The following is a 72,089-nucleotide window of genomic DNA, read 5'->3' as shown; positions in this document are numbered from 1 at the left end:
ACAACCATCTTGTCTTACGGTCTGGCCTAGCTAGCCACGGCCGTATTATCTCTTAGCCTAGCCATGATCTATGGCCACGGACACCTTGCCTAACTTCTTAGCTAACCAACTAGCTACTGACCCGACTTGTCTAGTGCTACGACCTCCTTATCTCCTAGCTTGGCCTAGCCTAGACATATGGCCGCGGCTACGTTGTTCCAAGCCTAACACCTATGTCCATGCCGACTCGGCTAACTATCGACTAGGTCGCGCATGCTACGTGTATTAGTATGGCTAGTTAATTACAATGCCATCTTATGGAAAACTCAGTATTAGTCACACGTAACCTTGGAGTAGAGTTGTCTCTTCAAGCTACGCCATTTCGACAAAGTCTTACTAGCTTAGGCTATTACTCAGTCAAGTATCGTGACAATCTAGACAAGACTAGAAACAAGTCCATGACTCCACTAATTTCCTACGAAAAATCAAACACGTTACATGGGGGAATTATTTATGGGTATTGGTATGGTGGTTTACAGAAATCATGCGGCATGGAAATATCCAATGATAAGGAAGTTACAAGTAGTGGCAAGCAGTTTGTTAGAGCACTGCTCGGTCAAACTCGCATGTGTTGCTATCTCAATCATGTTTGTCAATGTTAGTGATCAAAACTATAAGTCTTGATTTCTAGTCTCTTATAGCTAAGTCTCGGACTAGGATAATAAGTGTAATTGATCTCAAGGACTTCATGGCGATTCATCATACAAGTATAAGATCTACTCAAGGAACCGGTGGAACTTCTCGACAAAAAGGTATGTGGAGACTTGAACTTATCTGTCACTCAAAAATCTATCTATTTTATCTCCTACTCTTTGAGACAAAAGTCGTATGATATATATATATATATATATATATAGACTAGATCATACACATTTGGTATTTAGATCCGAGTATACCTCGCATATCTATATCTCGAAATATGTGTTGGTAAGCTTTTCGCTTCGACCAAGTTTATCTTTACCTAGTGACGAAAGTCATGAATGTTTCAATCACTTTGAAAATTGCTTTGACGAGAACTAGTGTAACAACTGTATAACATCCTCTAAGAATGTTTCAATGATTGGAATGAGAGTTTAGATTATATAACCAATGGATTCCTTGAACCAAAGTTTTCGAACTTTGTTGATCAAGAGAACCGGAAGTATGGCAAGTGCGAAGTCCGCGAACTCAGTCCGCGAACTACCGAAGCTCTCAAACCCGAGAATTTCTGACGGAGTTGACAAACTACTTGTGTGAGCCAAATCCGCGAACCCAGTCCACGAACCCAGTCCGTGAACCCAGTCCACGAACCGGCGTAGTTCTCGAACCCGAGAATTTCTGCTGAAGTTTGTAAACTCTATCCGGTGTCTTAAGTCCGCGAACCTAGTCTGCGAACTTGAGAAGGTTATATATCTAAAGATGATTTCTGAACTTAATCTTAAAAGACTAAGGAATGCATTTGCAAACCGTGGCTATTAAAGTTCATGAACCGATTCGAGTGAATCAAATCATCTTTGCTTCAATTTTGTCTTGTGTAGTTACATAAGATTTCCTTGCAATTGAACAACTCTCTTAACTAGTTCATTTGAGTCAATTGAACTAGTTATGGTGAAGAAGAACATTGTTGGTATGAAACGCTCATATGGTTAAACCTCTTTGGGTAGACTATTGTTGAACAACAATGTACACGTTTGGGTGCGGTTAACAAACCTAGAAGCGTACAGTCATTTGTGTATGACAAGCTAAGTTTTCGATCTAACGGTTGAGAAATATTAGCTTGAATCTAAATCAGGTTTTCATCTAACGGTGAATATTGATTGCTTTGTAACTAAGGAAAAACCCTGATTTGAAAGGCTATATAAAGGATACATCTAGTATTGTCCAAAACTAATCCCCACACCTTACATGTGATACTAGTTTGCGTGCTAGAGTCGTTTCTCCTTTAACCTGTGGTTTTCTTCTTCTAAAACCAGGTTAAATACTTAAAGACTTCATTGGGATTGTGAAGCCAGACCGATATTACTTTTATCGTAGTTGTGTGATCTGATCTTGCATCTTCTATCGTAACAATACAATCATATTGATTGGCTTGAGATCTTGACAGTTCTCCGATATGAAAGATATAAAAAGTAATCACAAACACCTTCGTCTCATCGTTTGTGACTCCATGACATCTTGCTTCGCTACCATACGATTAAGATTGTTGTGAGGTGATTGATTAATCTAGGTTGTTCTTCGGGAATATAAGGCTGAATTATCAATTGGTTCCTGTTCACCTTGATTATTATCAAAAGACGGAACAAAAACTTTTAGGGTTTTTTGTGGGAGACAAATTGATCCTTTGATAGACTTGTCTGTGTGATATAGATTTGTTTATTGTAAAAGCCTGCGATTTTGGGTCATAACAACTCTTAGTTGTGGGTGAGATCAGCTAAGGGAATCAAGTGCGCAGTATCCTGCTGGGATCAGAGGCGTAGGGAGTACAATTGTACCTTGGATCAGTGGGAGACTGATTGGGTTTCAACTAAAGTCCAGTCCGAAGTTAGCTTGGAGTAGGCTAGTGTTTGTAGCGGCTTAATACAGTGTGTGTTCAATCTGGACTAGGTCCCGGGGTTTTTCTGCATTTGCGGTGTCCTCGTTAACAAAATTTCTGGTGTCTATGTTATTTCAACTTCCGCATTATATTGTTTTATCTTTATAATTGAAATAATACAGGTTGTGCGTAAGATCAATCAATTGGAGAATCCGACCTAACGGTTGTTGATTGATATTGATTGACACTTGGATATTGGTCTTTGGTACCATCCAAGTTATTCCTTGTATTTGATTAGTACTCGCAGTTTCTGTTTGAGGAAATCAAATCAAGAGAGAGATATAAACTCATTGATATACTTTTAATTGATTGAGTCTTGTTGATTCTCCTAAAAGTATATTCGAGTTTGTCCATACAGATTGCTAAGCGAAATATTGGGTGGTGTTGTTAGACCCCCGATTTTTCACAGTTAAAGGAAGTGGCTAAGTAAGGGAGTGGTGTTTTACGGTTTCCAGATACTTCTGGCGTAATCATGCCTTTATCTCCACTCTTTCCATCTCTCCATCTCTCCATAATCTCCACTACTTATGAGGAAATAGTGGGTGTTTCCTAAGCTATAAATAGACAGCTTTGTCTATTCAGAAGACAGAACAAGCTTATCATTCCCAAGCTCTTCTTCTTCCATAGTTCAATAACCTCACACCCAATCCAATCACCACTGATATCCTCAAACTTTCTTTGTTTTCCCTCCCCTAAGATCAACCCATTTTCTCTCTTTGTAACCGAAAAAAAACGTGAACGACAACTCCTTGGTTTAGGATCGTTTTGTACGATTTTGATTTTCGAACCTAAAGAAAGTACTTCCACTGTACATTTTTTTGCCTAGGAGCGATTTTTGGGTATTAACAGATATTTTCCCCTTACCACAACCAAAATTCTCTGATTCACGATGGAAAAGCTTCGCTTGACATTTTGGACATGTGTCTGATGGTGGCAAATGGTACTTTACAAATCCAACTTGGTAAGTAAGCCCTTTTGCACAATTATGGAACAAAGATCTTCCCACAATACTTCGACGTGAGCGACATATCCGTCTTCCAATCTAACTTCCTTGTGGATTTTCTGAGCTCAACATCCATACATATTTAACATCCAAAGCAACCCAAAAACCTTATAATGTGCTGATGATGAAAACCTTATGAAGGTTGATAGACAAATAATTTAACTATTCAATTTCAGAAAAGTAAGAAGATCTTACATGTTGCGTTTTGTGAATGTTGAGATCCTTGAGATTGAGCATGCGCCATAAGTCGAGGGCTTTTACGAAGGTTTAATGCAAGATGAACATATATTGCTGCAAAAATTGAGGTCGGTGAAAATAATCATTAGGTAATCATAAAGAAACTACGAACATAGATGGATATATGCTAAGCCGAAATATTTATATATATATATATATATATACAGGCGAGATAAAAAAAAAAGATAAGACTATACCGATCGCATTTTATGCATCAGCTGGTACTCTATGTTGATGTTGTTGATTAAATCTTGGACTTATGTGCAATGGGAATTGGGTGGGCCTTCACTTACAACATCTTTGGTAGAAGCTTCCACATTAACTTGATCATACATGTAGTGTTCCCATCATCAGAGCTGCTATCATCTGTTGACTCGTAGTTTTTATCTCTAATGGAACCAATAACTATGCCCCCCTCTGTGTTTCTGTCAGGGACATAACTGATGTTCGTTCGACATCGTTTATGTGTACCAGTAAAAATGTGGCCAGTGGAGTTATCGGTAACGATTACAAAGCAAATAAAAAACGAAAAGAAACCAAGTAATGGAATGAAATGCGTATACTCAAGTAACTAATATAGAGTAGCCCATGCATCTAAAGAAGTACATTCACAACCATTCAGAGGCATATATCAGCCTAAAATAAACATATCCAAAAACATGAAAACGTAATCATAAAAAGTTAAACTCAAACCCCTAGATACAATTACAAATACCAACCTATAAGATAAGGAAATAACGTTTGGGTAGGGTGCAAACCTGGTATATCACAACCGTTTTCGGGATGCCTCTGTGGCGTTTTCATTATCTTGATGTTGATTTTGCCCGACAAATCTGGGACTTCGGCGTGGAGTGGATGCTGCTACATTACCTTGACAGTCTATTTCTTTCTCGATATCCACTTCTCGACGCTGAATTTGCTTCGCAATTCTTGGGCTTATACAGGGAATAGAAACAACTGCGTTACCTTGAGATTTATCACTGCAACTTGGACTTGTTCCATGAATTTTGGGGGTATCATTTATTTAGTTAAATGAAAATATATGGCATTAGAGTAAGAGAACACATAACATTTGAATCTTATACTATGGTTAGATTTTTGTTAGTAACAAACATGGTACACTTTCGATGAATTCAACACGACCATTCGGTGATGGAACAATGGTTGTCGTACTCCGAGATGGAGTGGACTTAAGAGTTGAAAATACAGTGCGATCATTCTGGATCCAAACTATGATTGTCGTAATATGAGATAAAGACGACCTTAGATTTGAAAATATAGCTTTAACAGTTGGATTAATCTCCCCATCAATTTGAGTCTTGGGTGGAACTTGACCAATTACATCGTCTACAAGTATGAAAAACATAACACATAGAAACACCTAAGTTAGCACTACATCAATGATCCCTATCCTAATTAGTTACCCCACGCCTTCGTTACATAAAAGACGTAATCAAGCTGAATTTGAATTCTCTTTTATATATAATTCAGGTTGTAATTATGTGTATCGGCACTTTCCGAATTAATCATGCCACCTGTTTTGTCAAGATAAAATCAGTAACTACAATGATTGAAGTACCTAGATGAGAATCAAGATCTTCAAGATGTTGTAAGGGTAAATATATTCTAGTACAACTTTGTCAAATTATCTTGATCACTTCCTAAGTCAGTTGAATATAACAACTTCTATTAATTTTTGTGAAAGCTGAACTTTTTACTAAAATGAAAAAGGAACATTGTAAAATCTGAATCATGAAACGGTCATCATATTAATAGTTCTCAAATGAAACTTTAAAAATCCAACTTTGTTTTGTCAATAGTTCTCAAATGAAACTTTAAAAATCCAACTTTGTTTTGTCCTAGTCACCTTGTAAGGATTTTAACTTAAGAAACTAATAATAATCAACTAAAAAAATCTCCGTGTGATGTGTTTATATTTAAGGAACCAAAAAAAATAATTAAAATCTACTTGTTTCAGCTTACCACTACTTCTTCTTGTTCTTTGGTCATTGTTTTTTACAGTTCTTATTCTTTTTTCCCTGTCTTTAACATGATGCTCCAGTAATTGATCTATTTGAAGAAGATATTTTTTGCTTGTGTCACTGCCTATGACATTGCTTTCCAGTTTCCGAGATTGAGCTATAAAAAATACAATACCATTAGTCTTCTATGCTACATATCAACACAGAATGTAAAACAATATCGACAATGGATATGATTTAAGGGAATATCAAAACCAAAACCGGGACCTGATTACTTAGTACATGGTGATAGAACGCTTACATATCTCAGGTTGTGTTTAAATGTGTTGTGTGATTCGAGAACTTCTGCGAAGGTTAAAGCTAGCAGCCCGAGTGCCCTCCATTGCTACAAAAATTGGACACACAAAATTTATTAAATGACCACCATATGATGTCCTGACTGAGATTGGTTCAATATTAGTAAATGTGTATTTTATTTGTTTAGATATTCAAATCTAAGTTTAGTACATTACACCAAAACCTCAACACAAATCTCTTTAACCAAAGGAATTTATTCTTAAGCTTTACTGGATTTAAAGAAGGATGTAAACACTTTATAATATGTAATTTTATGAACAGTTAGATTCTTACCCAAACTGATTTTCTTTGCCCGATAAGCATTATGACGTCTTTCACAGATTTGTTCTAGCTCAAACTCAGACATTGAAATTCTCTTTGCCAGTTTGCCTTCTCTAAAACACGGCGTTCCTGTAATTTATCGTTTTGAAGAAGATGTTTCTTGCTTGTTTCACCGTCTATGACAATGTTTTTCAGTTTCTGAGATTGATCTATAAAAAAACACAACACTATTAATCTTCTATCGTACAATTTACTATAAAACGCAAAAAAAAAAAACAAAAAAAAACCGACAATGAACATGTGATGGCAACACATCTTCACAGGAGACGTCAAAGTTGTTGTATTTTCAAACGTTAACTACTTATTGGGTCCTACTGCAACTAGAAAACCCACATAAATACTTGAACCATCCGACATTAATAATGCTCCCTCCGTCCCACCATTAAGTGACCTATTTGGTTTTTAATTTTGTCCCATCATTAAGTGACTATATCACTAAACAAGGAGATATTTCTAAAATTACCCTTTTAATTGATTATAAGAAATATAAGAAATATGCATAATTTGATAGGCATGTTTATATTTGTTACGTAGGTGTTTTAAAATGCTTTTCAATGGTATAAAGTTTGCGAACATCCGTGGTGTAGTTTGAGAGATAAATCATTTCAAAATTTCATTAATTATTATCCATAAGGATATAATTGTAAAAAATGCTTAAAAATCTCTTTTTCCTTGCTTGCCTTAAAATTTGTGCAAACTTCAACTAGGTCACTAAATAATGGGACGGAGGGAGTACTTAACAAACACAGACCATTGAGCTGTAACAAAATTGTTGAGAATAGTCCAATTTTGAAATTCGGCCATCCTAGGCCTAACCACTCACTTTCAATCCTAATACTAACAAAGTTCATGCTAGTGGAAATATTAGTGGAAGTTTAACAAATATATTTGTCAAAGACAGTTATAAGCAGGGTTTGAAAAGCGGGTCATGGCTCAGGTCACAAACACCAGACGTGACTGTTATAATGCGTTTTGACAGGTATGAGCATATTTTGGGCTAAAAACGGGTTATATAGTAAAAAAACACATTTTTTGGACGTTTTTTTTTAAATAACGGGCGTTGTAACGGATAAATAGAAAATTAAAAAAAAATTATGATCTAAAATTCCTATGTAACGTTATAACGTGCGTGAAAACGTTTTAACGAGTCTAAAAAACGTTGTTACTAGGTTTTTCTCTTTTTTAATACTCCCTCCGTCCCTAAATAGATGACCTATTAATTTTTAAATTTTGTCCCACTAATAGATGACCTATATCATTAAGAAATGGGATATTTCTAATGCTACCATTTTAATTGATTATTGTTAGTATAAGAGATATGTATAATTCGATAGTCATGTTTATATTCCTTACATAGGTTTTTAAAATGCTTTTCACTATATAATTTACGAAAGTTTGATAAAATTCGTGATGGTCAATTATAGCCACTAAAATTTCGTCTGCAGCAATTATGCAATACATGTATAAGAAATGTGACGAAAGAAACAATCACCAATTCATTTAAGAGAGTGCATAGCCTAGCTAGGTAGAATTGTCCCTTTATTAGATTGCAGAATTTCCATCAAATACCAAGAAGTCGGCAGGGTTTAACAAGTCTATAGGAGTATAGGGTACTAGTTTATAAAAGTCAATCATTGAAAGCTTAAAAAACTCAGTAAAGTAGGCATTGCATGGTGAGTTAGGGTGGAGTCAATCAACTCATTATTGGATTCGATATAAAATTGCACTACTCATAAGATGATATTATTATTACGTCGAAGTCATGTACCCCACCGCCACTGCATGATGATGCATCTTTAATTTTTTTTACCTCATTTTAAGTTTCAACAGAAAACTAAAGCAGGGAACTTGGTTCACTTGAAAATTCAACTTGGTCCAATTGGGGGAGGCAACGAACAATATGTCGCATCACCATCAGCACGTATTGCAGCTCAACATGGCGATCCTGTAAGTTGATGGTTATCTTATGGTGATGAGTATCCATCCCTTCAGAAGATTGCAGTAAAGATATTAAGTCAATCAAATACATCGTCTGGATCAGAGAGGAATTGGAGTGTGTTTGAAAGAATCCACACCAAACTACGTAATCGTTTACTTTTATCGAGAATAAATGATCTGGTGTATGTCCAGTACAATTTGAAGTTGGAACAACAAAGATTAAAGGTAAAGAAAGGCGACATAACATTGATGTTCACGACGTTCATAGTCTACTGAGGGATGACAATATGCTTGACTGGATAGCAGGGGAAGATGAAACACCGGTTTTACCTCAAGAAGAACAATGGTTAAATATGCTGGAAGAGGAATCCGTTAATAATCCAGAGCATGTCCCTCTACCATACAACTGGCATGATCCTGAAGTTCAAATCCCATACGAAAGGTTACCAGTGAGTGACTTTGTTTATGACTTTGGTAATCTTTCATTTGGCGACAATACACAAGGTTATCAGAATGCGAATCCAACATATGATTCTCGTTACACTTCCGATCGCTCGGACCATGGTGTTCAACATATGAACGAAGGATATAATTCTAATATTGATAGCAATAATGAAGTAGGTAACAATGATGATGAAAATGAAGGAGGTTATGATGACGATAATGAAGGTTATTATGACGATGACTATGATGTAGAAAGGAACCGACGAGAAAATGAAGTATACATGAATAAATCAAAGAAAGGTGGTGGTCGTAGTTGGTTCGCGTAGCCTTTTAAATGATGAACACTAGTTCAACAATCCTATGTTTTTTAAATTTGAAGTTTTTAATCCTGTAGTTACTTTTCTTGTATCATTTAAAAAAAATTAATTCGAAGTTTTAAGCTTTCAATCCAGAGAAAGAAAAAAACTATAAATAAATGGTAAGAAAGTTATTTACAAGATTATAACGTGCGTGATAACGGGAAAACAGTTCTAGAAAACGCACGTTAAAATTTTATTTAGAAGAAAAAACATTCAAACTAATTTTAGAACAACGGCTATAACGTGTATGAAAACTGAAAAACGGTACTAAAAAACTGTCGTTATTTCCTATTTATCGGCATTATAAAGGCACGGGGTTCGGGGACCCTCACGGCCACGGTATATAGGTGTGACCGTTTTAACGGTGGTTTTTCGGTAAAAACGGGTGTTTTTCAAACCTTGATTATAAGGACATGCATTGGATTGGGAGTTATAAGGACAGTAAGAAATCCTAAAACACTTACAAGGTGTATTGAGAGAGGATTTAAGCGACAATTAACATGATGCAGCAAAATGTCGCATGTAAAGTAAGGCAACAAAATTAAAACCATTAAGGACACTTACATATCTCAGGTTGTTTTTGAATGTGCTATGTGAGTCGAAGACTTCTACGAAGGTTTAAGTTAGCAGACTGAGTGTCCTCCGTTGCTGCAAGAATTAGACAATTTTTTTTATCAATTGACCACCATAATGTATATTATTAGTAATTGTGTAATTTATCAGTTTATATTTTAAAATCTAAGTTCTCTATGAAAAGACGAGGGTACCCAAATACACCACAATCTTTTATTTATCAACCTATAAGTCCTCTACCGAACGTGATTGTCTGTGGACAGAGTCGAGACAATACGACAATTCGGTTCACACTTTGTGTGATCGTTTATGGATACGAGATTAAGACAATACAACAACAAGATAACTTGTGTGATTGACTATGGATACAAGATCGAAACAAAACGACAACAAAGTGTGTACTTGATAATAGGTTCGGAAATAACCGAAACTCTATAGGATCAATATCAAGTATTACTGAGTTAACGTACTTGTGTATTTTACTTAATTATAATAACAGTTATAATGCGGAAAACAAAGTAAAAGACATATCAAGATTTTGTTAATGAGGAAACCTCAAATGCAGAAAAACCGCGGGACCTAGTCCAGTTTTGAAAACTCTCATAATTAAGCCGCTATAAAAAAATATAATACCAACTTTGTATAGTTGAGACCAAGCAGACTACCGCTAGCTACTTAGTTCCTTTAGTATCCCTGCGCCTTCGACTTCTACAGTCACGCACGTGAATAACAAGTCTTTTGGATCGTATTCCAAACAGCAAAGGAAGAATATGTTTGGTAACCACTCTAATCAATCTTGCTACAAGATTATGATGAGTTGTTGACAAAGGCTCTTATGTTTCATCTAATAAACTCCTTTTTCTGGTTAGATCAATCTATCCAATAACTACCGAAATAGTTAAGTCTAGATTCACACTCAATCAATATAGATCTCAAAGAGAAATATAGAGAATGTCGATCTCACGCAACTAATCAATCAAATCTATCAAATATAAACTGATTCTAGTTGGATCCCAGCCGATCAAGGTTTGTGCACGAAATCCACAGGATACGAAAACTAATAAGAATTCTTCTTCATCTTCAAATCTTCTATTGCCTTCAAATACCTGCACAACGCCACTTGAATCTCTTGTGATCAATCACGCACAGAACAAAATCTGTTAACAATGAATTATCACAAGATGTCTTTAGATCTAACAACAGTTCTAAAGGTCTCGTCGATACTTTGATCTAGTCTGAGTGAATCTTATATTAGAAGAGAAGATTCTCAAGAATAAACAAACTAGGTGCAATCAAAGTTTCAACAACCGTTAGTTAATCAAATCAAATCGAACAATTATCTAGTTTCCCACTAACGATACTCATAGAGCTTCTTGATCCCACAGAAGTCTTTAAACGAGCGGTCGTAAGAGATTTCACCTAATTATGATACTTTCCTCTCCTAATAGACGGCTCCACCAGAAACAACAAATAATGAAGTTTTCCTGGCTCTTAGGATGGTTTACTAGAAATGCAAACTTAGGTATTTATAGACCAAGGATGTTTGGAAACCAAGGAATTTACAAAACCGAAAATATTCTCAAAATATTCAATGAATGTGCAAATTCGGTTTTCCTAATTCCAATAAATGTTGGTCCAATGTTTCTGAAATCTCTCATAGAAAATATCCAATTAGTAAATGCACATTATTAATTTTTATTCTCTAGAGATATGCATTAATTGCTGGTAATTAAAGCATATAAAACCAAAAACCTTAATTAAAAGATTCTTATTTTATTTCGGTACATGATCACCTTGAGTACCTAGGAATATCTTTGAACAATAAGTGATAAGAGTTAATACTCATGTTCAAAGTATGTTGACATCTTTTCACCGCAAATCCTTAATTTACATGGATTTTCTTCTTGGAATCGGTTCAACCACACTTCCAAACAAGTTTAGAATTGGTTCTACCAGTATTCCAAGATTACTATGTGATTGGTCATACCAAGTCACAATGGTTAGTTGTGACTGGTCTTACCAAGTCACATACATGGGTTCAGCTCGGTTCTACCTAAATATGGTACCTACTTGTCACACCAGCCACTAGGATCGGTTTCACCAATTACAAGGATCGGTCACACAACAACTTATGGTCGGTCATACCAATTACAAGGATTGATCATACCATCTCATGGTCATTACTTAGGATCGGTTACACCAATTACCAGGACCAGTCATACCAAATCATAAGTCTTGGTATTATGATTGGTTATACCAAGTACATAACCTGAGTTAAGATCAGTTCTACCAACTCATAAATATTGGTCATCAAAGAATATGCAATGAATAGCCGGACCAATAAACCTATTGATTTCCCTTTCGATTCATGAAACAAGTTCATGAACGTACTTCCTTTAAACAAATGTAAAATATTGTTTCCTATGATGAAATCTTCACCATACACCCATACACCCATACACATAATCATAAATCTATATACAAGATTATGTCGATGTCATATCTACGATGTTCAAAATATAAGCGTTATACTTTGTAGTCTAATTCCTTAATACTATGATCATACTAGTATGATCATGTCTCATCACTAGAGTATTATACATACAATATGTACAGTATATACAGCTTCACATGTTATGTTTTCAATATAGCACGACTTGAAAGATACGTTAGGAATGAAACAAGTTCAAGTCAATATTACTAACCTCAAGTGGAAGGATGATGTAGTCGTTGTAGTTCGTTGCTTCTTCTCGATCTTCAGGTCTTCAGAGTAATACTTGTATATCTCAACATTCCTAGACTTTCTAGTCTAACCTAAACGAAGTTGACTATAGCATTTAATCAAGTGACTCTAGATGAGTTTTGATACTAAAATATGACAACCAAACTTGACATACCAACGCTTGGTGAGTTCAACCGAGTTATGCTCTAACAATCTCCTCGTTTGTCAATTTTAGTGACAAAACTCTATTTACATATGGAGCTAAACGAATTACAAAATAACTCATTCTTCATACGCTTGATTCCAAGTTTCAACAACAAAATAACCTGCATATAATCAATCAGTAAATGCCGCTATTGACATTTGAATAACAAAAGCTTTTACTCCCCCTAAATGCAAGCTAGGTAAATATACGATCCAAACATCTTTGTTATTCCTCTTTTGTAGTAAGAGTTACTGCACAACATTATGATATGTTTCTCCCCCTTAGTTAATGCTTTACTCTTTTGTTAGATATAACGTTTAAGCACAATTTTCCTTTTCTTGTGATTAAAAATCACTTGTTTACTCCGTATATTTCTCCCCCTTTTTTTCACAAAATGACAAAGGTTCGAGCAAATAAAGGACAAACAAAAGGATCTTACAAATCTATAAGACTTGTATACAACCTATAAGAGTTAAGAACGAAGGTTTCACATACCATTTTAGATAACCAATATTAAAATTGAAACTACAAAAGTAATTTAGTTTCAATATGTTATCAAGAAAATAATTTCCCGAAGCAATTTTCCCTTATAGTCCAATAAATCGACTAAGATACTTAATTCCCTTGTTGGACCGATTGCGTATGTACAATCACTTGTTTCGATGAGACCAAAATAAAGATCAGAATTAACTTTATTTTTCTCGTTAGGCTCTAATATTCAGATAATAATTCTTGGACTTCTATGTGGCTTCAAATCCAAAAATTTACCTTCAATTGTCATCTGTCATAACTATTCATATTGATTATGATTTTTTAAACCCATTAAGACCCTATCAAATGTAACTCTCAATTACTTAATTATTTCCCAAGTGGCTTATCAGAAATTGCGTTCTCCCCTCCACATAAAATTCAAGTACCTCCTGTAAGTGTCACCTACTCATTTTAAGTTATTCCATAGACCATAGCATTGATTTCTCGTAGAAAAAATTTCACTACCTAATAAAAGCATGTAATTAATCTTCACTTAAGTACTAAGCTTTTCACTTCACGTCCACTTTATTATCATAAAATTTGTCCTACATTCCAAAACCTAGAAATAACATTACAGCATACATAAAACATAGAGTTTTTTTTTCCCAATTCACAAAAAGAAAATCCCGAATTTTCTAGGTTTAAAATCCAAACTAGATCAAACTTAACTCATACAACTCAACAAAATCAAAAACTAAACTGATGAGATACTCTTTTAACTACATCAGATTAACTCAAACGTAAAACAAAAACTCGAGTAAGATATATATAGGGTTTTGATTAGAACTTACAATAATGAATTAACAATTGATGGTGTTTGTATAGTTTTGCAGTTTTTAGAAAATAAAACTCGATTGACTAAAAAGCATGTTAGAGCATTGCTCGGTTGAACCCTCCAAGCGTTGGTATGTCAAGGTTGGTTTTCATATTTTTGTATCAAAACTCAAAATTCGCTTGATTAGATCACTAGAGTCAACTTCGTTAGGTTAGACTAGGAAGTCTAGAATTATTGAAACATACAAGTATGACACTGAAGACCTGAAGATTCTGAAGGCGTATCGAAGTCAGCGAAGACATCATCCTTTTAATTGAGGTTAGTAATACAAGATTTGACTTGTTTCCATTTCTATGTCGTTACTTTCAAGTCGTTTAGATTAAAAACATAACATGCGAAGTTATGTACATGAAACTCTAGTATTAGAGACTTGATCATATTATTATAAACAAAGCGTCAAGGAAGAATATACAATTTGTTTTACATCTTAGGTATATTGAATTACGAAGTATAATGCTTGAAAAAACGGGTGTCTAACAACACCACCCAATATTTCGATTAGCAATCTGTATGGACTAACTCTGAAATACTTTGCTAGAGAATCAACTAGACAGTCAGACTCAATCTAGATAAAAGTATCTCAAGGAGTTAATATCTCTCTCTTGATTTGATTTTTACTCAAGCTAAAAACAATAGCGAGTCTTTATCAAATACAAGGAATACTTGGACGGTACCAAAGACCAATGTCCAAGAATCAATCAATATCAATCAACAACCAAAGGTTGGACTTCCCATTGATGATCACGAACACACAACCTGTATTATTTCAATTATATAAATTATAATGCGGAAAAGAAATAACACAGACACCAGAAATTTTGTTAACGAGGAAACCGCAAATGCAGAAAAACCCGGGGACCTAATCCAGATTGAATACACACTGTATTAAGCCGCTACAGTCACTAGCCTACTGCAAACTAATTTCGGACTTGACTACAATTGAAACCCAATCATTCTCCCACCGATCCAAGGTACAGTTGTACTTCTACGCCTCTGATCCCAGTAGGATACTGCGCACATGATTTCCTTAGCTGATCTCACCCACAACCAAGATTTGTTGTAACCCAAAGTTACAGAATTGATAATAAACAGATCTGTCTCACATAGAAAAGTCTATAAGAGGATAAATCTGTCTCCCAAAGATAAACCCTAGGTTTTGTTCCGTCTTTAGATATAAAATCAAGGTAACATGAGCCAATTGATAATCGGGTCTTATATTCCCGAAGAACAGCCTAGATTAATCAATCACCTCTCTACAATCCTTCCTGACTACACAAGCGGATTGTCGAGGAATCACAAACAGTGAGACGAAGATGTTTGTGACTTCTTTATCTTCCCTATCGGAGAACTCTCACGATCTCAATCCAATCAATCGATTGTACTCGGACGATAGAAGATGCAAGATCAGATCACACAACTACGATAAAGTAGTATCAGTCTGGCTTCACAATCCCAATGAAGTCTTTAAGTCGTTAACCTGATTTTAGAGAAGAAAATCAAAGGTTAATGGAGATCGACTCTAGCAGGCGCACTAGTAGCACACAGACGTGTGGGGATTAGTTTTGCACAATGCTAGATGTCTCCTTTATATAGCCTTCAAATCAGGGTTTTTCCTTAGTTACAAAGCAATCTATATTCACCGTTAGATGAAAACCTGATTTAGATTCAAGCTAATATTTCTCAACCGTTAGATCGAAAAATTAGCTTGTCACACACACTTGGGTAGACGTTTACTGGGTTCGTGAAAACCATGCCCAAACGTGTACGTGTATGTTGGTTCAACATAGTAACCCAAAATGTTAACCATATGAGCATTTAATATTAACCTTGTTCTTCTTCTTCACCATAACTAGTTCAATTGACTCAAATGAACTAGTTAAAGAGTTGTTCAATTGCTATGAGATCTTATGTAACTACACAATACAGAATTGAAACAAAGATGATTCGACTCGATTGAATCAGCTCATGAACATTATAGCCACGGTTTGCATAAAGCATTCCTTAGTAATTTAATGTTTCATGTTCAGAGCTCATCTGTAGATCATAACCTCTTAAGTTCACAAACAGGTTCGCGGACTTAAGTTAATCGGTTGCGTTTTCCAAACTCAGCAGAAACTCTCGGGATGAGAACTTCCGCCAGTTCGCGGACTTAGCACACAAACGAGTTTTGGAAAATCCCAGCAGAAATTCTCGGTCGAGAACTTCCGACAGTTCGTGACTGAGTCTGCGAACTAGGTTCGCGGACTTGGCAAGCCAATTCCACAATCCTCCCGATTTCTCTTGATCAACAAAGTTCGAAAACTTCGGTTCAAGGAATACATGGTTATGTAATCTAAACTCTCATTTCAATCATTGAGACATTCCCAGAGGATGCTATGTAGCCGTTATTCACAGACCGATTCACGTCAGAGAAATTCTCAAAGTGATTGAAACTTTTCATGACTTTCGTCACTAGGTGAAGATAAACTTGATCAAAGTGAAACGCTTTACCAACACACGATTTCGAGATAAAAGATAAGCAATGAATGCTCAGCTCGAAATGTCAAATGTGTATGATCTAGTCTATATAGCATACGACTTTTGTCTCATAAGAAGTAGGAGATAGAAGAGATAGACTTTTGAGTGATAGATAAGTTCAAGTCTCCACATACATTTTTGTTGATGAAGTTCCACGGTTCCTTGAGTAGATCTTTGTCGTTGTATGATGAATCTCCATGAAGTCCTTGAGCTCAACTACACTTTTCTATCCTATCCCGAGACTTAGCTATGTAGGCTAGAAATCAAGACTTATAGTTTTGATCACTAACATTAACAAACATGCTTGAGATAGCAATGCATGCGAGGTTGACCGAGTTATGCTCTAACAATGCTTATCTTTTGAACTTCGTAATTGCGACATAGAAATAATCTTGGTAACTTGTTTAGTAGATTGTGTAATGACCTTAGGATTGATTTCATGCCTAGAAAACTATGTTTGATTACATAAGTTTAAAGAAGTAGACTTACAAACTTGTTTCGTAGCTGAAAGAAACCAATAGGATTGGTGGTATGGTTTTCATTCAAGATATATTGAAGGACCAATCCCTACTTATGCTAGGAACCATGGTGGAATCGATCCTTACTTATATTTGGATTCAAGGTGGAACCGATCCTTTCCTATGTTGGGAGTCAAGGTAGTCCCGATATTAACCTATATGGGAATCAAGGTAGAACCGATCCCTACCTATATTGGGACTCATGGTAGAATCGATCCCCATATGCAAAACCGATTTCTATTTGTCACGTACACTTTAGGGTTTGTGTGATTTTGGAAATTGGGTTTGCAGAATTGTAAATTTCAAGATGTCGACATAGTGAGTAATTTGAACATGTGTATAAATATTATATTTTATTGTTCAAAGATATTCCTTGATACTCAAGGTGAGATCCCAAACCGAAATGTTTAAGAATCGTTTTATTAAGATTTTTGAATATATGTTTTGTTTTTCCAGCAAGCAAAACATATCTCTGGAAGATATATTAGTTAAATATCTTGTATGCTAGCTAATATCGAGTTGTAATTCAAAAGGGATTTCGGTTATACAGTTGAATATTGGTTGAAATTAGACAAAACCGAATTTAAGTGCTTTATTGCATATCTTGAGAATATTTTGGGTTGTGGAAATTCCTTAGTATCCAAACTACCTTGGTCCATAAATAGTGAAGTTTGTTTTTCTTACAAACTTATCCTGAGGCAGACACTTCATTTTGTAGTCACTGCCTATTTTGTGTTAGGCGCTAAGCGAGGCGCCCGTGTTTTTTTTTTTAAAGCTATACAAATTTTGGCACCTAGGGCGCTTTATTTCCTAGGCGCCCCTTGGGAGAATCGTGTGCCTAGAGCACCTAAGGTGCTTTTCACAATATAGGTCACTGTTGTAGCCGAATAATAGGATTATTTGTAATACTATCTTGGAGAGAAGAGTAACCTAATTAGGAGAAATCTCTTACGTGCGCTAGTTTAAAGACTTCCTTGGGATCAAGAAGCGTCTACTAGTACCGTTATTGGGAACTTTGAATTTCTTTAGTATTTTAGTTTTCGCTTATTGAGTTGATTGACTAACGGTTGTTAACTCTTGATTGCACCTAGTTTGATTATTCTTGAGAGACTTCTCTTCTGATATAAGATCACTCAAACTAAATCAAGAGATTACGGTAGTTCGGATCTGTCTTTAGATCTGACGTTGATTTGTGACCATCCGTTGTTAACAGACTCCGTTTTTTGCATGCTCGATTATAAGTTGAAATCAAGTTAGGTTGTGCACGTACAGAAGAAGACATTGAATATTTGAAGACAAGAAGATTTCTTATTAGTTTCGTATCTTTGTGATTTGCTTCGTGCACAAACTTGATCGGCTGAGATCCGACTGTATCTCGTTTATCTTTGATAGACGATTGATTGAAAGTAGTTCGACAAGCTATCATTTGGTGGTATTCTTCAGTATTCGAATCTAGTAGCTTGTAAATTTAGATCTGATTATTTCGGCAATCTAGATCTTTATTGATCTATAAACCGGACAAAGGAGTTTATTGAGTTAAACATAAGATCATTTTTCGTACTCAACAAAAATCTCCGATTTACTTCTTGAGATTGATAGAATGTTTACCAAACATATTATCTTTTACTATTTGGAAGACGATCCAAATGAGTGTTTGAAGTCTTCACAACGACTGAAACAACTTAAGATAGTGGAATCTATCTTAGGATTCACGTGCATTGGCCAGATTGGTTGTAGGTGCAAGTATACTGAGGAAACTAGGTAACTAGGGGTAGTTTACTTTGTCTCAAGTCAACTATACGAAGTTGGTAGTGTTCTTTGTATAACGGCTTAATTCTGAGAATATTCAGAACTGGACTAGGTACTGGGATTTTTCGGCATATGCGGTTTTCTCATTAATAAAATTCTTGTAAGAAAAATGTTGTCCTGAGCTATAATACAACTTGGAAGGGGATTAATACAGTTGATGTTGATTTGAGGATTAACAGAGGTACTGATATTCATAAAATAATTGTTAAGAAGATTTTCTAGCCTAATTCTGCCAGTAAACCATTTGTCATTCTTATCTTTCAGCGGTTTATTTTATTCCCGCATCTTCTGTAATTGGCTTGCATGTGGAAGTGATTTTTATTGTTATCAGCTTCCAACAAGTGTGACTCTTCAGATTTTGGTCTCCGAAATTGTGTTTCTCTGTGGTGCCATTCTTCAATTTGATCTTAAATTGCTTGATCTTTTCTTTACCTTTTAATAGCAGATTTTCCTTGGTTAACTTCCAAAACTTGAACTTTTTTTCCCTTTAACCATTCTCAATTTTTTTTATAACCATCACATATCTTGTCAACAATAGCTCTCTGTCATAAAATTTTACAAATTCTTTAGACCAGAAGTTCATACGGCAGAAGTTGCGTCCCAAGTCGATATTCCTTATGATAGTTTTGGTTTGAAAATTATGCTTGAAGATCAAGTATTTATAGGCGGTGGACAGAGAGTTGTTGTAGATTGTGATCCAACTGTTCACGGGAGTGTATCATTGTTGCATCACTAATTGATCGCATACCTAATCTTGCAGGGTTGGCCTGTACCTGTGAGGTATCCAAATAAAATGCATTAGATCTGTATTATTTGTTTTTGTGTGCTTCGATTATCCTTGCTATTGATGTTGTTTTTAACATCCTTCACATTACATGTATTTAAAACATTTGGTTTAGTTGTTGCTGATGTTCGTATCATAAATAATTCCAACTCATCCGGTCAGTCGTAGTTAAATCGCGAAATTTTATAAAAATTAGTTGTCTCCTTAATGTCACTCGAACTTGTTTCTTTGTGCCCTTCAATATGCCATATATTTAGTTGTCTATTAATCATCTGGTTAGGTTAGTGTGGCTGCCAAGAAGTGGCTGCCAATTATCGAGGTCCCAGTCAGCAATCTTAAAGTGTACTTAGAGAAGAAGAAGAAAAAAGGTTTCTCTATCTTCGATTTGGAACAAATTGTGAATAACTTTCCCCTTGATCAATATACATTCCCCAAGAACTCGAATCTTGTTAGAGCACTGCTCGGTCGAACTCTCAAGCGTTTCTATCTCAAGCTTGTTTGTCAAGTTTAGTTGCCAAAACTATAACTCTTGATTTCTAGTCTACTTATAGCTAAGTCTCGGACTAGGATAGTAAGTTTAGTTGATCTCTAGACTCCACGATGTTCATCATGCGAAGACGAAGAACTACTCAAGGAACTGGTGGAACTTCATCGACAAAAAGGTATGTGGAGACTTGAACTTATCTATCACTCAAAAGTCTATCTATTCTATCTCCTATCTTGAGACAAAAGTCGTATTTCTATAAAGATTTCGATTATACACATTTGCTATTTCGAGCCGAGTTTATCTCGCTTATCTATTTATCGAAATATGTGTTGGTAAGCTTTTGCTTTGGCCAACTTCATCTTTACTCGTGACGAAGTCATGTTGATCATTTCAATTTCTTGAAAATCGCTTTGATGAAAAATAGTTTGTAGATAACAACTACATAACATCCTCTAAGAATGTTTCAATGATTGAAACGAGAGTTTAGAACATGTAACCATATTTGGATATAAGCATAGTGTGTTTTCACATTTGTGTAAAAGTCCAAAACCGGGAACCCAAAGTATGCGTACCCGTACGCGTACCGGTGGTTGTTGGAAATCTGGGACAGTATGCGCACCCGTACGCATATTGGCGGAAAGTTCATGTCCGTGAATTTCTGCTGGAGCTTGAAAGTGAAAAACAAACTTAATCCGGTTACTTAAGTACGCGTACCCGTTTGCATACTTAAGTAGGTTACTTTCTAAAATCGGTTTGTTCATGAACTAAAACATTTATATATAATAAGGTATGCAATATTTGCAAACCGTGGCTATAATGTTCATGAATCGGTTCAAGTGAATCAAAACCTATTTTGCTTCGATTGTGTCTTGTATACTTCTATGAGATCTAAGAAATTGAACAACTCTCTAACTAGTTCATTTGAGTCATTTGAACTAGTTATGGTGAAGATGAATAAGGTTGATATGAAAGTGCTCATATGGCTAACCATTGGTTAACTATTGTTGAACCAACTAGGTGTACACGTTTAGGTACGGTTACTCAAACCTAAATGAAGTAATATTTCATTTGTGTATAACAAGCTAAGTTCGATCTAACGGTTGAAAGATATTAGCTTGAATCTAATCAGGTTTTCATCTAACGGTGAATATTGAATTCTTTGTTACCAAGGTAACTTAGATTGCAAACCATGATTTGGAGACTATATAAAGGAGAACTCTAGCAACTGGGAAACCTAATCCCCACACCTCCTATGTGATACTAGTTGTGTAAACTAGAGTCGATTCTCCTTTAACCTTAGGTTTATCTCGAGACCCTGTAGGTTAACGACTTGGAGACTTCATTGGGATTGTGAAGCCAGACCCAACTATTTTCTTTGTAGTTGCGTGATATGATCTTGTTGTTTTTATTGTGATTGAGTACAATCATAATATTGGCTTGAGATTTATATCTCCGATAGGCAAGATAGAAAAGTAGTCACAAACACCTTTGTCTCATCGTTTGTGATTCCACAATATCTTGTTTCACTAGTCGATTAAGATTATTGTGAGGTGATTGATATTTTTAGGATGTTCTTCGGGAATATAAGTCTGGTATATCAATTGGTTCCTGTTTTGATTTATCAAAAGACGGAACAAAACTCGTAGGTATTTCTGTGGGAGACAAATTTATCTATTACTATAGACTTTTCTGTGTGAGACAGATTTTTTTATTAAAGTCTTCGACTTTGGGTCGTAGCAACTCTTAGTTGTGGGTGAGATCAATTAAGGGAATCAAGTGTGTAGTATTCTGCTGGGATCAGAGACATAAGGAGCACAACTGTACCTTGGATCAATGTGAGATTGATTATGGTTCAACTACAGTCCAGGCCGAAGTTAGTTTGTAGTAGGCTAGTGTGTGTAGCAGCTTAATACAATGTGCGTTCAATCTGGACTAGGTCCCGGGGTTTTTCTGCATTTGCAGTTTCCTCGTTAACAAAACTTTTGGTGTCTGTGCTATTTCTTTTCCGCATTATATTTTGTTATATAATTGAAATATCACAGGTTATGCGTTGAACCGATCAATTGGTAAATCCAACCTTTGGTTGTTGATTGAAATTGATTGATCCTTGAACATTGGTATTTGGTACCGTTCAAGTTATTTATCTTGTATTCAATCATGCTCGTGGATTTCTATTTGCTTGAGTGGGGTTTGAATCGAGAAATTGAGATATAACTTTTTATTAAGATTGAGTCTGACTGTCTAGTCGATTTTCTTAAAAGTATATTGGAGCTAGTCCATACAGATTGCTAAGCGAAATATTGGGTGAGGTTGTTAGACCCCCACTTTTTTAATTGGTATCAGAGCAGGCAAACAGGTTTAAGACCTTATAAGTCTGTGTTTGTAGCAATCTGACTCTATATACGGCAGTAATATCTCTGATAACGCAACATCAGTTCGGAGTCACTCTGAGAAATCTACTGTATCTGCTCATTTGACTGAATCTGCCTTCAACTGGGAAAAATGTCTTGATGAACATCTGGATGATCTTTCTGATGAGTGTGATTCAGAAGAAGGACAAAGTATTGATGAGGAAGTCTCTCAGTATATTAAGCTCTTTGACCATGCTATTAAAGAAAAGAAGTCAACAGCTTGCTTGGGTAAATATTTGGCACCTCTCTGTCAAGAAAATAGAAAGCTATGAAAACTCTTTAAAGGTTATGATTGTGGGTATAAACTCTTACAATCTACCCTTAAAGACCGAGAAGAAGATGTGCGCTCAAAAAGGTCTGAATGTGATAATCTTCTTCGAAATCTCTTTGTGTTGAAAGAAAGACTTGCAGAATCTGAAGCAAGATATGGCTCTCAACAAAAATGTTTTAATGACAGAGAACTCAGTCTTCTCTCCAGACAAAAACTTTTAGAGACTGATCTCACTGCTGCTCTTGATAAGGTAAAATCACTGGAAGAGAATCTGAAAAGATTTAATTCTAACTCTACAAAATTATCTTCTATGCTTGGAGCATGTAAAAAGAACATCGTGATACACGTGGTCTGGGCTATAAAGGAATAGACGCTCCAAGTACTAATAAGATCAATTTCTTTCGTGCTTATGCCAGCTCTCCCTGTGAAAAACCTTTTCTAGCAGCTGATGTTCCTAGGAACAAGGATTTCCCACCTTCGAAATCATCTCATATGATAACAGTCAAGAAAAATTACTTTAACTTCTATTATTGCGGAAACAAAGGACATCTTGAAAGGAGATGTCGTTTTCGACTAAGGAATGAGAAACTTCATAACATTCTTGTGTGGATGTCTAAAGAAGTAATTAAACCTTTCTCTCATCGATATGGAATAGAAGGCACTGTCTGCAATCAAGAAAAATGTTGTGATAAGCCAATTCTTGATTATGATCTTGAGACAAAAAACGCTTACAATTGTAGAAGAAAGAACGTCAGGTGGACAACTGACTCTTTAAATTACTTTGAGAAGAGAAAAAAATCATAGGAGGAAGAAAAAAGGTTCAAACTCCTTCACTCTCCCTGAAGAAAGCCTTGAATCCAAGGTGTCGGCTCCAGACTTCATTCATATCAATAATCGAGTCTCGGAGCTCAAGACAAGTATAAACAGACTCAAACAGAGTATTAAGAAGACAAGGAAAGCAGCAGTCTCAGGTATCCCTTGTTCTCCAATGTTTAAATCTCTTTCGACTATTCCTATTGATTTTTCTGAAAATCTTCATGAAGTAAAGAGAGAAGAAGTCAATATTCTTGATGAGCAAAATGTTCATCAAAATACGACTTGACTGCTCAATGTAGTGTCCTCCCATAGTTACGAGGAGGATTCTCATAATTCTCAAGAAGATATTTTGTCTTGAGAAATTAGTCGTTGTGATATTATTCTTTTCATTATCTTTTCCCTTTACGAAATGTTGATCACAAAACTGTTGAGCTTTTCTCCGGTGTAATATTTTTGATCTCCACTCTTGAGAATGCTTCTTTGTTGATTGCCTTGAAGGATTTCTGTCCTCTTCCCATTGACCAATTAGTTGTTTTTCATCAAAAATTATCTTATGTTCTTTTGAACTAAGGCTGTCGTCAATTCGTTTAGAATGTATCTTTGAGTTTTATCAAGACTACTTCTAAATTCGTCTCCATTACTTTCTTGGTCTTGTACCAAGTTTGCAACTATAAGTGCACGTACACCAGACCCGTACGAAATATATACGAGTAACCCAAGGTGAAAAAGCGGGGGTCTAACAATACTACCCAATATTTCGCTTAGCAATCTGTATGGACTAACTCCGAAATACTTTGCTAGAGAATCAACTAGACATTCAGACTCAATCTAGATTAAAGTATCTCAAGAAGTTAATATCTCTCACTTGATTTTATTTTTATTCACGCTAAAAATAATAGCGAGTCTTTATCAAATACAAGGAATAACTTGGACGGTACCAAAGACCAATATCCAAGGATCAATCAATATCAATCAACAACCAAATGTTGGATTTCCAATTGATGATCTTAACGCACAACCTGTATTATTTCCATTATATAAAATATAATGCGGAAAACAAATAACACAGACACCAGAAGTTTTGTTAACGAGGAAACCGCAAATGCAGAAAAACCTCGGGACCCAGTCCAGATTGAATGCACACTATATTAAGCCGCTACAGACACTAGCCTACTACAAGCTAACTTCGGACTGGACTATAGTTGAACCCCAATCAGTCTCCCACTAATTCAAGGTACAGTTGTACTCCTACGCCTCTGATCCCAACAGGATATTACGCACTTGATTCCCTTAGCTGATCTCACCCACAACTAAGAGTTGCTGCAACCCAAAATCGCAGACTTGATAATAATCAAATCTGCCTCACACAAAAAAGTCTATCAAAGGATAAATCTGTCTCCCACAGAAAAACCCTAGGTTTTTGTTCCGTCTTAAGATATAAAATCAAGGTGAACAGGAACCAATTGATAATCCGGTCTTATATCCCGAAGAATAACCTAGATTAATCAATCACCTATCAACAATCCTTCTTGACTACACAAGCGGATTGTCGAGGAATCACAAATAGTGAGACAAAGATGTTTGTGACTTCTTTATCTTGCCTATCGGAGAACTCTCACGATCTCAAGATAATAAAAGATTGTACTCGTACGATAGAAGATGCAAGATCAGATCACACAACTATGATAAAATTAATATCGGTCTGGCTTCACAATCCCAATGGAGTCTTTAAGTCGTTAACCTGGTTTTAGAGAAGAAAACCAAAGGTTAAAGGAGAATCGACTCTAGCGATCGCACTAGTATCACACAGACGTGTGGGGATTAGTTTTGCACAATGCTAGATGTCTCCTATATATAACCTTCAAATCAGGGTTTTGCCTTAGTTACAAAGGAATCCATATTCACCGTTAGATGAAAACCTGATTTAGATTCAAGTTAATATTTCTCAACCGTTAGATCGAAAACTTAGATTGTCACACACACTTGGGTAGACGTTTACTGGGTTTGTGAAAACCATGCCCAAACGTGTACGTGTATGTTGGTTCAACATAGTAACCCAAAAGGTTAACCATATGAGCACTTCATATTAACCTAGTTCTTCTTCACCATAACTAGTTCAATTGACTCAAATGAACTAGTTAGAGAGTTGTTCAATTGCTATGAGATCTTATGTAACTACACAAGACACAATTGAAACAACGATGATTCGATTCGATTGAATCGTCTCATGAACTTTTATAGCCACGGTTTTCATACAGCATTCCTTAGTAATTTAAGTTTCATGTTCAGAGCACATCTTTAGATCATAACCACTTAATCTCACAAACAAGTTCGCGGACTTAAGGAAACCGATAGAGTTTTCCAAACTCAGCAGAAAATCTCAGCAAAGAGACTTCCGCCAGTTCGCGGACTAAACACGCAAACGAGTTTTTGGAAAATCCCAGCAGAAATTCTCGGCAAGAGAACTTCCGTCAGTTCGCGGACTTGGCAAAGCCAATCTCTCCGGTTTCTCTCAATCAACAAATTTCGAAAAATTCAGATTACGGAATACATGGTTATGTAATCTAAACTCTCATTCCAATCATTGAGACATTCTCAGAGGACGTTATATAGCCGTTATTCACAGACCGTTTCACGTCAGAGCAATTCTCAAAGTAATTGAAACTTTTCATGACATTCGTCACTAGGTGAAGATAAACTTGATCAAAGAGAAACGCTTTACCAACACATGATTTCGAGAAAAAGATAAGTAGTGAATACTCAACTCGAAATGTCAAATGTGTATGATCCAGTCTATATAGCATACGACTTTTTGTCTCATAAGAAGTAGGAGATAGAATAGATAGACTTTTGAGTGACAAATAAGTTCAAGTCTCCACATACCTTTTTGTTGATGAAGTTCCACGGTTCCTTGAGTAGATCTCCATCGTTGTATGATGAATCGCCATGAAGTCCTTGAGCTCAACTACACTTTTCTATCCTAGTCCGAGACTTAGCTATAATAGACTAGAAATCAAGACTCATAGTTTTGATCACTAACATTGACAAACATGCTTGATATAACAACGCATGCGATGTCGACCGAGCTATGCTCTAACAATCTGCCCCTTTGTCAATTTTAGTGACAAAACTATTAATACATATGGAATACAAAAAAGATAAACTTTAGTGGCTCCTATTCCATAGTCTAATTTTCAACGTTCCTTGAAATCTTCGTCTTTCCAAGTACTCCAATGATCCCAAAGGTTGTAAGTTTAGCACCACCGTTGTTGAATATCCGTAGCTATAACAATGAGAGAAATTGAGATTCTCAATCATTATTATACAGTGTCATAGTATCATTATGTAACATAAAAGTCCAATTGCATCACGACTTTAACAACAATACTATGATGATATGTATCACTCCCCCTTAGTCAATACTCCATCTCGATCATGGAAGCCACTCCCACTTACACAATGATCTGAAAACCATATGTATTTGTAGTGTGAACTACATTATTTCTCCCCCTTTTTGTCAATAAAATTGGCAAAGGTAAAAGAACGGGATCATAATGAAATTTCCACAAGAGATATTTCATAGACTAAAATAAAAATACATACCAACTTAATTTAGATGCAATCATAAAGCCGAAGCTAAATGCATTCATCAAGGAGTTTTAAGATTCACGATAACCCCTATAAAATTCCACAGCCGCACACCCCACAAGATATTACCATTAAGCACAAGTTCAAAAGAACTCTCCCCCATTTGATGTCATTCTCGAAAGAACAACAAGAGCGACCTTAATTTCGAAAGAAAAGAAGGATTTTTAATTGGACACCAAAAACCATGGAAATGATTTTTTATATCCAAAACTCAACCAAATTAATCACAAGTAAACCCATGATTAATTTAATCGGAATACGCAACTAAATCAAACCACAAAGTGATCAATTTAATTGATTGTGCTCAACATAAGAAAACTCACGGAGCTACGACTAAGATAACCACACGGAGATGACTACCTTAATCGTTCAAATACTCAACATAAGGAAAACCTTACGGAATATACGACTACATCAACCAATAGAACATGATTAGTATAGCCGTTCATATACTCAACACAAGAACTTATGGAATATATGAAAAACTCAACTAGATTAATTACAAGAGAACCTATAATTAATCTAATTGGAATACACAACCAAACTAATCACCGAAGCAATCAATTTAATTGTCAAAAGATTTTGCTCGACAAAAGAAGACTTTCGGAGCAAATGACTAAATGACCCATCAAGATGATAAATTTAGTTCAAGAATGCTCAACACATAGCATCTTATGGAACAACCAACAAGGCCAATATTAATCGACATAGTTGTAAGGTGCTCAACATAAGATACACAATGGAGCCTTCATGGTAAAACATAACAAAATGTATCAATGAAGATCAATACCGTGGATAACATACAAGGATCTATTCTATTTTCCATCACTATTTGCATAACGACATAATAGACTTTATCCTTGTCAAACAAAAGATTTCATCATATTTTCCATCAAATAAATGACTGCATAGGCATAACTTTTGTAATTTTCAAAAGTCCATTCGTCCTTTCATCAATACGAATATCAATTTATGAACGACTTTACTTTTGACACAATATGGGACCTTCAAGTTCACGGACGCAAACAATACATATCTCATAAAAATATTGCAATACTTCAAAACAGATTAATACTGCAATAATATCATCCTCCAAATATTTTAAGAATTTAAAAACAATAAACCTAAAAAATAACATAAGAAGATGAAAAAAATAGCCATGTGTAGTCACAATCTTCGCTATTCAAAGCACTAGTTATTCTTCCAACTAATCCAAAAAGAAGACATACTAGGCAACAAAAATACAAGCTAGAGGGAATCAGACTCCATCGTTTTCCTGACAGCGAATAGGGATATGGGCAGTACAGGATCCTCACAAGACATGGAGTCTTCGGGCTTATGAACGCCAACCTTCTCTGCTTCATCAGAGAGATGATTCTATTTACAAAGATCATTGATTTGAGATTTTATGAGACCAAGGTCAGACACAACCTTTTCCAACTCAGTTTTCACCTTATCAAGACCTTTTAAAGTATCAACAAGTTGTTGTTTTTCTTCCCCAAAGTACTTAAGAAAGTCATGAACGACTTCAACATAGATCATATCATCCTTCTCAACATCTTCATGAGAATAAGCAAAGAAGCATGAAACATTGGGATGATCTTCATCTACAAGTGTTCTCTTCCTCCTGGAATCAACCTCAACACTTTTGTCAAGAAATCCTTTTCCGAAACCACCATAGCAAGAAGAGGAGGAATACATTCTTTGAAAATCCAAAATCCACCAGAGGTACACGTACGTGACTTGTAACCCTAAGAGGTTGGATATTTTATCCTTGGGGACAACAATTTAGGGTTTCAAATAAACTGCTGACTCGGTCCAGAACGGAATCCATTCGAGTACAACAAATACCCAAGAAATAAAGTCCTTCAAACATTTGAAAACATGACCTAAACACAAATTTTAAGACTCTATGCAACAAAATCTTTTGACTTAACCAATAATTGTTCTTGGCGGATCTGTCAACATAAGTTTTGCTATGGACAATAAGAAAATCGTCTAACTTATCAGATGCAAGCAATAAGTATACTTGTTTTTAACACAAACTTACTCAACAGGGTTTTTTTATGAGTAAGCTCTCGAAACTTGTGATTAATTAACACAAGTACGAGCCATAGGCTCATTAAGAGTTTTGTGTTTTTGGTTAAGTTTTCTTTTCCTCTTAGTCTTAGAGAAGGATCCTGTCTTACATGAGAAATTATCATAAAATTTACTGTCATCAAAATAAGAGACATAGTTAGAATTCTTACCAGAAGTGTCTTGACATGAGGAAGAAGATAATCTGTTGATAAGCTCTTTGTATCTTACAATTATCTCTTTAATGTCTTTTCTCATCTCATCGATTTTCCTTTCTTCTGGATGACTTTCTCAACAGGAACAAGGTTGCTTTTAGAGACATGGCGTTGAACCTCCTTAGGACGATGTTTATTAAGACGTCTATTATGCCCTTGGACATTGGAGGAACTCATTGTACTGACTTTCCTGGTAGCATACAAAGGATATGTACGAAAGCCAATTGGCTCAATCATACGGATGTCAGTCACACCTTTGAGAATCAAATCTAGGGTGTGTTGCAGTTGAACTAAGGAGCCTTTATTAAACTTAGAGTTTCTCTTTTGTCTAACAGAACTCTTGGTCTCACAGACCAGACATACCTTTTGATCATAAGAATGATTTGAGGATGTTGTCTTAATATTATCATCAGAAGATTTGTCTCTTTTACATAATGTCCCAAGTTTGGTGGTAACATTAGGAACACCTGCTTTTACTTCCGATAGTAAAGCATCAGAAGTTCTTGATATGTTAGATTGCTTTGAACACCCTTGAACGGAGAGTTTATTCAAACGACGTTCAATATCCAAGGATTCTTTTTCGAGGCAATCCTCAAGAGTTAAGCATGAAGATTGATCTTCAGCATCGCCATGGACTTTGCAATTTCTTACAATACCAAGGAGAACATTGACATGGTGTTTCAACTGATCCAATCTGACAGCTTGAATTCTAACAAGGTTTAGAATCAAATTACTCTCTTCAGCTTATCCCATTCATTGGAAGAGAAGGTCTCTTTGGAAGGGAGATCAAAAACACACATGCCATTGTTTATCTGTCTCGTCGAACCACAAGGTTTTTCTGTATTCGAGATTGAAAAGATTTTCTCTTTAATAGTATTACACGAGAGAGAATCTTTATTACTGGTGACGCGTTTATCAGAGATAGTACTATTGTCCATAGAGTCATATCACTACAAACACAGACTGATGAGGTCTTTGATGTGTTTGCCTGCTCTGATACCAATTGAAAAAGCGGGGGTCTAACAACAACACCCAATATTTCGCTTAGCAATCTGTATGGACTAACTCCGAAATACTTTGCTAGAGAATCAACTAGACAGTCAGACTCAATCTAGATTAAAGTATCTTAAGGAGTTAATATCTCTCACTTGATTTGATTTTTACTCAAGCTAAAAACAATAGCGAGTCTTTATCAAATACAAGGAATAACTTGGACGGTACCAAAGACCAATATCCAAGGATCAATCAACAACCAAAGGTTGGATTTCCAATTGATGATCTTAACGCACAACCTGTATTATTTTAATTATATAAAATATACTGCGGAAAAGAAATAACACAGACATCAGAAGTTTTGTTAACGAGGAAACCGCAAATGCAGAAAAACCCTGGGACGTAGTCCAGGTTGAACACACACTATATTAAGCCGCTACATACAGTATCCTACTACAAGCTAACTTCAGACTGGACTATAGTTGAACCCCAATCAATCTCCCACTAATTCAAGGTACAGTTGTACTCCTACGTCTCTTATCCCAGCGGGATACTGCGCACTTGATTCCCTTAGCTGATCTCACCCACAACTAAGAGTTGCTACAACCCAAAATCGCAGACTTGATAATAAACAAATATGTCTCACACAGAAAAATCTATCAAAGGATAAATCTGTCTCCCACAGAAAAACCCTGGGTTTTTGTTCCGTCTTAAGATATAAAATCAAGGTGAACAGGAACCAATTGATAATCCGGTCTTATATTCCCGAAGAACAACCTAGATTAATCAATCAACTCTCAACAATCCTTCTTGACTACACAAGCGGTTTGTTAAGGAATCACAAACAGTGAGACGAAGATGTTTGTGACTTCTTTATCTTGCCTATCGGAGAACTCTCACGATCTCAAGCCAATCAAAGATTGTACTCGTACGATAGAAGATGCAAGATCAGATCACACAACTATGATAAAAGTAGTATCGGTCTGGCTTCACAATCCCAATGAAGTCTTTAAGTCGCTAACTTGGTTTTAGAGAAGAAAACCAAAGGTTAAAGGAGAATCGACTCTAGCGAGCGCACTAGTATCACACAGACGTGTGGGGATTAGTTTTGCGCAATGCTAGATGTCTCCTTTATATAGCCTTCAAATCAGGGTTTTTCCTTAGTTACAAAGCAATCCATATTCACCGTTAGATGAAAACCTGATTTAGATTCAAGCTAATATTTCTCAACCGTTAGATCGAAAACTTAGCTTGTCACACACACTTGGTCAGACGTTTACTGGGTTTGTGAAAACCATGCCCAAACGTGTACGTGTATGTTGGTTCAACATAGTAACCCAAAAGGTTAACCATATGAGCAATTCATATTAACCTAGTTCTTCTTCACCATAACTAGTTCAATTGACTCAAATGAACTAGTTAGAGAGTTGTTCAATTGCTATGAGATCTTATGTAACTACACAAGACATAATTGAAACAAAGATGATTCGATTCGATTGAATCGACTCATGAACTTTTATAGCCACGGTTTGCATACAACATTCCTTAGTAATTTAAGTTTCATATTCAGAGCACATCTTTAGATCATAACCACTTAAGCTCACAAACAAGTTCGCGGACTTAAGGCAACCGGCAGAGTTTTCCAAACTCAACAGAAAATCTCGGCAAAGAGACATCCGCCAGTTCGCGGACTAAACACGCAAATGAGTTTTTGGAAAATCCCAGCAGAAATTCTCGGCAAGAGAACTTCCGTCAGTTCGCGGACTGAGTTCGCAAACTGAGTTCGCGTACTTGGCAAAGCCAATTCCTCCGGTTTCTCTCAATCAACAAAGTTCGAAAACTTCGGATTAAGGAATACATGGTTATGTTATCTAAACTCTCATTCCAATCATTGAGACATTCTCAGAGGACGTTATATAGCCGTTATTCACAGACCGTTTCATGTCAGAGCAATTCTCAAAGTAATTGAAACTTTTCATGACATTCGTCACTAGGTGAAGATAAACTTGATCAAAGCGAAACGCTTTACCAACACACGATTTCGAGAAAAACATAAATAGTGAATACTCAACTCGAAATGTCAAATGCGTATGATCTAGTCTATATAGCATACGACTTTTTGTCTCATAAGAAGTAGGAGATAGAATAGATGGACTTTTGAGTGACAGATAAGTTCAAGTCTCCACATACCTTTTTGTTGATGAAGTTCCACGGTTCCTTGAGTAGATCTTCGTCATTGTATGATGAATCGCCATGAAGTCCTTGAGCTCAACTACACTTTTCTATCCTAGTCCGAGACTTAGCTATAATAGACTAGAAATCAAGACTCATAGTTTTGATCACTAACATTGACAAACATACTTGATATAACAACGCATGCGAGGTCGACCGAGCTATGCTCTAACACTAGGGTTTTCTATAAACCACTCATATATATATGTGTGTAACATGCACCTTTTGATACATACATGTTCTGTAACGTCAAAAACTTTTCCTGAATTTTTTGTGTGTGTGCACAATGGATGGATGCAACAAGGAAGATGAAGTTGAGAAGGGAAAGGCTATCAAGTTTCATGAGAACCCTGTTTTCATAAACTATTATCATGTTGTTGATCATGAAAACAAACTACCAGTTCAGATGTCATCACAACTGGTAGGAAATCTTCTTCGAGATTTTGAGGTCGTACGTGAACAACTTGGAATTGCAACAAAGAATCTTGAATTTCTGAAAAACGAACTGAAGAAAGCAACTGATGAACTCGTCCATGTTCAATCTCTGATTGCTAACCATGTTTGATATTTTTTAAATTATGTTCTCTAAGAGTTGTCTCTTAATTAAATAATGTCTAGGAAACTTCTTATGAGAATTTATTCTTGTGATTTAAGAAGGATAACTAGGTTTTGGAATAGCCATTATTGTGATTACACAGTTATGTCCAACGTTTTCATCTTGCAATCTTTTTAGATTTATTAATTTAAATTCTAAAGTTTATTCGGAAGATGATTTTGCAGTATTAATCTTTATGGTTTCATATATTGCAACTTGTTATGGGATATGTGTGTTTGCATCTGTGAACTATGACTATCCCATATGTTTTCAAAAGTTAAGTCTTTCGTATGTCGATATGCAAGTATTGATAAAGGATTGAATGAACTTTTGACAAACAAAAGATAAGCCTATTATGTCATTATGCAAATATTGATGGAAGATAGGATGAGCTTTTGTTTATAAAGATTAAGTCTATCATATGTCATTGTGCAAATGGTGATGATAAATAAAATGAATCTTTGTTTATTCCGCAGTATTGATCTATCCTGATCCATATTTCTTATGTAAATACTATGCGGCTCCGTAAGTTCTGTCATGTGAGCATTTCCAATTAAATTAATCATAGGTTCTCTTGTGGTTAATTTAATTGAGATTTTTGGATACAAATTCATGTTTCATGTGATTTGTTAATATCCAAAAGAAATCCTTCTTTACTTATGAAAGAAAGGTCGCTCTTGTTGTTCTTTCGGGAATGACATTTTATGGGGGAGAGTTTTTAATTAAACTTGTGCTTAATTGCCAAATCTTTGTGGGGAGTGCGGCTGTGGAATATTATAGGGGTTATCTTGTATCTTTATAAACTCCTTGATGAATGCATTTAGTTTCGGCTATATGATTGCATCTAAACAAGTTGATATGTACTTTCTTTTGGTCATGAAGTGTCTCTATGGAAATTTCATTAGGATCCCACTATTTTTCGTACCTTTGCCAATTTTATTGACAAAAAAGGGGAGAATTAATGTGTAGTTCACACTACAAATACATATGGTTTTCGGATCATTATGTAAGGGGGAGTGGTTTTCATGTGAGATGGAGTATTGACTAAGAGGGAATGATACATATCACCATAGTATTATTGTCGAAGTTGTGATACAATTGAACTTTGATGTTGTGTAATAATACTATGACATTGTATAACAATGATTGAGAGCTTTTGTTTTCTCATTGTTATGGCTACGGATCTTCAACAACGATGATGTTGAATTGAATATCTTTGGAATCATTGGAGTACTTGGAATTGACGAAGATTTCGAGTAATGTTGAAGAATCAAGGACATCAAGCATGTGGATGAAAAGATGCAAAGTTTATTTATTTTGTATTTCATATGTATTTATAGTTTTGGCACTAAAATTGACAAAGGGGGAGATTGTTAGAGCACTGCTCAGTCGAATTCGCAAGCGTTGCTATCTCAAACTTGTTTGTCAAGTTTAGTTGCCAAAACTATAAGTCTTGATTTCTATAGCTAAGTCCCAGACAAGGATAGTAAGTGTAGTTGAGCTCTAGACTCCACGATGTTCATCATGCGAAGACGAAGAACTACTCAAGGAACTGGTGGAACTTCATCGACAAAAATGTATGTGGAGACTTGAACTTATCTATCACTCAAAAGTCTATCTATTCTATCTCTTATCTTGAGACAAAAGTCGTATTGCTATAAAGATTTCGATTATACACATTTGCTATTTCGAGCCGAGTTTATCTCGCTTATCTATTTATCGAAATATGTGTTGGTAAGCTTTTGCTTTGGCCAACTTCATCTTTACTCGTGACGAAGTCATGTTGATCATTTCAATTTCTTGAAAATCACTTTGATGAAAAATAGTTTGTGGATAACAACTATATAACATCCTCTAAGAATGTTTCAATGATTGAAATGAGAGTTTAAAACATGTAACCATATTTGGATATAAGCATAGTGTGTTTTCACATTTGTGTAAAAGTCCAAAACCGGGAACCCAAAGTATGTGTGCCCGTATGCGTACTGGTGGTTGCTGGAAATCCGGGACAGTATGCGTACCCGTACGTATACTGGCGGAAAGTTCATGTCCGTGAATTTCTGCTGGAGTTTGAAAGTGAAAAACAAACTCAATCCGGTTACTTAAGTACGCGTACCCGTTTGCATACTTAGGTAGGTTACTTTCTAAAATCGGTTTGTTCATGAACTAAAACATTTATACATAATAAGGAATGCAATCTTTGCAAACCGTGGCTATAATTTTCATGAATCGATTCGAGTGAATCAAAACTTATTTTGTTTCAATTATGTCTTGTATACTTCTATGAGGTCTAAACAATTGAGCAACTCTTTAACTAGTTCATTTGAGTCATTTGAACTAGTTATGGTGAAGATGAATAAGGTTGATATGAAAGTGCTCATATGGATAACCATTGGTTAACTATTGTTGAACCAACTAGGTGTACACGTTTAGGTATGGTTACTCAAACCTAAATGAAGTTACATTTCATTTGTGTATAACAAGCTAAGTTCGATCTAATGGTTGAAAGATATTAGCTTGAATCTAATCAGGTTTTCATCTAACGGTGAATATTGAATGCTTTGTTACTAAGGTAACTTAGATTGCAAACCCTGATTTGGAGACTAAATAAAGGATAACTCTAGCAACTGGGAAACCTAATCCTCACACCTCCTGAATGATACTAGTTGTGTAAACTAGAGTCGATTCTCCTTTAACCTTAGGTTTCTCTCGAGACCCTGTAGGTTAACGACTTGAAGACTTCATTGGTATTGTGAAGCCATATTCAACTATTTTCTTTGTAGTTGCGTGATCTGATCTTGTTGTTTCTATCGTGATTGAGTACAATCGTAAAATTGGCTTGAGATTTATATCTCTGATAGGCAAGATACAAAAGTAGTCACAAACACCTTTGTCTCATCGTTTGTGATTCCACAATATCTTGTTTCGCTAGTCGATTAAGATTATTGTGAGGTGATTGATATTTCTAGGTTGTTCTTCGGGAATATAAGTCTGGTATATCAATTGGTTCATGTTCACCTTGATTTATCAAAAGATGGAACAAAACTCGTAGGTATTTTTGTGGAGACAGATTTATTTATTCCGATAGACTTTTCTGTGTGAGACAGATTTGTTTATTAAAGTCTTCGACTTTGGGTCGTAACAATTATTAGTTGTGGATGAGATCAACTAAGGTAATCAAGTGCGTAGTATCCTGCTGGGATCAGAGACGTAAGGAGCGCAACTGTACCTTGGATCAGTGTAAGATTGATTGTGGTTCAACTACAGTCCAGGCCGAAGTTAGTTTGTAGTAGGATAGTGTCTGTAGCGGCTTAATACAATGTGTGTTCAATCTGGACTAGGTCCCAGGGTTTTTCTGCGTTTGCGGTTTCCTCGTCAACAAAACTTCTGGTGTTTGTGCTATTTCTTTTCCGCGTTATATTTTGTTATATAATTGATATATCACAGGTTGTGCGTTGAATCGATCAATTGGTAAATCCAACCTTTGGTTGTTGATTGAAATTGATTGATCCTTGAACATTGGTCTTTGATATCGTTCAAGTTATTTCTTTTGTATTCAATCAGGCTCGCAGTTTTCTATTTGCTTGAGTGAGGATTGTAGTTGCAGGAAATCCTACAATACACCCCTCTTGTGATTTTATCGTTGATCAGCCTATTTTTAGGTTTACACTCTTAATTTTATTGATTAATTTCTGAATATTCTTACAAGGAAAATAAAGAAATCAAGAATGATCTCTGCTCTCAACTTTCTCTCTCCTATTTACTTATCTCTCACTCAAAAAGATCTCCCCCTCCTTTACAACTCGAATGACTATTTATAAGGGAAATACATAGTGGATGACAGCTAATCTGTCCTTTATTTTCGGATATGGTTTGCGATATTCTCGCAACCTTACAAATGTTGACTTCGCAAGCTTTCTAATTTTCGCGATACTATCACACCTTTCTCATGATCCTTGCCGATGTCGTTTCTGAAATTGTTCTGCGACGCTTTTGTGCAATACCATTGTTAACTTCGCTGAGACATAAATGTTGCGAGATTCTGATCCTACAAGGATTGAATCGAGAAATTGAGATATAACTCTTTTATTTACTTTTTATTAAGATTGAGTATGACTGTCTAGTTGATTCTCTTAAAAGTATATTGGAGTTAGTCCATACAGATTGTTAAGCGACATATTGGGTGAGGTTGTTAGACCCCACTTTTTCAAATCTTTCTAAAATAAGATAATTCCAAATTTGTTTAACAACTTTCACTTGTACATTACAATCTCAAAGATTTTTAGTCACTCAACTTCGTAGTTAAATTTTGTATGAACATCTGGGATTAAAAAAGTGAAATTGAGCTGATGTTTCTTTCATTACCTGAAAATGCTTTATAACTTTTTACAAGTGTTGGTTCTTGGTCATGAATAGGAAGGCATATATGTAGATATAACTCATGTTTTAGATGGTTGTGTTGAGATTCCTCATCTGGGAGTTGTCAGGGCTCTCAATGTTCATGCGAGTGGTGCAATTGCTTTATGGGAGTATACTACAACAACAATCTCAAAAGTCCTCCATCTCTTCCTCCTGATCCATATCAAGAATTTATGTACCTAACATAGGTGTTTCAATGTCGCGAGATTAAAGAAGAGGTAAAGTTTTCTTTGTTTATAGTAGCCCCTAATGTTTAACGGCAATAAAATCCATATGTAACAGCTGCAATCATAATTTATGTCATCATCTGAATAAATTCATAATGCCATGTAGAAAACCTATATGCAAATTTTATGAGAATATTTTTGAAAATTGGACTTGTATTTATTCATAAAACTGTAATCATGAGCATAAGACTTATATTATAACCATCTTACATAATATTCACAAAAACGACAAATAAAATGATCGTGAGCTCATGAGTATTGATTGGTAAAGCAATCACCTTTCAATATAATAGATAATACTAAAGAATATATGTATGTTCTTAAGTTTCCGTTGTGATCTCTATCACATCATTTTCATTGTTATTCATGCATTATAATGAAACATTCCGATATAAGTAAGTATGACTTGAATTGTTTTTTGAAATATGTCAGGTTGGAGTTGGTGGAGGGAGGTTGGAACTTAAGATTATAGTGTTGAATCTATACCAAGTCTTCAAGGAAGGTACACTGTTGTTGTTAGAAGCCGAAATGCAGACATCAGAAGAACCAATTCACAATATCGAAACAACATGGTAAGTTGGTTCTCCCAGATTTGCCGATTTTTTTTTTGTAGTTCTGTTTACTAGTCCTGAAAGTACTATTTTATCTGAAACAATTCTACAGATTTGGAAGAGTGGGTACATTTGGAAAGAAATCACTCAAGTTTTATTAGTTCAGCAGTTGATGGCAATGGCATCCTCGGTATGCTCATTATTAACAAAGAAAGTATAATTATCTTTTTCCTCTAATTATGGTTAAGAGACAAATTTGGCAGAAAACACTCTTTATAATCTTCTTATTCCTGTAATCATGCTCATGTTACTTACTGGATATATCAACAGTATTAGCCAAAACTTACAAAAATTTGTATCACACTATATACCATATTTTGGTTCTGCCTCTTATCAAAACATGTATGGTTGATAATTTGATGATATATCATTTAGTATAATGCATTTCTTCATCTTACATATCTAATAACTATGGTTTGTACTTCTGTTGCAGGGTTTTCGTATAACGCAAATGGGTTGAACTGACCATGCATTGATATCAGGTGCTTCATTTAGGTTACAGATAGGAGTTTCTTCTTGAAATGTAGGTTGTCTCTTAATGCAGAAAATTGTATCTTATACACTCACTATGCTTCTGAAACTAAGTTAAAGTCTTTGTGAAATCTAGAGAAAACTAAGTTAGAGTCATTTTGAAACTAAATGATAAGTTGTTTCCTTCTCTTTTTTCATGTATCATTAAACATATCATTATCAATATAAGTGGTGCACAATGTGATTGCTTTGATTGCTTGATTGATTGAATTCAGGGTCATTGGGTGTTTGCAGGATAAAATAGAATGGGGGGTGGGGGGATTTTGACCAGGTCAATAAAGACCGACCTTTCTTTATCTGTTGCAAAAATTTAGCAACAGTTGGCTTCTGTTGCTAAATTTATACCGGAAAATAGAAATCAGTCCTCGTTGACTAAGTCAAGAATGTTAGCAACTATAGTTAAAGTTCCACAACACCTGAATTCCGTTGCTAATTTTTTACCATATCAATTTTTGCCGGTCTTCATGATTTAGTCGAGGCTTTGCAACCTATAGTAAAAATTTCGCAACTGCTTACTAGTTGTTGCTACTCAAAAGGGTCGCAACAGCTCGGAGCTGTTGTGAAAACAGTTGCGACCAAAAATTTGCAACAACTACATTTCCGTTACGAAAATTTGTTACACCATGTTTCACAATAGCTGACTGCAGTTGCGAATGTTCATTTTTGGTGACAGAGTATCTGTCCTTGTCGCTGACGATAGAGACTCTGTCTGTCAACCCTTTTCACAAAGTGGGCCAGCAAGTTTGCGAGGCCACTTGACTTGGAAAATTGAAAAATTTGCTATTTCCCATAGGAACAGACCTTATAATAATACTAGTAAAGATAGATGTTTTAAATGGGAGGGAGAATCCACTCACAATGTTATCCTCACATTATCTCACACTTTGGATTCCTTTTTTTTTTTATAAATCTAAACTTTAACGGATTTGAAACTAATATTCTGAGAATACGTTCCTCTTACAAAGCGCTATGTTATGAGCAACTTTCGAGACGTATACGTTACCATTTACTACTTTGAAAATTAGTCACTGAAAGTTCGTAGAAATTAAGATTAGTAGATAGCGAGGTTTAGTATTTCGGAACACACTCATTTTTGATAGGTGTATATATCTTTGTAAGAGGAAAACATCCCAAGAATGATAACTTCAAATCCGCCGTCATTGTCATTTGGTTTTCTTTAAGAAACAATAATGTTCAAAATGTGAGATAGTGAGAAAGTAATAATGCTATTAATGTGAAAGAAGTAATGCTACGTTGACGCCCAAAAAAATCGGATAAAATCCCGTGAGGGGATCGGGCAAACGAGGGGAATGCTTTTCTACATTTGGATATGAAAAGGCTAAAGTGGGTCCCAGGTGATGTGAGTCCCGAGATTTCTCACGGGATTAATACCCGTTAAACCTAGCATTATTGGTGTGGAAGTAACAGTGTTAATGAATTCTCCTTCTGGAATATTATCTTTTAAGTGTCCCCGGAATCTAAGCTCAATACATCATAAGCCATCAATTTTGAAGTATCGACTCCCGCATAGATTGGAAATTGCTCATAGATCTCAAATGTCCCTCCTACAAATGTAAAAAAAGAAAAACAGGAAAAAAGAAGAAGAAGAATTTCATTCGATAGTTCCATGTCTTCAATGGTATTGTTCTTTATAACTTGTGTTTGACCACCATGGCTACCGAGGTCGATAAAAATCACCATCCTAGAAAGGTAACCCAGATTTTTTTAATTTTTTGAGACCCATTTATCACTGGGTATTTGATATAGTAATTATGTTGCCGAGAGTTTTCCTTTCTTTTTACAGTATTTTCATTCCCCGAGAGCAAGAACATTAACATGATTTCTGTTGCCTTAAACCATGATTTTGGATAAGCTGATCTTTATCAATATACAAGGTCACTGTTAATTAGGAAGTATTAAAGAACACAATAGACAGCACATGCTGCATCAGGAGGTGTTGGGTGTAACTTTTTCCTTGGGGGCCTTGTCCATCTAAATAATTATAATGTTTTGCAAATTTTCAGAGTTTGAAGACATCCGGTTGTTTCATGGGTTATAAACAAATGTACGCCAGTTTTTATATCCGATAGACAAATGTATCCCTGTTTTTTACACTTTTATAAATATAGGCCTGTTTTATTTTTTCCATCCAAATCTGTTAATTTAGTCAATTTATCGTATAGTCGGTCAAATTTTCGTTGACTGAGATGAGAAATTGAAAACACAGATTACTACTTTACCCTTTAGATGAAGTCACTTATTAAGCTCGAGGCACATCGTTCGTTCCTATTATTCTCTGTTCTTCTCTCAGGTTCTGAACAACCTATTCTTCTCTCAGCAAAATCGATAGAAATCTTAGGGGTTTGTTTCAATTGATTGCGTTTGCGTTTGCGTTGTTTATTTGGTAATTTTTTGGTGAGGATTTGGCAGTGGGCGAGATGGTGCTTGGCGGCATAATGATTTGGTTGCTGTTGTGTTATTGATGGGGTTCTCGCTTGAAGTTGCTGGTGGCGACGGTGCTGATTTGTTCTTGCCGTGCTCGAATTTTTTTTTGACGGGTACTGCTATTGAAATATGTAGATTGCGATTTTCAATTGGGATAAGAAAATTGAGAGTTAAATTAAAAGCTTGTAGGACGAGGGTTGAGACTTATTTTCCTTGGGGCATAGTAATATGCTATGAGAATTGAAGCTTGAAAATTGAAGGGTTATCTCTAGCATGTGTAAATTGTAGCTTAAATTTGGTTAGTTTCAGTTTTGAGAATCGCCAAGGTCTTTATAACAACTGATTTTGGGGTTTATATAGGCTATGGAGGTTTGAGGCCAACACCAGCAAAAATGCATAACAAGTGTTTGAGAGAAGTCCCAAAAGAAACAAAGGTAAACTTCTTCTTGCTTTCTTTACTCATTTCAGTAATGATAGGGGTTTCATTATAGCTCTTTCCATGAATTGATGAATTGGGTATTTAGTAAAAACCTAGAATTTATGATTCATCATCTTAGATTATAAAATAGTATCACAAGTCTAATTTGGTTAAGTACTCTAGGATTTATCCCATCACAAAGACAGCATGTCAGAGCTCTTTTCATACTAGATACTGCGTTAATTTGATTCTCTGTAGTGATATGTGGAAGATGATTCCAATATATAGATGCAAGACGGTATAATTTACCTGCTCATATTGATAGTCTCAATTAGATATCTTATATGTGATAATTAAGTTTGTCACAACTCTTCTACTTTTAAATAAGGCTCAAAGGAAATCATCCCGTTGTTTTCATTATCACACCGAGCTTATTCATGGTTATATGGTATAATATTGTTCTGTTTTGCTATATATAAGCTCATGTTGTGACATTGATTGATCTGATACAGTGGAACCATGAATCTCGGTCGTGATGAACAGTTTTGTTGTAGCTTTTCTTGTGATATTTTTCTTTGCTTTTGAATATCTTGATGCGTGAATTTAATTTGGATCACAAAGTTTTAAAATAAGTCTTGCATTTCTTAATGTCATGTTTCACTTTGATGATAACAGATATTTGCTACATCATCTCTGGACCACATTGGCGTTCATCGAGAGCTTGTGTCATGGCTTATTATTTATTAAGTAATTAACTGGTACATTAGATTTCAGAACACGTGTCAGTGTCACCATCTCCACTAAGCCTTTAACCATCTTAGACGGTAACATGATCGATCAGTTAGGCAATGGAATGAAAGCTAATTAATTATAGAAAGTTTTTACACTATTGACAAAGAAGTCATTTTATTTGGCCAAGCATATTCTCATGCCTGGAGTTATCATCTATAGCATGGATGAGTGACTTAGGAAACTTACAGGCACCAAGGCTGAGTGGTTCACATTGATGTGCAACTATTCTCACATCCTTCGCGTCCAGTGTATGCATTGATGATGCTGAATTTTCCACAACTCAGTTGCAATGTCAGTAGTTTATCGTTTAATGGCCGTTTCTTATGACTAGTTTCACTATAGTGTATTATGGGTCAGTATAGAGTACGCTTGATGATTATGTTCCTGCGGTTGTAGATGCCAATTACTGCGATGGAAAAATTAGTGGTGAAGTTCGCAGCACACGAGTTACAGATTCTATTTCAGGGATTCAATTGTTGAGCCAACCACAAGCTTTGAGGGATTCATTGTTGAGCCAACTACCTTCGGCGAAAGAATCCATAGGATGTTGAAGTTGGGTGTGAGCATCGACGAAGATAATACTGACACAAGAGCTGACCTAGAGATGCCCGAACTTGTTGAACATGATGCTAAGGGCAGCAAGATGGAGGAGGTCGACGAATCCCTTAAGCTTTGAGTTTTTGATACCGACGCTCTCGACACTCTCTTTAATATTAGCTTTATTTTTACTTTCTTTTTAATTTTCTTCCTTTCCTCTTTAGTTTCTGACTTGGAATTTTTTTTCTCCCTTTTCTAGCCTTAGAATTTTAGTATTTTCTTTTATTAAAAAAATAGCAGGGTCAATTTTAGAATGCCACGTGTCAAAGAGATAGTGCCTTGTACACGGACTGGAACTGAGTTAACTAGTAGCTGAAATCGGCAATTCAATACACTAAACATCTTGTTTTTTTTAAAAGGACTAAACAGTCTTTCTAAGGCCACTGAGCTGTCCACGTGGAGGATAACTTTCCATCTTTGAAAAAACGGTCAAAACAGGGGTACATTAGCAAAAATCAAAAAAAAACGGGGTACATTTGAAATGGCATAAAAGATAGGGGTATATCCGTATTTCACCTTTTAATTAACACTAAAAAAATCTGATTACGTTAATTAATTGAGTTTAGATTAAAATTTTGAAATTATGAGATTAAACCTTTTATCTGTCTTATGAGGTCGATTTCGATCAAAAAAATTGGTTTTGAAAATTTGAAAGGTTGGCAAGGTCGACGTTTGAATAAGGTGTCGAATAAATTTCACCGGCATGGTCTACATTTGAATAAGGTGTCGACTAAGTATAGGCGGCAAGGTCCGCGGATGAAAAAGACGCCGACCATTTGTAGGCCGGAAGGGTCTTTGAATGAAGGATATGCCGACTATCTTGGGCTAGCAATTTTACGGTCGGCATGTAAATATTTCCCTTTTGCGACCCAAACAAGAACAATTTAAAAAAAAAATCAAAAGTCGACAGGGTCGACAAATATAACCTTGACGGCGACACAAAAGTCGGAAGGATTGATATCTACACTACATGCCGGCTAAACCATAGTCGGCAGGATCTTATTCCAATAACCTGCCGGCTTATGACAACATGAACACAGGATTTTCAACATCAATAAACAACATGAACACAGGATTTTCAACATCAATAATCGACAGGCTCTATAATCAAAACAATATCGGCAGGGTGGTATTCAAATACCATTCCGACTTTCAAAATTTAAGGCATCAGGAGACGCAAACTATTTTCAAAACATCCGGCAGCGTAAAAAATTATAACACACCAACTATAAAAAATAAAAAAAAAAAAAAAAAAAACTACCACCGGCAAGCTCTTAGATTGAATAACTTGCCGACCCTGTAAGTAGCAGTTACAGATATTAACCGTCGGCAAGATCTTCAACCTAAGAGCTTGCCGACTAAACCTAACTATAAAATGTCGGCAAGGTCGTGGAACAAACACCTTGCCAGCTAAATAACTGCAAATTCAGAATTTTGATTTTTCTAACCTAATTTGACATGCAAATATGAAACTGAAGTACTAGAGTGAGTTTAAGTAGACCCTTACTTTCTCAATCGCGTCATTTTTCCTTTTTCAGCGGCTTTGATTTCTTCTTCTTCAACCGCTTTTCTCTTCTCTTTCTTTTGAACTAACAAAGCAATTCCAGGGTTATATTACCGCTTTTCTCTTCTCTTTCTTTTGAACTAACAAAGCAATTCCAGGGTTATATTTGTTGGGTTTTCTATTTGTGTTTTTCGTACGACTAGGTTTCGGCCGTGGTGGCTCCATGTTTGAAGATTAATCGACATTTTCGAATCGACGATTACGACGAATTAATCGACGAGTTGGTGGTGTGATGGAGAACCGGTATGGTTGTGGAGGAGAAGAAGGAAGAAATGAAAAGAATAAAACTGATTTAGGGTAATCAAAATTATAAAGGGTAAGGGTAGTATTGTAACTTCACCCATATTTGGCCTCCCCTTAGCAAGGACACTATGTCCATATAAATCTGGGTATACCCCAATTAAACTGGGTATACCCCAATCTCGCCAGGATGTTATACCCCCAAGAATGAGAACTTGAACCAGCCATAGTGGAACTAAAACAGCTTAGTAATATATAACTGATACTATTATGGAAGCAAATGACCAACATACAGCCACTTGATTACCGTGTCCTAAAGAGTAGGTGCTTGTCTAGGAAAAAGATTAACACAAAGAAACAAACAACAAAATTATAGTAAAATGCATAAGTATCATATCTCTAACGGCTCATGGTTCATAAATAGAACAAATAAATGATTCAAAATTCTAGGCTCCTACTGTCTTCCATAGAGATCAATATCCATCAAAAAGATTTACTACAGGGGGTTTATAAGAAGCTCTCTTAAAAACGGCCAACTCCCCAAACTCTAATGGCGCCATCAGTGTACCCAGTGAAAAGAGTACTTCCATCTGAACTCCAGTTCAAGCTTGAGCAGTAAAATGTCTGGAAAATAAAATAAAATGAACAGTTCAACGATGTGAGTATAAGTACACGCTGAGAAAAAGAGCAGCAGGTTTGGAAACAAAACACTAAATCACACAGAAATCAAGTATGCATGCAAAATAAATATTGACATAATCTTAATGCAGTGTATGTATAATGCCGAAAATGCTTCTTATCACCCATTCCTTTCCCCCAATGTGTCGTAGAAGTAGTGATCTATGGCATTCAGAAAGGGACACACTGCTCCAAAAGGGTTCCCCATTTCCCAGATCTGGGGTTTATATGGGGGACACGTGTTGGGGGAAGGGGACAAGAGTGGAGGATATGTAGCACAGTCGTTATAAAGCAAGGTAAGTTGTTCCACCAGCAGCAATCATAAGACGTCGAAAGCAGGCTCAACTAGGATGCAAAGCAGGTACAGCATAATACTCTACAGGTAACAAGGACTTCTCACTTTCAAGTTATTAGTTAATGGCATGAAAGCATATGCAACAAGTTCATACATAATGGAACAAACTATAACTAAGCAATAAGGAAGGTATTAGGTAGACAAGTAAATATGTATATATACAGGACTACCACGTATGGGATTCATCTAACCATGTCCTGAGACTTCATACCAGTGTCAGGCACCAGAAACTAAACCTTTTCCGATATTAATAACTAAGAGTTCATATATACATAAAATATAAATTTTAGTGTGAGAAGATCATGCCAAGAAGTCATTTAAACGATAAAAAAGGTACGTAATCCACATGCATAGCATTACCAGAAAGAGAGTGTGCGCGAATGTGGTGTGGGAGCAAGTGAGAAAACAATATTGTATGCTTCAAAAAAAAAATTGTGGAAACATATTGCTGTTCCTGGCTCATATAGTCATTTGGTACTGACTGCAACATAAAAGAGTAAACAAAAACTCCCCTGATCTTTCAAACGTTTACATCTACAAAGAAATTATTATTTTAAAACAACGGACACTTTCCACCTAGCCCTTGTTTACAAATCATGGGAATACTGAGGGAATTATTGCACCCAGTTTGGCTAGTGATACACAGCGTACCAATTATTAAGACGTACAGTAGACTTGTCCATTAAGATGTAGACTGAATGTGGAAAAAAATATTGCGACCAGTTTTTGTGGAGATGTTCTAATAATTGTATAGACTGTCCTCACAGAAAATCCATTGATTCTGTGATGGCTCGGTTTTAGGACTAAACAATAAACAAGCCACAAGATGGAGCTGCAAATTTCAGAATTAATTGAATACCAAGCAAAGATAGCCTACATGAGAAGTAGAATACCTTCACAAAAAGCCAGACCTTAATTCGACTCGCAGTGAGCTAAGCAACTCGTTGAGCAGATTCTACTTATTATTTTCACAATTGTGTATGCAGTAAACAGAATAAGAGTCACGAGACAACACTATCTGGGAATTAAACTATCCACCTAAGCCACAGGTAAATTGTTGATCAGTTCCAACTTACACAAAATTCTTGGCTGCCTGAATTTTAACCTTCCATGTGCTAGTGGGACCAACCCCACCAGCACATGGCATTCATGCCCAAAAGGGTTTTGAGCTGCTTCTAGCTTGGGCTGTCCAAAATCACTTTCACTTAAAACTCCCACAGAAAGGTAATTTATGAAAGAGAGATGAGAATTAATTAGTGATCCCAGATATAAAATGAACACCAACTAAAATATATATCTCAGAAAATATATACCAACATAAAATTGTTGGAATGAATGAAGTGTGGACAAAGAAATTCATCTTCATTATCCAACAGTAGGGAGATAGCAAACTCAAACTTAGGAGTTCAAACAATTACATAAAGAATGTAAATTGTTCAGGTTTCACTAACTACAATTGAGGACATAAATTTGATTAAAGGTAAATTAAGTTGCAAAGATTACTGAATCTAAATAAAATCTTCAAGAAAAAGTAACAAATCACCAAGCCGGGAAAATCATGGAACATTGAAAGTGCATACGCAAATGTACACTCACAAAGGCATTTCCGAAACAATTAACGAACATTCATTTCAGTCCTGCAAATAGAACTAAACTATTGGCACACCTCTATTGAACAATATCATAATGTCAGTATATTTCAATTTCACAACTACAATGCCATTGGCTAGTGACCTACCATGTGTCTAACCTAACCAAAATTATATTCAAACAGCAAACAACATATCATCGGAGCATCGCACAATCAGCAGAACATCAAAACATGTAATCACTGAAACATAAAATAAAATCAGATATAGCAATGTTACCTTGTTCTTTCCTGCATCGGGTTCAAGCTTCAACTCCTGAACGACACTCTTACTCTCAAGATCCCAAATCTTAACACCTTCCTCGGTAGCAGCACAGAGCCAATATCTATTTGGACTAAAACACAAAGCATGGATAATACCACCAGCATCAAGTGAATACAATTTCTTACCCTCAGCCAAATCCCACAACAAGGTAACACCATCTTTACCACCACTTGCACATAATGAACCATCAGGTGAAACAGCAACAGTGTTCACATACCCACCGTGTCCAGCTAAAGTATTCCTCAACTTACAGTTAGTCAAATTCCAAACCTTGACGGTCTTATCCCATGAAGCAGAAACAATAGTTGGTTGAAATGTATTAGGACTAAACCTAACACAACTAACCCAGTTAGTATGTGAATCACCATCCTGAATCGTATACTTACATTCACCCAAAGTATTCCAGAGCTTAATAGAACGATCCCTTGAAGCAGAAACGATCTGACGGTTATCAATAGAGAAAGCAACTGATAACACATCTTTAGTATGACCGACGAATCTACGTGTAGTAACACCAGTGTTGAGATCCCAGAGACGAAGTTCACCATCCCATGAGCCAGATAATGCAAACTGACCATCTGATGATAAAACAACATCTTGAACAAAATGACCATGACCAGTAAGACGACGTTTAGGAACACCATAGTTTTCTCCTCCTTGTTTGTTAAGACTCCAAACAAGGATTGATTTGTCACGAGATGATGAAACAATCATGTCGGAGTTGTCGATTGGACAAGCAATGGCTGTAACCATGTCATCGTGACCTTTCAATGTTCCACGAAGGAATAGCTGTTCTGCCATTGTTGGAGAAACTAAGGGAAGCTGGTTGTTCTCTAGGGTTTCTAATAGAGGCTGAAGAAATGTGGCGCACAACCCTAATTTTGCCTTTGGCTGTAGTTTTTATATAGGACTTGTTTGACTCTTTTACCCCAAATTTGATTGACAAACACTTGGCTTTGGCTTACCATTTTTAGCCTGACATTTTTAGGGGCGACCCAAAAGGAATTAGGGGCGATTTTTTTATTCCCAACATAATCGGAAGCTATAATGTATCCGATTGTAAATACCTAATCGGAAGGTTATTAATTAGATTACACTACCGATTAAGTTCGTTTTTGTGCCAAACTCGTATCTGGCTTCTATAACAATCGGGAGTAACAAGATCCTCAAGAGACTACCGATTGTTAAAGTATAGAAATTAGAAATCTTTAGATTTTTGCAATGGTGAAATTTGGGGCTCATATATAATCGGACGAATTAAAACCTGTCTAAGCTAACGATTTAGGGCTTCCCATAATCGGAAAGCTACGAGTAACAATAACTCCCGATTATGGTAGATTTCAAATTCATTAAATGAAGGATTTTAGAAGAAAACTTATTTTGGGGCAACCTATAATCGGAAGTTTATGTAATCCATAAACCTTCCGATTATGACTACATCCAAAACACGAACCACTTTGGGGGTTTCAACTCCTCTTCTCATCTTCTCCTATTTCCTTCCGATTATAACAGGTTTCAAAATTCAATACATGAAGGATTTTAGAAAAAACTCATTTTGGGGCAACTTATAATCGGTAGGTTTTGTAATATATTTAATTCCCGATTAACGCTGCATCCAAAACACGAACCAAGTGGTTATGACTGGCTGTGTACACTCAAAACATATGGAATATGGCAAGGGTTCGATCTGTGTCTCCTTATAATCGGTAGGTTGTTAAGTTGTATTCCCTTCCGATTATAGCAGGTTTCAAAATTCAATACATGAAGGATTTTAGAAAAAAAACTCATTTTGGGGCAGCTTATAATTGGTAGGTTTTGTAATATATTTAACTCCCGATTAACGCTGCATCCAAAACACGAACCAAGTGGTTATGGCTGATTGTGTACACTCAAAACCTATGGAATATGGCAAGGGTTCGATCTGTGGATCCTTATAATCGGTAGGTTGTTAAGTTGTATTCCCTTCCGATTATAGCATGTTTCAAAATTCAATACATGAAGGATTTTAGGAAAAAACTCATTTTGGGGCAACTTATAATCGATAGTCATATAAGTTGCATAACCTACCGATTATAAAAGGGATTATTAGCCGAAGTATCTACACTATAATCGGTAAGTACAGTTTCAATTTAACCTACTGATTCACCTCTAACCTACCGATTGGTGTAGGCTCCCGATTATATAAGGGCATATTGGTCATTTCGAACAATTAGAGATAAGGGGTAGCTTAGAATTACGTTTGGGTGACCTTTTTTGTCTTTTAGTGTCTCCCCTAATTCCTTTTGGGTCGCCCCTAAAAATGCCAGGATTTTTAGGTGTCAACAAAAACACCAAGTCTACGGATTTTACCCAACCAATGCGCACTTTAGTGGGTGGATACCTGATCCATCTCTTGAAGGGTTGGATGTGGGTGTATTTTTGAGACCTGAATTATTACGGGTTGGATGTGGATGGAACATCGCCCATTCATTGGACACCCAACCCGAATAACAATGTTGATTATACATAAATATGAAGGTTATTGTAGAAAATTAGTATATAATGTATATAGTTTTCTATTGAGATGTATTGAAGGTCCTCAAACATATTTAAAAAGTATTAAATTTTGGATTGATAAGAGGCGTTTATGTTGATAAACATTATAATTTTGGTTTTTGGAAAGGCATTATGTTACTCTTGTTATCATGCAACTACTCATATTCGGTATTTTAAGTTTTAAAACTAAGTAAAATTATTCTTGTCAAATACTTACTTGCTTTCATTACTGTTTTTCAAATCCGTAGATCCATTTGCATCCAATTCACTCATTTGTTTATCCATGGGTGTCAAATCCAATAGGTAATGGATTTGATGTGGGTGAAAATCTCAAATTCGTCATTTAGATGGATTGGACGTGGATACTCACCCACCCGTTGCTCACCATTGACCATTTTATTTCAAGAATTAATCCCTTTTAGTTGGGTTGTGTGTGACAATTTTTTGTTTTTTTAATGGAAATACGAATATACTACTTAATACGGGTGAGAAAAACATCCAAATCAATGGATTTTATCCAATTCAATCCGCATTTTGGAAGGTGGACACCCAATCCGTCTCTCGGCTGATTGGACACCGATGGGTTGTTAAAACTCGCAGTTTTCACGAATTAGACGCGGATGGAACATCACCCTTTCGTTGGACATCCAACCCTAAAAACAATGTTGGTATTATATATATATATATATATATATATATATATATATATATGAAAGTTATTATCGGAAATTTGTATGTAATAGTTTCATGTCGTTGAGGCCTTAGTTTCATTTCTTCGGAGTTCCTACCTATTAAGTTTTAGTTCTTTTTGTACATATACCTAATAGGTTTTCATCCTGCAGATGTATTGGAAGTCCTCAAAGGTATTCCAGAAATAACAATTTGAGAGTGATTATAGGCATATTTTGATTTTGCTTGTTCAAAAGATGTTTGTTACTCTTGTTATATTGTAGTTACTTAAGTTTCAGTAATATAAGTTTTAAAACCAGATTATATGATTTTTTATTCTTTTTTAAAAAAAGTAAGCTAAGTTTTTTTGTTTTTTTTTTTAAATATGCAAATCCATTTGCACTCAGTCTGCTCATCCATTCACTCGTAGGTGTTAAATCCGACGGGTAATGGATTGGACGTGAGTGAAAATCTTAAATTTACTACTTAGGTGGATGGGATGCCCGTGATACCAAATCTGCATCAATTCTTCCGTTGCTCACCCTACTACTAAAGAGAAAGAATCGAATGATGGTCATTTTTATACAATCTTGTTTTCTGACACCAATTTCGTTTTAAAAATAAAATAAAATGATAATGAATTTGAAGCGAATTTTTTGTTGATATGTTATTCTGACAAAACTTTACACATATACTAAGAGTGAGCGAAAATTCGTAATATATATCCAATGTTTTAAGAACTGGGCCAGCCAATTGCCCGAAAAAGGGTTACCCAGTCACGTTTCTAGGTTGGTTCGACATTGACCTATTAACTTTTTCAAAAACCACTTTAGTATGTGCAGATCGGTTAAACTGTCCAATGGACTAGTAATTCGTACGAACCAGTCAAGTATACAACTGGCTTGATCCAGAAAAATTAAATATTGGTATTAATAGAAAAAATAAGGGAACAAAAAGACAAAGAACAACTTGTCTTGATATTCTAACATATAATGTGAATGCAATGAATCTTCTCTATTCGAGCATTAAAATCTTCATAAAAAGAGACATGCACGAAAACATCATATGTTTTTTGTTTCTCTTCATCTAGTGTTTCTGAATTTCGCTCTAAATGTCTTCTTTTCTCAAGCACTACGAAACCCTTTTTTCCCTCGCCTTAATCGAAGAGACTAGAACAAAAGATAAAAAATGAAGAAAAAGTTGGAATATTATTTAAAATTTATAGAATAAAAACATATAAAATCCATGATTAAATACCTTAAAGGTTGCAGTCTTATAGATCGAGTAAACCATTATTACATTTTATATTAAAAAATCTTCGATTCTTATAAAGGTGTGGTTATTTTTGATAGATTATAGTGCGGGTTAATCTTGTAATTGCGGAAGCATAGAGAATTGAGCAATAACTAAGTTAGGGAGAGAAGTGTGGTGGGTGAGAACTGAGTAGGCAATGTCTGCTGAAAGTTAAAAGGTTGGTGCTTTAGGTGTAAAAATAATAAAGTGAGAATATGGGTACTTATATGAGTTTGAGATATCAAAATCGTTTGGAACTCACCAGGAAATGGTCGTTCGAACGCATATTCAGTCACAAGGAGAGGAGATATAGTTATCTATAAGAGGGAAGTAGATGAACAGTGGGAGATCACGGTGGTGATGTAGTTGATGTCTTCAAACTGTGGAGATCAAGTTCTTAAACTTTGCTGTAAAACTGATACATGAGAGTTTTATGATCTTATTGAGGATCCACAAATCATCTCGAAATATATCAAAGTAATTTTCAAAGTGGTTGTCATAATTGTCTTTTATGCACCGATAAATTGAAAAAAGTCAATATGGTTATAATCGGATCAAGGTGTACCACATCGATGATGAGTCGAAATTCTTACTCGGTGTAGGTATCAATATTTTTTATGCTCTTTATGGAGTTCTCCTTGCCTATCTGACTCCTAAGCATGAAACGAGAACAAGACCCATTGAAATTTCTACATAATAAGCTAAGAAGGATATGCGCTAGATAATCTATTTAATTATAAAGTTGATATTTAAACTTAGGTCACGATTTCTGGGTAGGACTCTCAAGACATGATAATCATATAGATCACAGGTACATCGTTGTTCACCATTAGTTAAGAGATAATAGATCAACGACGAAGTACTTATAATAGACAAACCGACGTGAATAATGATTTATATACCTTAAGTATGACTCATGTTTAGCTAACTTGATTTGTGTTCAAAGATTCTTAAAAGTACAAGTTAAAGAAAGTTATATATTCCTTTTAATAGTAAATCAAATCTTGTTAATTCAAGTTTATATCTTAGTAAAGATGATCGCGATACTTGATCTTCATGATTATATTGTGTATTGTTTGATTACCATGATATAGTTCTAAATTACCATTTATTTTGGTACTTGATTAGAAACATGATCTCAAGAAAAATTTTTGATGATTGATTCTTAGCTCTATATCCTTGTGATATTGCTAAAATCTAAGAAAAATCATTTTCTTTATAAGAAAGGTCGTTTTTGTTGTTATATTTGAGAATGACATAAATGGGGGAGAGTTCAATTTGAACTTTTGCTTAAACGCTATATCTCTGGAGGAAGTGCGATTGTGGAATTATTAGGTGACTACAACATCTTTAAATAACCTCACCTAGATGAAGTACTAAGTTGCAAAACTTAGTGGTATAAAAAAAATTGGTATGACTCTTTATTCTTGATAACTTCTTAACACGTAGTTTATTACGATTCTTATTTGGAACTTTTGTCGATTTATGACAAGAAGGGAGAGGATTATTTGGTAGAAGTCTACCAAGGCATATGGATTTATTGAGCAATGTCTAAGGACATGGGCGAAGGTGAACTTCAAATCTAGCAAAAAAAGACAAGTAAATACTAAGCGGAAGAACATATCACCATAGTATTACTTTAAAGTCTTGGTATAATAGATTTTGAAGTAGATAAAAATACTATGTACTGGAATAACAACCATTGAGTAGATTAATTATTCGTTTTAAATGCTCTAACTTGAGTATTCTCATAAGTTGTTATAAGCTGCGAATCTTTAACTAGAAGATGTTGAACGAACACATGTTGAACCATAGAAGAACTTGAAGAACGAAGAATTCAAGAGTGTTGAAGATTCAATAAGTCAAGATGCATTATGGAGTAGGAGCTGAAAGGTTTATTTATCTTTTAATCCATATGTAATTCATAGTTTTGTCACTAAATTAAGAAAGGGGGAAATTTTAGAGCATCGCTCTGTCAAACTCACAAGTTTTGGTATGTCAAGCTTGTTGTCAATTTTAGTTGATCAAAACTACGTCTTGATTTATAGTCTACTAAAGTCAGTCTCGGGCTAGGAATAAAGCATGTCATTTTAATATCAGAATTCGCCAATCGACCTTGAAGATTGAATACTGAAGAACAACGGTATGTGAAGACTGACTATCCTATTTATTCATATTATCTACCACTATATATACTGAGACAAGTCGACTTTAGGGTTTCAGAGTATTTCACTATATATAGTCGAGCGGAGCTTAAAAGTGTGTATGTTATTAGGCGCAGGTATAGTAACCGTTTGAAGTGGGGCAGATGTTATACATCTGTATGATGGTGAGGCGAATATTAAATCTCTGTATGATGGTGCGGCGGATATTATACATGCGCCTCAATTAGGGTCAAGTATAAAGTGGGGCGGGGTATAATGTTCGCTTGATGACAAGCGAAGATTTAAACTACGTTTGAACCAGGCGAACGTATTATATGTGTCGACCAAATTTTGCTCTTACACCGTAGCGTGGCAGAACGGAGTAAACCAAATATTTTTAGTTTTTTTGGTTTTTTCCCTTTGGTTATACTCGCACCACTGGAGTTGCTCTAATCATTTTGTTTTAGGTTTTTGTAGTTAAAAATGTAAAATCTTATTTTATTAGTTAGGATCAGAGATTAAATTATATAAAAAAATGATAGCATTGATAATTATCGAATTGATTTACTAGAAATTATTCAGATTTCCATGTTCCCTTGAAATATACAGTTTTGTGGAATTTGGAGGTTTGGCGGGTAACCCGCGGTTTAGGGCGGGCCAACCCGTTTATGAGCGGTACCTAGAAACACGAATCCTAATCTAGCCCGTTTAGTTAGCGGGTCACAACACTTCGGATTTAAACAGACCGGGTTAGGGTCCGCCCACGAGTTTCAACCCTAATTGCCAAGTCTAGTGTAACAATTCATGTTACTTGATAGACACATTTTTGTGTCTAAGTTGTCCTCAATTTTCTGTATTGTTAGTGCTCATTTTTGTACTTATTATGGTGTTTTATGTGTGTGTAGGTATTTTTGGGGAATAAATATATTTGAAAAAATCGGCTCGAAAAGTTGTCTAAAGCACCCGGAGAACACGTGTTATTCGGACTCTCACTTTTGGATAAGGGGCACCTAAGTTGGAAACTTGTTATTCGCACCCCAGGTTTCGGATAAGGGGCACCCATCTTCAACATTTGAAATTCTGAAAATTAGCGGGAAAATGGAAGTCAAAACTGGCAGATTAGGGTTGCGATTTTGAAGGAGTTTTAGGGAGACTAAAAAGCTGAAATTGATTGGGTACGTTCCTTTGGGCTCGACAGGGATGATAGAGGTGTTAGATTCGATCCAGTTTGGCTGGATATTCCGCGAGAAGAAAACAGGGTAACACGTTCACCGGAGGAGTATTTCACGGGATCGCATGAATATAAGCGTATTCTACACATGTCTGATGACTCGAGAAACATGAAGGAGTGTGAAATAGATAAATAAAGAAGGTTGGACAGCTGCAGATGCATCGACGAAGCAAGAAAGGAAAGGAAATATCCGGAGATAATTTTCTTTACTGCCGAGTGATGACAGGATTTTTAAAAGTGATTGAGCGTGATTTTGGTCGCTGTTGGGTATATAAAGGGTCTACGGGAGTCAGGAAGAGGTTAGGGAGTGTTGTGGTAGAAGTTAGAACATCACATAACCAAGAAAAATCAGTTGCAGTGGAGAATAACTTGCTGAAGAACATAAGACCCCTGAAGAATGTCATTGGTGCTACAGTGTCAGTGACTGTTCATTTTTATCGTTCTTTGTAACAGCTGGTTCGTAACTAATATAAGTGTTACAAACCCGGTTTTTATTATTTTTCTCCCATTTTCATCATTTGTGAACCATTTTTGAGCAATGAAATCAAATTTTGAGTGTGTTTCCATTATGATGAGAGGCTAAGTACCCGATGACTGAGCCAACAGAGGAAACTATTCATTCATGCTTGATTGGTAATTTATTTAATTATCAATTTTATTTAATTCACTAGGATCAACATAAAGATAAAATTGGTTTTCTTAATTAGTTGTGAATCAATTCGGTGTGTTATGCTTAGAATCAATTCTTTGATAATTCATACTTAGGGATTACAATTTAATATTTGGACACCTTATAGATTATTAGTGAATTAATGAGAAAAAAAAGCTTAATAATAATTTCAGAAATATCATTATAAACCAATCAACTAGAAGGAATAGTGGAATCCGGAGCCTTGGTCTATTTTAATATCTTGAAATCAAATTTTGAATTAAGTTTTGTTTGTTTTAAGTTTCATTAAGTCTAAAATCTATTACTTTCACAAGTCTTGAACGAACTATTACTACAACAACTTTGAATCCGTATCAATTTTTGGCGTCACCGACGCGGACTTGTCTTTAGGCTAGAATTTTTAGATTTATTTTTTAGGTTTTTATTTATTTTTTAGTTTTTTTTATTTGTTCTATTTCACGTTTTTGGGTATTTATCTTTTTATTACAGATTCTTGGATTTCGGAGCGAAGAAAAAAGAGTTGCCAAAGCTTTTGGTGACCACTTAAAGATTTGGAGTCAAAAGACAAAGCGAAAAGAACGAAGAAAAAAAATCAAAAAAAAAAAGAAAAAGAGGGAATTTTATTGGATTTTGCTTTTATCTTTTAGATTTTTTTTCTATCCTTTAGAAATTGTATTAGGATATTCTCTATTTTTGTAATTTTCTTTTTATTTTGGACTTTACTTTTTGGACTTTACTTTTTGGACTTTGGACTTGGACATTTGGACATTCTTTTATTTTTAAACCCTACGGAAGGGTAGTATATTAAATATTAAACTGTTTGTAGAGAAGGACGACAATTACGATATTGTCTCCGCCCCTCGGGTTCGTACATGACATAGGAGTTGTGGCTCGAGTCGACTACAACGGTTCTTCGCCCTTCTGGTGCGGGAGGTAAGTTTATCTGAACACCCGTGAATTCCCTGTCAGCGGGTTTACTGTCTTCCTTCGTGTGCTTATATGTTGAGGAATTGAAAACGGTTTAATGTTCTAGTAAAAGGCAAGGACTGGCCATACAAGATAAGGGTTCGGATTTCATCACCGTTCTCTTCTTGCCCGCTTTAGGAAAACGATACCAAACGCGAACTAAAGCCTAAAATACTGACTAGAACGAGATCAATAGGGTAACGAGCTTATAGGAAAGTCATTCAAAAGGATCGGATTGGGTATCTTGTTAGCCTAGCTCAAAGTTCAGTAAGATTACTGAAAGTCGATTAGAGCCGCCTTGTAACCCAGGGAAGCGTTTCCAAAGAGGCTGGGGTATCAAAGATCCTCTGAGCTTCTCCCGCTTCTCTTCGACTTACATTATTCGGATCGTCCTACGAGGTTTGCTAAAATTGTACCTAGTTTCCTCTTGGAAGAGTATAAGCTGGTCTAGAAACAATCTAAGTGGAGCCATCATGTTTTTTGTTTGCTAAAAATCAGTAGGTTTGTTGTGGTGGAGTCAGCCTTGTTTGTGTTTGCATAGAACTTCCCTTCTTTTTAGGATTTTTCTTTTTAATTTTGTTTTTCTAGTGTATGCCCGAGGTTATTAGAGAGCGGGCTTGGAAAAGAGACACTCTAGGTCAATTGATTAGTGAAAACCTAGTAGTTCTTCTTGTGAAGGCGGGGAGCTTGAAGGCTCTTCTTTTGAGAGCCCTGTCTTTGGAAATTTTAGCTTTGAAAACTTGACACTTAGTGAAGAAAGTACTCCTAGTCCTTTGGTAGTACCATAAATGGCAACTTTGAAAGCTTTGTTAATCCCAACTAGGACCTCTTGTCCGTCATGTATCGAGTTAGCTGAAACTGAGACAAATTATGAACCGAACCTGGGACCCTGCAGATGGTCCCAATATTTTTAGGGAAAGAAAGTGAAAACCCATATTTTCATGTTAGGGAATTTGAGGAAGTTTGTAGTACTCTGAAAATTAAAAACCTAGATGATGATGTGTTGAAACTTAGGTTATTCCCATTTTCCCTAAGAGATAACCAAATCGTGGCTATATAGTTTGCCTTCTGAGTCAATTGAAACCTATGACCAACTTACATCTGCCTTTTTACAGAAGTTTTTCCCTAGGCACAAAACATCATCTATTAGGACACAAATTTGTACTTTTGCTCAACAAGAGGGAGAATATTTATATAGGTATTTGGAAAGGTTCAATGACTTAATAGCTCAATGTACTCATCATGGTTTAGAAAAGGTTAGGCTAGTTCAAATCATCTATTAGGGTTTAGATTATTCGACAAAAACCATGGTTGAGTCCTTATGCACAGGTGGGTTTGAGAATAAAACTGTTGATGAGGCGATGACATTTTTGAATGAAATCGCCGATAAGACCCAACAATGGGAAAATAGTAAGGAACCCCAAAAAACAATTCTTCTAAATAGAGGAAATGTCAATAGGGTAGAAGGATCTTACGAGTCATATGCTAAAATAGCAGCCATAGCCAAAAGGCCTTAGAATTAGGTCATTCTAGTGGTAGTAGTGGTACAATAAAGCCTTTTTGGGAAGGACATACTGTTGAAGAGCAAGCCAATGCTCTTTATAACAACACTAGATTTGATAACCGTCAGAAGTTTGACCCATATTCAGAAACCTATAACCCTGGCTGAAGAAACCATCCAAACCTTTCTTGGTCTAAGGGCCAAAATCAAGGTCAGTCTAGTAACTCTGAGGTTCCCTCAGGCTTTGGCTATACTAAGAATCCTTCAGCTTAGGCACAGTTTCAGAACCCTTCAGATAAAAAGATTATGAGTTTAGAAGAGTCTCTTGCTTTGTTAACTCGTAACACTGTGCAGTTTCAGCAATATGTTGCTCAAGGTTTGGAAGAAAATAAGAGAATAATTCAGGCTAACTCTCAGGCTATTTCCGAGTTGAAAACCCAGGTTAGTCAGATAAATGAGTCTTTGAGAGAACGAGGTAAGTTTCCTAGTCAAACTCAACCCAACCCTAGAGGAATTCATGAAATAGGTGAAAGACCATCCGATCATGTGAATGCTATTAAAACCCTTAGGAGCAGTAGAGTGATAGACAACAAGATTTCCATGCCTGATAGTGGACATGCTGTAGTTCACCCTTCTGAAACAGAAACCGAGGAGACTGATAGAGTCTCTAAAGAGACCGATGAGGTTCCTGATAAGACCGACTTTATTCCTAGAGCCCCATTCCCACAGCTGCTAGTTCCAACTAAGAGGGAGTCCACCTTTAATGATACATTGGAGGTTTTTAAGCAGGTAAATATCAACCTTCCATTATTAGATGCAATTAAGCAGATTCCCGCTTATGCCAAGTTCCTTAAGGATATGTGTACGCGAAAGCGAAAGCTTAGTGTCCAAAATAAAGCCTTTCTAGCTACCCACGTGAGTTCTATTATTAATAATACCACTACTCCTAAGTATAAAGACCCAGGGTCCCCTACCATTTCTTGTACAATAGGTAAATACCGTGTTGAGAAAGAGTTGCTTGACTTAGGAGCTAGTGTAAACTTACTCCCATACCATGTGTACCTTAAGCTAGGACTTGGTGAGATAAAACCTACCCAGATAACACTTCAGTTAGCTGATAGTTAAAATTCCTCGTGGTGTTATCGAGGATGTTCTTATTGAGGTCGACAAGTTTATATATCCAGTGGATTTTTTTATCCTAGATACCCGACCTGTCCCTGACCCAGAGAACCAAATACCCGTTATTTTAAGTCGTCCGTGTTTAGCTACATCCAATGTGATCATTAACTGTCGAAATGGTATTATGAATTTGTCTTTTGGTAATATGACTATTGAGATGAACATTTTTAATATTAGTAAGCTACCCTATGAACTAGATGACTCGAACATAGAAGAGGTGAACATGATAGGAACATTAGTCGAGGAGTCATTACCGAACACTTTGTCAGAAGATCCATTAGAGAAATGCCTTGCTCACTTTGGGATTTATTTTGATGATGATAATGTGATTAATGAGGTGAATGCTTTGTTAGATGCAACCCCTTTATTAGACACTACTAATGGATGGAAACCTAAGTTCGAACAACTATCAGTTTCTATGTCTACCCTAGTTCCTTCATTAGAAGAGCCTCCTAAGTTGGACCTTAAACAACTACCAGAAACCTTAAAGTATATGTTTTTATGCCAATATGAAACTTTACCTGTGATTGTAGCATCCGACCTGGATAGTGATCAGGAAAGTAGGCTTGTAACCGTCCTTCAAAACAACAAGGAATCTATAGGGTGGACAATAGCTGACATTAAGGGTATAAGTCCGACTGTTTGTATGCATCAGATCTATTTAGAGAGTGACACCAAACCTTCTAGGGAGATGCAACGTAGACTGAACCTTAATATGAAAGAAGTAGTTTGTGTTAGAGCATAGCTCGGTTAACCTCGCATGCGTTGCTATCTCAAGCATGTTTGTCAATGTTAGTGATCAAAACTATAAGTCTTGATTTCTAGCCTACATAGCTAAGTCTCAGACTAGGATAAAAAAGTGTAGTTGAGCTCAAGGACTTCATGGCGATTCATCATACAACGACGAAGATCTATACAAAGAACCGTGGAACTTCATCAACAAAAAGGTATGTGGAGACTTGAACTTATCTATCACTCAAAAGTCTATCTCTTCTATCTCCTACTTCTTATGAGACAAAAGTCGTATGCTATATAGAGTAGATCATACACATTTGACATTTCGAGCTGAACATTCATTGCTTATCTTTTATCTCGAAATCGTGTGTTGGTAAATAGTTTCGCTTTGATCAAGTTTATCTTCACCTAGTGACGAAAGTCATGAAAAGTTTCAATCTCTTTGAGAATTGCTCTGACGTGAATCGGTCTATGAATAACGGCTACATAGCGTCCTCTGAGAATGTCTCAATGATTGAAATGAGAGTTTAGATTACATAACCATGTATTCCTTGAACCGAAGTTTTCGAACTTTGTTGATCAAGAGAAATCGGGAGGATTATGGAATTGGATTTCCAAGACCGCGAACCCAGTCCGCGAACTGTCGGAAGTTCTCGACCGAGAATTTCTGCTGGATTTTCCAAAAACCGTTTGTGTGCTAAGTCCGCGGACCCAGTCCGCGAACTGGCGGAAATTCTCTTTCCGAGAATTTCTGTTGAGTTTGGAAAACTCAATCGATTAACTTAAGTCCGCGAACTTGTTTGTGAACTTAAGAGGTTATGATCTAAAGATGTGCATTGAACATGAAACATTAAATTACTAAGGAATTTTTTATGCAAACCGTGGATATAATGTTCATGAGACGATTCAATCGAATCGAATCATCTTTGTTTCAATTGTGTCTTGTGTAGTTACATAAGATCTCATAGCAATTGAAAAACTCTTTAACTAGTTCATTTGAGTCAATTGAACTAGTTATGGTGAAGAAGTTAATATGAAATGCTCATATGGTTAACCTTTTGGGTTACTATGTTGAACCAACATACACGTACACGTTTGGGCATGGCTTTCACGAACCCAGTCAACGTTTACCCAAGTGTGTGTGACAAGATAAGTTTTCGAGATAACGTTTGAGAAATATTAGCTTGAATCTAAATCAGGTTTTCATCTAACGGTGAATAAGGATTGCTTTGTAACTAAGGCAAAACCCTAATTTGAAGGCTATATAAATGAGACATCTAGCATTGTGCAAAACTAATCCCCACACGTCTGTGTGCTACTAGTGCGCCCGCTAGAGTCAATCTCCATTAACCTTTGATTTTCTTCTCTAAAATCAGGTTAACGACTTAACAACTTCATTAGGATTGTGAAGCCAGACCGATACTACTTTATCATAGTTGTGTGATCTGATCTTGCATCTTTTATCGTACGAGTACAATCGATTGATTGGCTTGAGATCGTGAGAGTTCTCCGATAGGCAAGATAAAGAAGTCACAAACATCTTCGTCTCACTGTTTGTGATTCCTCGACAATCCGCTTGTGTAGTCAGGAAGGATTGTAGAGAGGTGATTGATTAATCTAGGCTGTTCTTCGGGAATATAAGACCGGATTATCAATTGGTTCCTGTTCACCTTGATTTTATATCAAAAGACGGAACAAAACCTAGGGTTTATCTGTGGGAGACAAATTTATCCTTTGATAGACTTTTCTGTGTGAGACAGATCTATTTATTATCAAGTCTATGATTTTAGGTTGCAGCAACTCTTGGTTGTGGGTGAGATCAGCTAAGGAATCAAGTGCGCATTATCCTGCTGGGATCAGAGGCGTAGGAGTACAACTATACCTTGGATCGGTGGGAGACTGATTGGGGTTCAACTATAGTCCAGTCCGAAGTTAGTTTGCAGTAGGCTAGTGTCTGTAGCGGCTTAATACAGTGTCTATTCAATCTGGACTAGGTCCCGGGGTCTTTCTGCATTTGCGATTTCCTCGTTAACAAAATTTCTGGTGTCTGTGTTATTTCTTTTCCGCATTATATTTTATATAATTAAAATAATACAGGTTGTGGGTTCGTGATCATCAATTGGAAATCCAACCTTTGGTTGTTGATTGATATTGATTGATCCTTGGACATTGGTCTTTGGTACCGTCCAAGTATTCCTTGTATTTGATAAAGACTAGCTATTGTTTTTAGCTTGAGTAAAAATGAAATCAAGAGAGATATATTAACTCCTTGAGATACTTTTATCTAGATTGAGTCTGACTGTCTAGTTGATTCTCTAGCAAAGTATTTCGGAGTTATTCCATACAGCGAAATATTGGGTGGTGTTGTTAGACCCTTGCTTTTTCAATTGGTATCAGAGCAGGCAAACACGTTCAAGACCTAACAAGTCTGTGTTTGTAGCGATCTGACTCTATGGACAAGAGTACTATCTCTGATAAACGCGTCACTAGTAATAAAGATTCTCTCTCGTCTTAATCTATTAAAGAGAATAGTTCGATCTCGAACATAGAAAAACCTTGTGGTTCGACGAGACAGAAAAGCTATGGCATGAGTGGTCATGATTACCCTTCGAAAGAGACCTTCTCCTCTAATGAATGGGATACAGCTGAAAAGAGTAAACTGATTCTAAATCTTGTTAGAATTCAAGCTGTTAGAATGAAACACCATGCCAATGTTCTTCTTGGTATTGTTAAAGATTGCAAAATCCATGGCAACGCTGAAGATCAGTCTTCATGCTTGACTCTTGAGTCCAGCCTCAAAAAGGATGCCTTGGAGATTGAACGTCGCTTGAATAAACTCTCCATTCAAGGGCATTCAAAGCAGTCTAATGTACCAAGAACTTCTGATGCTTTATACTCAGAAGTCAATACAGATGTTCCTAATGTTTCCTCCAATCATGAATTTGGGACATTCCGGCGTAAAAAAAAACAACTCCTATGACGATGACATTAAAGCTACGTCCTCCAATCATTCCTATGATCAAAAAGTATGTCTTGTTTGTGAGACCAAGTGTTTTGTTAGACAAAAGAGAAACTCCAAGTTGAATAAAGATTCCTTAGTGCAACTTAACACACCCTAGATTTGATTCTCAAAGGTGTGACTGACATTCGTATGATTGAACCAATTGGTTTTCGTACCTATCCTGTGTATGCAACCAGGAAAGTCAGTACAGTGAGTTCCTCCAATGTTCAAGGGTAGAATAGACGTCTTAAATAAAAATCGTCCAAAGGAAGTTCAATGCCTTGTCACGAAAAGAAACATTATTCCTGTTGAGAAAGCCATTCCAGAAGATAGGAAGATTGATAAGATAAGAAAAGATATTAAAGAGATAATTGTAACGTACAAAGAGCTTGTCAATAGATTATCTTCTTTTGGTAAGAACTCCAACTATGTCTCTTATATTGATGACAGTAAATTTTATGATAATTTCTCATGTCAAACAAGATCCCTTTCTAAGACTAAAAGGAAAGACAAACTTAACCAAAGACATAAACCTCGTAATGAGCTTGTGGCTCGTACTTGTGCTAATTAATCACAAGATTCGAGAGCTTACTCATATAAAATCCTGCTGAGTAAGTTGTGTTAAAAAACAGGTATACTTGTTACTTGCATCTGTTAAGTTAAGTTGTTTTCTTATCGTCCATAGCTAAACTTGTGTTGACAGATTCGCTAAGATCAAGTATTGGTTAAGTCAAAAGAAGATGTTGTATATTGTCTTAAAACTCGTTTTTAGGTCATGTTTTCAAATTGTTTGAAGGATTTTTTCTCTTGGGTATTTGTTGTACTCGAACGGATTTCGTTCTGGCCCGAGTCAACAGTTTATTTGAAACCCTAAATTGTTGTCCCCAAGGATAAATATTCAACCTCTTAGGGTTACAAGTCACGTACGTGTACTCCTGGTAGTTTTGGATTTTGGAGAATGTCGTCCTCTTCATCTTGCTATGGTGGCTTTGGAAAAGGATTTCCTGACAAAGGTGTTGAGGTTGATTCCAAGAAGAAGAGAACTCTTGTAGATAAAGATCATCCCAATGCCTCATGCTTCTTTGCATATTCTCATGAAGATGCTGAAAAAGGATGATATGATCTCTGCTGAAGTTGTTCATGACTTTCTTAAGTACTTTGGGGAAGCAAAACTACAACTTCTTGATACTCTTAAAGGTCTTGATAAGGTGAAAACTGAGTTGGAAAAGGTTGTGTCTGAACTTGGTCTCATAAAATCTCAAATCAAGGATTTCGAAAAGAGAATCATCTCTCCGTTCGTACAGAGAAGGTTGTAGATCACAAGCTCATTAATTTCATGTCTCGTGAGGATCCTGAACCTCCCGTGTTCCTGTTCGCTTTTGAGGATACACCGGAATCCGTTTAAGCTTGTCATCTATTTTTGTTGCCTAGTATGTCTTCTTTTTGGATTAGTTGGAAGAATAACTAGTGCTTCGAATAGCGATGATTGTGACTACACATAACTATTTTTGTTTTCATCTTCTTATGTTTATTTTTTAGGTTTATTGGTATTAAATTCTAAAAATATTTGGAGGATGATGTTTATTGCAGTATTTTAATGGTTTGTGATATTGCAATATTTTTATGGGATATGTATTGTTTACGTCCGTGAACTTGAAGGTCCCATATTGCAGTCAAAAGTAAAGTCGTTCATGAATCGGTATTCTTATTGATGAAAGGACGGATGGACTTTTGACATATACAAAAGATATGCCTATGCAGTCATGTATTTGATGGAAAATAGGATAAAATATTTTGTTCAAGAAGGATAAAGTCTATTATGTCATTATGATGGAAAATAGAATAGATCCTTGTATGTTATCCACGGTATTTATCTTCATTTATCCATTTTATTATGTTTTACCGTGAAGGATCCATTGTTTGTCTTATGTTGAGCACCTTACAACTAAGTCGATTTACCTTGGCTTTGTTGGTTGTTCCATAAGATGCTATACGTCGAGCATTAGGAACTAAATTAATCAACTAGTTTGGTTATTTAGTTAGTACTCCATAAGTCTTCCTTCTTATGTTGAGTACATGTAGGTTAAGGTTGTCATATTCTATGATGAGCTTAGTCGGAGTTCCATAAGTTCTTTTATGTTGAGCCCAAAATAATTAAATTAATTACTTCGGTGATTAGTTTGGTTGTTTGTATTCCAATTAGATTAATTATAGGTTCTCTTGTAATTATTCTAGTTGAGTTTTCATATATTCCACAAGTTCTTGTGTTGAGTATATGAAAGGCTACACTATCATGTTCTTTGGTTAATGTAGTCATATATTCCGTAAGGTTTTCCTTATGTTGAGTATTTGAACGGTTAAGTTAGTCATCTCCATATGATTGACTTAGTCGTAGCTCCGTGAGTTTACTTATGTTGAGCACTTTCAATTAAATTGATCACTTTTGTGGTTTGATTTAGTTGCGTATTCCAATTGAATTAATCATGGGTTTACTTGTGGTTAATTTGGTTGAGCTTTGGATATAGAAAACCATTCCTATGGTTTTTTGGTGTCCAATAAAAAATCCTTCATTTCTTTCGAAATTAAGGTCGATCTTGTTTTTCTCTCGGGAATAACATCAAATGGGGGAGAGTTCTTTTGAACTTGTGCTTAATGGTAATATCTTGCGGGGAGTGCGGCTGTGGAATTTTATAGGGTTCTTGTATCTTAAAACTCATTGATGAATGCTGGTAGCTTCGGCTATTAGATTTCATCTAAATTAAGTTGGTATGTATTTTTCTTTTGGTCATGAAATGTCTCTTGTGGAAATTTCATTATGATCCCATTCTTGTACCTTTGCCAATTTTATTGACAAAAAGGGGGAGAAATATTGTAGTTCACACTACAAATACATATGGTTTTCGGATCATTGTGTAAGGGGGAGTGGTTTCCATGATCGAGATGGATTATTGACTAAGGGGGAGTATCACCGTAGTATTATTGTTAAAGTCGTGATACAATTGGACTTTGATGTTATATAATAATACTATGACACTGTATAATAATGATCGAGAATCTGGATTTCTCTCGTTGTTATAACTACGGATCTTCAACAAAGATGGTGCTAAACTTACAACCTTTGGGATGATTGGAGTACTTGGAAGGACGAAGATTTCAAGGAACGTTGAAGATTAGACTATGGAATAGGAGCCACTAAAGTTTATCTTTTTTGTATTCCATATGTATTAATAGTTTTGTCACTAAAATTGACAAAGGGGGAGATTGTTAGAGCATAGCTCGGTCAACCTCGCATGCGTTGCTATCTCAAGCATGTTTGTCAATGTTAGTGATCAGAACTATAAGTCTTGATTTCTAGCCTACATAGCTAAGTCTCGGATTAGGATAGAAAAGTGTAATTGAGCTCAAGGACTTCATGGCGATTCATCATACAACAACGAAGATCTATACAAGGAACCGTGAAACTTCATCAACAAAAAGGTATGTGGAGACTTGAACTTATCTATCACTCAAAAGTCTCTCTTCTATCTCCTACTTTTTATGAGACAAAAGTCGTATGCTATATAGACTAGATCATATACATTTGACATTTCGAGCTGAGCATTCATTGCTTATCTTTTATCTTGAAATCGTGTGTTGGTAAAGCGTTTCGTTTTGATCAAGTTTATCTTTACTTAGTGACGAAAGTCATGAAAAGTTTCAATCACTTTGAGAATCGCTCTGACGTGAATCGGTCTGTGAATAATGGCTAAATAACTTCCTCTGAGAATGTCTTAATGATTGAAATGAGAGTTTAGATTACATAACCATGTATTCCTTGAACCGAAGTTTTCGAACTTTGTTGATCAAGAGAAATCAGGAGGATTGTGGAATTGGCTTGCCAAGACCGCGAACCCAGTCCGCAGACTCAGTCCGCGAACTGTCGGAAGTTCTCGACCGAGAATTTCTGCTGGATTTTCCAAAACTTGTTTGTGTGCTAAGTCCGCGAACTCATTCTGCGAACCCAGTCCGCAAACTGGCGGAAGTTCTCTTTCCGAGAATTTCTGCTGAGTATGGAAAACTCAACCGATTAACTTAAGTCCGCGAACTTGTTTGTGAACCTAAGAGGTTATGATCTAAAGATGTGCTCTGAACATGAAACATTAAATTACTAAGGAATGCTTTATGCAAACCGTGGCTATAATGTTCATGAGCCGATTCAATCGAATCGAATCATCTTTGTTTCAATTGTGTCTTGTGTAGTTACATAAGATCTCATAACAATTGAACAACTCTTTAACTAGTTCAATTGAATTAGTTATGGTGAAAAAGAACAAGGTTAATTTGAAATGCTCATATGGTTAACCTTTTGGGTTACTATGTTGAACCGACATACACGTACACGTTTAAGCATGGTTTTCACGAACCCAGTAAACGTCTACCCAAGTGTGTGTGACAAGCTAAGTTTTCGATCTAACGGTTGAGAAATATTAGCTTGAATCTAAATCAGGTTTTCATCTAACGGTGAATAAGGATTGCTTTGTAACTAAGGCAAAACCCTGATTTGAAGGCTATATAAAGGAGACATCTAGCATTGTGCAAAACTAATCCCCACACGTCTGTGTGCTACTAGTGCGCCCGCTAGAGTCGATCTTCATTAACCTTTGAGTTTCTTCTCTAAAATCAGGTTAACGACTTAAAGACTTCATTGGGATTGTGAAGCCAGACCGATACTACTTTATCGTAGTTGTGTGATCTGATCTTGCATCTTCTATCGTACGAGTACGATCGATTGATTGGCTTGAGATCGTGAGAGTTCTCCGATAGGCAAGATAAATAAGTCACAAACATCTTCGTCTCACTGTTTGTGATTCCTCGACAATCCGCTTGTGTAGTCAGGAAAGGATTGTAGAGAGGTGATTGATTAATCTAGGCCGTTCTTCGGGAATATAAGACCGGATTATCAATTGGTTCCTGTTCACCTTGATTTATATCAAAAGACGGAAAAAAACCTAGGGTTTATCTATGGGAGACAGATTTATCCTTTGATAGACTTTTCTATGTGAGACAGATCTGTTTATTATCAAGTCTGTGATTTTAGGTTGCAGCAACTCTTGGTTGTGGGTGAGATCAGCTAAGGGAATCAAGTGTGCAGTATCCTGCTGGGATCAGAAGCGTAGGAGTACAACTGTACCTTGGATCGGTGGGAGACTTATTAGGGTTCAACTATAGTCCAATCTGAAGTTAGTTTGCAGTATACTAGTGTCTGTAGTGGCTTAATACAGTGTGTATTCAATCTGGACTAGGTCCCGGGGTTTTTCTGCATTTGCGGTTTCCTTGTTAACAAAATTTCTGGTGTCTGTGTTATTTATTTTTCGCATTATATTTTATATAATTGAAATAATACAGGTTGTGCGTTCATGATCATCAATTGGAAATCCAACCTTTGGTTGTTGATTGATATTGATTGATACTTGGACATTGGTCTTTGGTACCGTACAAGTATTCCTTGTATTTGATAAAGACTCACTATTGTTTTCAGCTTGAGTAAAAATCAAATCAAGAGAGAGATATTAAGTCCTTGAGATACTTTTATCTAGATTGGGTCTGACTGTCTAGTTGATTCTCTAGCAAAGTAATTTGGAGTTAGTCCATACAGATTGCTAAGCGAAATATTGGGTGGTGTTGTTAGACCCTCGCTTTTTCAGTTTGAACCGAGGTTCTTAAGTTGTTAGATGCAGACATTATCTACCCCATTTCAGATAGTGAGTGGGTCAGCCCCGTTCAGGTTGTTCCCAAGAAATCCGGTATTACTGTAGTCCAGAATGATAACAATGAATTAATCCCAACCCGAGTGACCACGGGTTGGCGTGTTTGTATTGACTATAGGAAATTGAACAAGGTCACTAGGAAGGACCACTTTCCCCTTCTCTTCATCGACCAGATGCTAGAGAGATTAGCTGGACATAGTCATTACTGCTTTTTAGATGGCTACTCTGGCTATAACCAGATCGTTATTTCCCCAGAAGACCAGGAGAAAACCACTTTTACCTGTCCCTTTGGTACCTTTGCATATAGATGCATGCCTTTCGGGCTATGTAATGCCCCTGCGACTTTTCAGCGTTGCATGATGATCATATTTTCAGATATGGTAGAACGGTTCTTAGAGGTCTTTATGGATGATTTTTCAGTGTTTGGTTCATCTTTCGATGAGTGCTTGCATCATTTGTCATTAGTGTTGACTAGGTGTAAGGAAAATAATCTAGTGCTTAATTGGGAGAAATGTCATTTCATGGTTCTTTCAGGAATTGATCTAGAGCATGTCGTATCTTCTAAGGGTATAGAGGTAGATAAAGCCAAAGTTGACCTTATCAAGACTTTACAGGTCCCAAAAACCGTAAGAGATATTAGGTCATTCTTAGGGCAAGCATGTTTTTATCGTCGATTCATTAAGGATTTTAGCTTGATTTCTAGACCTCTTTGCAATTTTCTTGCAAAATTTGTTAAGTTTGTCTTTGATGATGCTTGTTTAGAGGCTTTTGAGAAGCTTAAGACTTTACTCACTACCGCCCCCATAGTCCAGGCACCCAACTGGAACCTACCCTTTGAGATCATATGTGATGCTTCAGATTATGCTATTGGTGTTGTGCCAGGTCAGCGAGAAAACAAATTACTTCATGTGATTTACTATGCTAGCAAAACTCTGAATGATGCCCATTTGAACTATACCACTACAAAGAAGGAACCGTTAGCCATTGTGTTTTCCTTAGACAAGTTTAGACCCTATCTCTTAGGTTCTAAGGTTGTAATATATACTGATCATGCTGATTTGAAATATCTTCTGTCTAAGAAGGATACGAAACCTGGATTGATCAGGTTGATCCTTTTTTTTGCAAGAGTTTTCTCCAGACATTAGAGACAAAAAGGGAGCAGAAAATATAGTAGCAGACCACTTGTCTAGGCTAGTTGTTGATTCCCCTGATGATTCCCTTCCTATAAGGGATAACTTTCCTGATGAACAACTGTTCTTTGTTACCCAATTACCTTGGTATGCGAATATAGTGAACTATCTTGTTATTGGTCAAATGCCCCAACATTGGGGTAAGCAAGATCGTTCTAGGTTTTTAGCCGAGGTTAAGCACTTCTTTGGGGATGATCTTTATTTGTTTAAGTATTGTCCAGACCAGATTATTAGGAGATGTATACCTGAGAGTGACCAGTCCAGTATTATTTCTTTTTGTCATGATCATGCTTGTGGGGGTCACTTTAGTGCTAAGAAGACTGCTGCTAAGATATTGCAGTGTGGATTCTATTAGCCTTCGTTGTTTAAAAACTCCCACAATTATTGTGTTACTTGCGAACGTTACCAGAAATTAGGAACCATTTCCTGTAGGAACATGATGCCCTTGAACCCTATTTTAGTTGTTGAGGTCTTTGATGTGTGGGGTATTGACTGTATGGGTATGTTTCCTAATTATTTTGGTAACTTATACATCCTTGTCGCTGTAGACTATGTGTCTAAGAGGATTGGGGCGGTTGCGTGTAAAACCAATGACCATAGGGTTGTGATTGAGTTCGTGAAAGATAATATACTTATACGTTTTGGTACACCGCGAGCTATAATTAGTGATGGAGGGTCGCACTTTTGTAATGGACCTTTTAGGCTTTTGATAAAGAAATATGGTATTACACATAAGGTAGCTACCCCGTATCATACACATACTAGTGGTCAGGTAGAGGTTTCCAATAGGGAGATAAAGCGTATATTAGAGAAAACAGTTAATCCTAATCGGAAAGACTGGTCTTCTAGGCTTACTGATGCCTTATGGGCTTAACGTACTGCATTTAAGACCCTCATTGGAATGTCACCTTATCGACTTGTGTATGGCAAGGCATGTCACTTATCTGT

The 72,089-nt window shown here is 36.0% G+C and overlaps 1 protein-coding gene across 1 annotated transcript; it reads right to left on the bottom strand.

The window, feature by feature from the left end:
* Positions 1–45,564: 45,564 nt before the first annotated feature.
* LOC113305350 (guanine nucleotide-binding protein subunit beta-like protein) lies at positions 45,565–49,171 on the bottom strand. Its single transcript, XM_026554407.1, has 2 exons — positions 48,236–49,171; positions 45,565–45,958 (listed from the first exon to the last, which is right to left on the bottom strand). The coding sequence occupies exons 1-2, from the start codon at positions 49,079–49,081 to the stop codon at positions 45,857–45,859; spliced, it is 948 nt and encodes a 315-aa protein (XP_026410192.1). The 5' UTR covers positions 49,082–49,171; the 3' UTR covers positions 45,565–45,856.
* Positions 49,172–72,089: the final 22,918 nt, after the last annotated feature.

Source organism: Papaver somniferum, chromosome 1, assembly GCF_003573695.1.
Source record: "Papaver somniferum cultivar HN1 chromosome 1, ASM357369v1, whole genome shotgun sequence".
In the NCBI taxonomy this organism is placed as follows: domain Eukaryota; kingdom Viridiplantae; phylum Streptophyta; class Magnoliopsida; order Ranunculales; family Papaveraceae; genus Papaver; species Papaver somniferum.
The sequence above is the reverse complement of the archived record's forward strand: the minus strand, read 5'-3'. Positions and strand labels throughout refer to the sequence as shown.

Coding starts and splice junctions, on each gene's coding strand:
- LOC113305350 (XM_026554407.1), bottom strand. CDS start 49,081: ATGGCAGAACAGCTATTCCTTCGTGGAACATTGAAAGGTCACGATGAC. Junction 45,959..48,235: donor CCGATGCAGGAAAGAACAAG/GTAACATTGCTA, acceptor TTTATTTTCCAG/ACATTTTACTGCTCAAGCTT.